Below are 72,089 nucleotides of genomic sequence, written 5' to 3'. Positions count from 1 at the left end.
AAGCCAAAATTCACAGCCAAAAAATAAAAACTGGAAAAAAATAGACCAATGTAAGAACTGCAGGGATTGACGCTTGAAAAATCTATGTAGACCAATGTGGGAACCACGTGGGCCAGCCCACTTCGTGGTTCCCATGCCCAGTTATCCCACATGTAGCCTGTGTGGAAACCATGTGGGCCAGCCCACTTCCAACCCAGGCCCAGTTAGTCCACATGTAGCAGAAACCACGTGGGCCAGCCCACTTCCAACCCAGGCCTAATTAGCCCACATGTAGCCCATGCAGAAACCGCGTGGGCAAGCCCACTTCCATCCCATGCCCAGTTAGCCCACATGTAGCCCATGCGGGAACCACGTGGGCCAGCCCACTTCCAACCCATGCCCAGTTAGCCCACATGTAGCCCATGCGGGAACCACGTGGGCCAGCCCATGTCCATCCCATGCCCAGTTAGCCCACATGTAGCCCTTGCGGGAACCACGTGGGCCAACCCACTTCCAACCCATGCCCAGTTAGCCCACATGTAGCCCATGCGGGAACCACGTGGGCCAGCCCATGTCCATCCCATGCCCAGTTAGCCCACATGTAGCCCTTGCGGGAACCACGTGGGCCAACCCACTTCCATCCCATGCCCAGTTAGCCCACATGTAGCCCACGCGGGAACCACCTGGGCCAGCCCACTTCCATCCCATGCCCACTTAGCCCACATGTAGCCCAGGCGGGAACCACCTGGGCCAGCCCACTTCCATCCTATGCCAACTTAGCCCACATGTAGCCCATGCGGGAACCACGTGGGCCAGCCCATGTCCATCCCATGCCCAGTTAGCCCACATGTAGCCCATGCAGGAACCTTGTGGCCCAGCCCACTTCCATCCCATGCCCAGTTAGCCCACATGTAGCCCATGCGGGAACCACGTGGGCCAACCCACTTCCATCCCATGCCCAGTTAGCCCACATGTAGCCCACGCGGGAACCACCTGGGCCAGCCCACTTCCATCCCATGCCCACTTAGCCCACATGTAGCCCATGCGGGAACCACGTGGGCCAGCCCACGTCCCTCCCATGCCCAGTTAGCCCACATGTAGCCCATGCAGGAACCTCGTGCAGGAACCCACTTCCATCCCATGCCCAGTTAGCCCACATGTAGCCCATGCGGGAACCACGTGGGCCAGCCCACTTCCATCCCATGCCCAGTTAGCCCACATGTAGCCCATGCGGGAACCACGTGGGCAAGCCCACTTCCATCCCATGCCCAGTTAGCCCACATGTAGCCCATGTGGGACCCACTTGGGCCAGCCCACCTCCATCCCATGCCCAGTTATCCCACATGTAGCCCACGTGGGAACCACTTGGGCCAGCCCACTTCAATCCCATGCCCAGTTAGCCCACATGTAGCCCATGTGGGAACCATGTGGGAAAGCCCACTTCCAACCCATGCCCAGGTATCCCACATGTATCCCACGTGGGACCCATGTAATTTGCCCACATCAAGCCCATGCCCACGTGGTACCCAAGTAGCCCAACTCGTACCCATGCGGGACCCATGTGGGCGTGCTGGCTGGGTACCCTAGGGGACGTGGGGAGATCATGCAAACTCCACACAGAAAGGCCCTTTCTCCAACTGTGGGAAGAATATTTTCTGGGGACATTCTGGGGGACATCACAACGACATTTGTGCCCGACCCAAACCTGAGCCGTAACCTAAAAAATCCCTTACCCTAAAATTAGCCCTATCCATGACCACGCACTCACGACTCACCCTCAACCTATACCTCTAAACGCCTAACCCTAACCCCGACCCCCAAACCTTTTAAGAATTGCAACCCACCGTCTTTTTTTTTTTGCCATAACAGATGACCCTTTTCCGTCATGTGGACCAGAACAATGTCCCCACGAAGCTAGTGACAAACACACACAGATGCAGACGCACACCCCCATTCCATACAAACACAGTGACTAGTGCCTCCCACCACCGCTCCATTGGACCCACACTTGGCAGACATACTGTATTGCTTGGCACAGTATCCACCCCTCCACCCCCCCCCCCCCCCCCCCCCCCCCGCCCCCAATACCCACCACAACACACCACTAGGGATGGGAAGATATGAAAATATTATATCACGATTATTGTGACAAAAGAAATCGCGATTTACGATATTATCGCGATAATCAAAAGCCATCATCTTGAGGCGGAACATTCGCCAAAAAATAGCAGATCTACAAGCTCACAACGCGTTGTGAGCTTGTAGATCGACTATGTTTTGGCAAAGAAATTTGATAGAGTGGAAAAAAGACAGTATCAAGTACATATATTATAAGTACGTTTTACCAATTATAGAGGGTTTAAATGGTACCAGATAATATGCAACTCGGCAAATAAAAGGTGAATTGATCCCAGTGCATGACGGAAGACAGTATCGAGTACGTATAATATAAGTACGTTTTACCAATTATAGATGGTTTAAATGGTACCAGATATGCAGCTCGGCAAATAAAAGGTGAATTGATCCCAGTGCATGACGGAGGACGATATCGCGATAAATTAAATCTCCACGATGCGATTATCATGAGTGTTTTTTTTGTAATCACGATAAACGATAATATCACTTATCGTCCCATCCCTGCACACCACACCATCACATGCTCTCTCTTCCTCTCTCCAGGGGCGTCACACCAAATTCTGGGCCCTGGGTACAAGGATTCACTGCGGGCCCCCCATGAATGTTAACTGTTGAAAAATAGCCGATCTACAAGCTCACAGCGCGGAACCGAGTGCCGCGCTGCGAGCTCTGTAGATCTGCTATCTTTGAAAAATCGTGAAAATGTGTGCCAAGAAACCTATGTTTCCATGTCAGTGATGCTCAAACTTTTTCATGTGAAGGAGCCCCCCCCCCCCCCCCATCTCAAAATATTTAGTTCCAGGGACCCCCCAGAAGCCAAATTTGAGTTACAAAATGTTCACTTAAAAAATACATATATTCCAAGATTTGCGCACATTTTCACGACTTTTCAAAAATAGCAGATCTACAAGCTCGCAGCGCGGCACTCGGTGCCGCGCTATCTGCTATTTTTCAATAGCTAAAGTTACTAGGGCCCCTCCACCTTGGGCCCTGGTAACTCAGTCCCACTTTCCTACCCCTTGTGACGCCCCTACTTGTCTCTCCCTCTCCTCCGTCTCGTTCTGGCTCCCCGGCAAAACAATCGCGGTCATTGTCGAGGCGTGTGACTGTCAGTTTGTCTCTTTCTTGACACTTTTCACATTGTGTTCTCTGTGACAACGCCGGCGTTTTGAACCGACGGACGACGGCATTTGACTTTTTGCCTTGTCGTTGTTGCTTGTTTGTTTGAGGGCTCCACTGAAAGGAGGCCTCTCTCACTGGAGTGGGCTTTAGCCAAAGCACGCACAACTGACGATCCTGTCAACTGTTCAGTTGTGTCACCTGCGAGTGTAGTTGACAACAAAAAAATGGGGAGTACAGCAATGAAGGGCTTGGTGAAATGTATGTATAAATAAATATATACTGCAATTGATTCTATGATATAAACCTGCACATCTAGTAAAGGTGCTTCCTCATTTTAACCGACAGGGGAACAACTTTGTTCCCCTGCATATATTGTGCTGCAGGCACTTAATTCTAGCAGCCTGAGATTATTTCACACCCAAAGCCAGCATACACAGATCAACGATGTGTTGTGTATTAGCTTGTCTGGCACCTACAGTAGGGCTACGGAAGGGACGATAATCGTTATTCGTTTATCGTGATAAAAACATGCACTCAATAATCTTAACGTGGAGATTTACATTTATCGTGAAATTATCCTCCGTCATGCACTGGGATCAGTTCACCTTTTATTTGACAAGGAAATATATAATTGGTAAAACGGACCTGGAAATAATGTCCTTAAAAAAGTTTCTTTTTCACTCTCTACCAAATCTCCTTAACAAAAAATAGCCGATCTACAAGCTCACAATGCATTGTGAGCTGCTATTTTCTGGTAAATGTTCCGACCCAGGATAATGGATGTTGGGGCTATTTTGATTATCGTGATAATATCGTGAATCACAATTTCTTTGGTCACAATAATGGTGACATGGAATTTTCACATCGTCCATCCCTAACCTACAGTGGTTGAGAGAGTAACGGCATTTAGCCAGCCAGTAACACAACGGCCATCGCAGCAAGAGCGAAGCATGCAGCCAATACACAACAACGATCGTGCAACACAATGGGAACGAAACGGTATCTATCTACTGTATCTATAAATGGTAAATGGTGCGTTTGTATAGGGGGTGAGGACTGGGCGGGGCCTTGCAAAAATCGGCCACTTCCGCCCGCCATCTTAGTTGCTATCTTTCTTGTAAGACTCTTGGATAAAAGGAAGCGATGACCGGAGAACAGCATTGACAGTTCGCTGGTTGTAGATAAGACTGATTGGTCAATGCAAGTGTACTCTATTACAAGTCGAAGTCCAGTAGGCCTATTCAAAATGTACATGAGTAAAAGTATAAAAGTATTGGTAATGGTATCAAAATGTACTTAAAGTACCAACAGTAAAAGTAGGCCTACTCATTGTGCAGAATGTCCCTTTCAAGTCCCTTTCAAAACATCTTTTGAAAATAGCATGGATCTAACATTGTAAGCTTGTAGATCGGCTATTTTCAAATGGTCAAGATATATGTATATGCTGAAGTGGTTAATGATGTTTTGTAATAATAATCAAAAGTATAGTAGGCCTAGCATTACTAACTAAAGTTTTGAAATAAATGCAGTGGAGTAAAAGCAGGCCTACAATATTTGGATCAGAGATAGTGGAGAAGAAGTAAAAATATTGGCAAAGTACATGTAACTCAAAAGTGTAGGCCTACTTAAGTACAGTACTTAAGTAAATATACTTAATTACTTTACACCACATAGCGTGCCTACAGCCAGTTATTGGGCCACTGCCAAGACCACTTGCAATTTGACTCGGCCATTACTTGGTCAATTTTCATCAAAAAATAAAAATTTAAACGTGTCCATATTCACTGGAATGTCTGCTTTCATTTGCTGGTGCTCATTATTGTCTCCCAATAAAAAGATATCACGCTAAAATCTGTCCATGCATGAGCGCAGAAAGAGCACAAGCAGATCAGAACAGCCATCACATTCATCCATTGCTTTGGAAATAAAGATCGGTTTATAATAATATAACATTCCCTATAAACAGTAAAATGTGTGTGATCGTTATGTTGATCAAATATGGTTTTACTGAAATGCAATCAAAGCCTAGAGCAATTGAAGTAAAAGTATCGTTGCTTGCTCAACAAGTAGAACTAGTACAGACTGATCTTGATGCATCCAAGACCTAGCAATGGCAATGGCCGCCAAAGTGGGCGGAGTTAAGCCCCGAATCTTGCGGTGATGTCATAACCGACAGTCCCTATAGGGCCTTTATCCAAGGCGCTTTACAGAGATTGTGCATTACATTCACCCATTCACACATACACACATTCATACACCGATGGTGGAGGAAACCATGCACGGCACCAACCTGCTCACCAGGAGGAACTATAGGGGTTCAGAGTCTTGCTCTAGGACTCTTCCACACTAATTCTGGGGGAGCCAGGGATCGAACTTGGATCCCTTCAGGAAACCTCCATGTTCTAATGACGGTTTCTCTACCCCTGAGCCGCTGCCGCCCCTACAGTATATCTATCTATCTATCTATCTATATATATATACTGAACATATATCGTTGCTGAAACCTTGTATGTCCAAAACCTTTTGTTTTGTATTTATAATTTTTAAAATGATTTAAACTAGTGAAAAAAGAAAATACAACGCCTCGCGGTGCTTGTAGATCAGCTGTTTTCACTACTTTTGTGCGATGGCCATATGACGAAGCAGTGCTTTACTTTGCGAAAAACGTACAAATTTGAAACTTGGAGATACAAGGTTTCTGCCCAACAGTGACCACATATCTCTATAGAGACCACATATCTCTATAGTAGCCTATGTGGATATATGCATATTGCAGAGAACGTAACTCTCTCCCATGTGGCCAGAGGTTTCTCAGAGGTCTTATTCATGTCTCTCTCTGCATGTTTCAGTGTGAAGGCCTCGTTACTTATTGACTTCCCCGACAAGGACCCACCTACTCCTCCTGGGGGGAGAGGCCTGGATAGTATGACACTATATGCATGTTATGTTTATATATATATATATATATAAAACATAATACAAAATAAATAAAAATAATGGACAAGGTTTCCACACGTGGGCCCATCCATGTACATGTGCGTGCGTGTGTAAGTGAGAGACAGTTTTGTGTTTTTTTTTTGGTTTTTTTTGTTTTGTGTGTTTTGCAAGAATGAAAGAGAGCGTGAGATAGTGAGTTATGTTGGGGTGCGTGTGTGTGTGTGTGTGTGTGCGTGCATGTGTGTTTATGCGTGTGTGTGTGTGTGTATAGGAGAGAGAGTGAGTTCTGGTTTGTAAGGACCTCTTTCTTCACGGGGCACAGGTGACCGCAGGAAGTTGTTGAGAGCTTTTCCAGCGCTCTGTCTGTGTGTGTGTGTGTGTGTGTCTGTGTGTGTGTGTGTGTGTGTGTGTGTGTGTGTGTGTGTGTGTGTGTTTGTGAAGCTCAGGGCTAGCTGTCTCACCACAGGAACTTCCTCTTTGGGCTGGGGCCATTCCAGTTGGTACGGCAACACAAACACACACACACACATGCACACAGAGACACACGCACACAAACGCGCGCACGCACACGCACTGCAAACAGGACAGGATGAGTTCTTGTAAATTCTCTGTTCTCAAGCAGAAGTACGGAATTAAAAATGTACTTGAGTAAAAGTATTGGCAAATTTGGCATCAATAAGTACTTAAAGTACCAAAAGTAAAAGTACGAAATGTATGAAAATAGAAGATCTACAAGCTCACAACGTGTCGCATCGTGTTTGATCAGCTATTTTCAAATAGCCACGGTATAAAATAGGTGGCTAAAGTGGATTAATGTATGTTTTATTTTATATCTGCATTTTTGGCAAAGAGCTTTTGTGTAGAGGGGAAAAAGAGCAGACTAAGTACAGAGTGAAAGGTCAAGTTTATTAAGTATTGACGGCTCGAGTGGTTAAATATCTGAAAACACAAATTGACATGAATCAAAAATGCACTGATGATTGTGCTGTCAAACGTTGAAACGATATGGAATCTATGAAAAGGTCATGGGGGCCCCTGGCTGCTTCATCTCGCTCTCAACTAAGGGGTCCTTGGCCTGAAAATGTTGAAGACCCCTGCTCAGGGTTCACACACATTTTTACCAATTAATTTCCAAAACTTTTCCAGAATATTTAACCCAATTTCCAGGACTATATAACAATAATTCAGCTCAATAACAGGTCACTTACTCCTATGCGCAATGCCCAAAGACAGGTAGTGTATGCCAGTGGTTCTCAACCTTTTCAGGCCGTGACCCCCGAAATAATTTGACCCCGGCACCCTGACAAGCACTAATAGTTGAGGAATTTTGTATAACACAGTTGTGAAAATAGCCGATCTACATGCTCACAACGCCTCGCGTTGAGAGGCGTTGTGAGCATGTAGATCGTCTATTTTCACAATTTATGCCTCTAATATTTGACAATTTGGCCCATGTTTGATTTGTCATTTCAGAGGTATTAACAAAAGCAATAACCAAAGACAATGCATAGCTCCAGGACCTTCCAGGACCCTTGATAAATTCCAAAACATTTCCAGTACTTGGAAAAAAAAATCTAATTTCAAAATATTTCCAGGAATTTCATGACCCCAGGAACCCTGCCTGCTTGACACCACTGCCCGTGTCAGCCGTGTGTATGATTAATTTAGTGTCAGTGTGAGTAAGGGGGAGGGGGGGGAGAAATCGATTCCAACGGCAGAGTGTTCATGAAACCTCCGATGCTACGGCGCGTCATGCATTGATCGGAAACGGTTTTTCCCTCCTATGAATATTCCGCGACAGAAAGTCGATGTGCGGCGGCCGGGGCGACTTCCAGACGAGAGAACACCAGACGCTTCCTCTCTTTGTCTGTTTTTCCTTTCGGAACAATTCTTTGGTCGCACTTCACATATCCCGCTGACGTCCTCATCTGTATGCTCAGTACGGTACATACTCACACACGCAAGGGGGGGGGGGGGGGGGGGGGGGGGGGGGAGTTACTAGGGCCCAAGGTGCAGGGGCCTTAACTATTTAATATTTTAGCTTTTGAAAAATAGCAGATATACAACCTCACAGCGCAGCACGAGTGCCGCGTTGCAAGCTTGCAGATCTGCTATTTTTGAAAAGCCGTGAAAATGTGTTAACTAAAGGTAAAATGTGTTAAATAGGTAACTCAAACTTTGCTTCTGGGGGATCCCTGGAACTAAATATTTTGACATGGGGGTCCGTGGCCAAATACATATCATTTTGGGGGTCCTTCACATGAAAAGGTTTGAGCACTACTGACGTACTGTAGAAACATAGGTTTTTCAAAAAAAACCTTAGAAGGATTTGAAATATTCAAAGACTTGCACAAATTTTCAAGGTTTTTCAAAAATAGCAGATCTACAAGCTCGCAAGCTTGTACATCTGCTATTTTTCAATAGTTAAAGTACAGTGTGGGTGGATCCTTGTACCCAGGGCCCCGAATGTGGTGCGACGCCCCTGCACAGACGCAGTTAAGGCCATTCCCAACAAACATGGCCGTAGGGCCGGCCATAGCGGAGAACATTTCAGACGACTAAGATAACGACTAAAAATAAACACATTTGTATTCAAAAGACTATGACTAAAACTAAATCTAGATTTGCTGTCAAAATCAACACTGCTCTCCACATACCGTGACAGTTTTTTTTTTTTTTTTTTTGCTTTCTCAAAGCAACCCAGTGTGAATAATGTGACTGGAAAAAGGGACGTGCTGGGCCCCTGATTCAGCCCGGGAAAAAGAGTTGGAGAGGCCCTCATTGCGCGCAATAGAGAGAGATCTCTCTCTATAGCGTTGCTGCTACTCAAAGATTTGCCATTTCAGATCATGACAAGTGACAAGCCAGTGGGCCAATTACATGAGTTATATTTCGTCGTTGTCGAGTGGAAACCTTGTATGTCCAAAACCGTTTGTTTTGTATTTATCATTTAAAAAATTATTTAAACTAGTGAAAACAGCCGATCTATAAGCACACAACGCCTCGCACCGCGAGGCGTTGTGTGCTTGTAGATCTGCTGTTTTCACTACTTTTGTGCAACGGCCTTGTATGATGAAGCAGGGCTTTGCTTTGCGAAAAAATTTACACATTTGAAACTTGGAGATCCGAGGTTTCTGCCCGACAGTGACGATTTACTTTGTTGGCCGCCCAGCCCCCAAAATGGAACAAAGGCCGACATTTAATTTTAATTTTTTCCTAATGGCCGTCCTGGACCGGCCGGGAATGAACCGGCCGTTCGGGAGTTGTCCCCCTTTTCCCAATGGCCAGCACGTCCCTGACTGGAAAGCCTTCGTCGGTGACTCATCAGTCTGAGAGCTCCCTCTCCAACGTGGTCGACGTGGCCACCGTCGCGGGCGGACGTGAGCGCGTGTTTTGATAGCGCCCCTAACTAGCGCGCGGCTGCCGTACTTACAACACCGAAAATGAGCTCAAGCCCCGGGCCCCCCTAGTTTTCGGCATTAATCAAGCGAGGCATTCCGAAGGCCTGGAGAAATGCTGTTTGCCTTGGCCAGGAGCCAGGCCAGCGCTACCTCTTAGAAGGGGCTCTCAGTGAAATGACATATTAAGTGTGCAGCTTGTTTTTGCAGAGATCAGGGGGTCCTCCTAGGCTCTTCTCTGAAGGCCCCCGGCGGTACTGAAGACAATCTGTGTTCGCTGGATTACGCACACGAGTCAAACGCGGAAAACTTTTAGTTTTGTTGATTAAAGCTACAACGAAGAATGTTTGTCGATTACCTTTTTTTCTCTGACGAAATCTAAATAAGAACTAATATGATGAGTAAAACTAAGACTAATTATGTTGACAACTTCATCAACAAAACTAAAATGTTCAGGAGGGACTAGTGGAGAAGAGATCCGGTAGAACTAAAAGACAAGTCGTTTTATGTTTGGTTGCGCTCGGGTTTTGCACGCTGAAAATAGTGACGCCTTGCGAGCTTGTAGATCGTCTATTTTCAAATGGCCCAAATCTATCTAGGGCTATCTATGTTTTGTCATAATAATACAAATCTACTAAGTATAACGTGTAACGAAAGTTTTCAAATAAATGTAGTGGAGTAAAAGTATGATATCTGTCTCAGAGATGTAGTGGAGTAGAAGTAAAAGTGTTCTCCAGCGAAGTACAAACACCTAAAAAAAATTTACTGAGTACTTGAGTAAATGCACTTAGTCTTACACCAGTAATGCATTGAGTGCACAGCTTAAAGGAGCTATAGTCAACTTCTTCTTGAAAAACGGATGCTAAAATAAAAATAATGTTTCGAAAATATTTTATAAAAAAATAAGCTTCATATATGTGTTTCTATTCAAAAATGACCACAAAAAGCGTAAAATAATGATAAAATAATCATTTTGGCCATTGTCAGACCGCCACTTTGTTTACATTCTAGTCTATAGACTAGGATGTAAACAAAGTGTCTGCCCTACAATGAAAAAGTTGACTATAGCTCCTTTAATACTACACTGCTGGCCCGGCCTCAAACTGCCACGGCCCTGTGGAAGTAGTTTCTCAGCTTCTTTTGTTGACACTTTGATATGGAAACATTTCAGTGCGGTACGGCTTTGCACGTCGCGTGGATTACACACTGACAGAGTGTGAGAAGAAAAAAAGAAGAAAATCACTCACCGCCCCAACGGTGTTTGCCACAGAGATTAACACTGCAAGCGTGGAGAAGCCACGAGACTTTGCCCACAAGGCCTTCTCTAAAACCCTGCGGATGTTTTTCAGACCAATATGTTAATTAGTGGAACCGAACCAGCCAGCCGGCCGGCCGACCATTTTAATTTGCAGAGTTCATCTACAGTAAATAAGGGACTATTTTTTTTGTTTTGTTTTAGTTTTTTTGCACGAGTCACACAAGAAAGTCATGTCAATTACCGCTGAGCGTGCATAAACACACGCACATGTGACCACAGCTCATGAGTGGGCAAAGGGAAAAACATTTTCGCGAAAGGCTCTGCAAGGGGTTGATTGGATGCCTTAAGGAAACCGATATATTTGCTGTCTATCATCTTGGCTGCATTTTCTAACTCGATTTGTGTTTTTTCGTGAATGAACGAACGCCCTACTTGATCATACTACAGTGTGTCACACAAAAGCATCAAAAGTACTTTGGCTTTTCAAAAATCCGATATTTTTGAAAAGTCTCTCTTTGAAAAATGGATGCTAATCTTTATATATGATATATATAGTATTGTTAAAGCAAACATGTGTAACTCAAATCTTCTTTCTCGGTGTCCCTGGAACAAAATGTTTTGAGATGGGGGTCAGCGGTCGAATACACAATACACATGTCTTTGACATGAAAATGTTTGAGCACCACTGACATACAGTAGAAACATACATTTTTCAAAAACCTCGACACTGACGTCGTCACAAGCCTCTTCCATGGCCTGGTGCAGTGGGACCCGATGTGTAATTGACATCAGAGTTGAGATCACTTAGTTACTTTCCACCACTGATTCAGGGCCTGAAAATCGGGGCCTGAAAATAGGTCTGTGACGTTGAGTCGTGATTCAATCTATATACAGTACTTATGTATGTCCAGCGGGCCGTTAAAGGCCAGTGTTGCATTTCTCTGGACTTGTGAAGCATAGCATACCCCAACATGTTGTCCATCCAGCTAACATGGCTGCACAGCTGCATGCAGGCTGCCCACCACACAGTGAAGTCTTTATCTGCTGAAATATTGCACCTGCGTTCGTCGCAAAATGGATACCTTTTGGCAGTCTCTCTCTCTCGCTCTCTCTCTGTCCCTCTCTCTGTATCTCTCTCTCTCTCTCTCTGTCCCTCTCTGTCTGTATCTCTCTCTCTCTCTCTTTCTTGCATTTTCACACTGGCTAATGCCTCCATTTTCCCCTCCCTCTCTCTGCGTCAATCTCTCTCCCTCTCTCTTTCTCTCTCTCTCTGTGTGTGTGTGTGTGTGTGTGTGTGTGTGTGTGTGTGTGTGTGTGTGTGTGTGTGTGTGTGTGTGTGTGTGTGTGTGTGTGTGTGTCTCTCTCTCTCTCTCTCTCTCTCTCTCGTTGTGGAACTCCAGGAATCTGAGGCATGCTGACAATCTCTCCAGCCATTGACAAATTTCTGTCTTCGGGCCTGGTAGAACTCACACGCGCGCGCGCCTACACACACACATACACACTCGTGCACACACACACGCAAGCACGGGCACACACACCAGCTTGGCCGTCATCATCAGCTTGTCAGCGTGCCGCACCTGTGCAGGGTAACAAGAGCCCGTGGCTCGCAGTGCTCTCATAGCTGTCTGACAGGCTCGAGAGATCAATTTCCTTCCAGCCGCGGAAAAGAGAGAGAGAGGGAGGGAGGGAGGGAGGGAGAGAGGGAGGGAGGAGCAGAGAGAAAGAGGGTGAAGAGGGAGAAGAGAGAGAGGGGGGGAGACAGAGAGGGAGAGGTGAAATAGAGAGAGAGAGAGAGAGAGAGAGAGAGAGAGAGAGAGAGAGAGAGAGAGAGGGGTCACAGGGAAAGAGGGGTGAGAAGAACGGGGAGGGGAGAACGATAGGGGGGGATGGATGGAGATGAGAGATTGGAGGAAGGGAGTTCTCTAACATTGTGTACTTTTACTTGTTGTACTTTAAGTAAATTTTGATGCCAACGCTTTCATACATTTACTCAAGTACGTTCTGAATTCCGGACTTTAACTTGTAACAGATTATTTCTACTGCGTACAGCAGGGGTTTTCAAAGTGGGTGGCGGGGTACCTTGGGGTGCCGCGATGGCAGTCCAGGGGTGCCGCGAGATCATTTGATAGTATTTGGAATTTATTTGGACACATAATTTGGACACATAATTTGGACACACATTTTCAGTTCTAACCAAAATGGCTATTATCTCAACGTTTCACTCGCAACATAATCACTAAAATATTGTCACTGTCGGGCAGAAACCTTGTATCTCCAAGTTTCAAATGTGTACGTCTTTTGGTAAAGCAAACCCCTGCTTCATCATACAAGACTGTCGCGCAGTATATCTGCTGTTTTCACTAGTTTTATACATTTTATAGATGATAAATACAAAACGAACGGTTTTGGACATAGAAGGTTCCACCTGACAACGACGATATGCTATAAATATAAGGTGCTGGGAGTGAAAATTAGAATGTAGGGGTGCCTCGGATTACAAAAATATCCATGGGGTGCCCCGAGACAAAAGAGTTTGGGAACCCCTGGCGTGCAGATACGGTGTGACGGTTGTAGCGTCAGGCGTCATGGAGCAGGAGACTGTGTTATCCCGTTGGGATGTGCTCTACTACTCTATTCCTTTACACGTTTCATTACGCTCCACTGTCCTGGACAGGCGCCATTACACCAGGCTAAAATGTGCTTTTAATGGAGCTGAATGGTGGCTTGTTGCTGCGCCTGAAAAAAATAAAAAACACCTAGTGTGAAGTGAGCAGAGCTATTTATGAGTTAATAGGCTATATGCACAGCAGACATTTTGGAGAGAAGTTGGGTCGCTTCTCACTTCCTTCACCAATAATACCAATGAAGGCTCTGTTCCATTCTGGTCAAACAGAGTCAGGGTGCCGATATTGTGCATGTTGGCTCACTGGAAGCACTCTCCAGTGGGTCTCAAAGTGTGGTGTTAGTCTCAGAGTCAAGGGGGTCCTTGAAATAAAAGGTTTTAGATAGAGATGCTCCGATTGCCGGAATCTGGAATCAGTATCCGACGATACCGATATTCCCGATCACAGCGTTAAATCCATAAATTCAATAGCCTAGGTATAAAACAGGGCTAAAGTGGATTAATGTATGTTTTATAAGACTATAATTTAATATCTGCAAAGTAACTATAGTAACTAGTTTTCAAATAAATGTAGCAGAGTAAAAGTACAATATTTAGATCTGAGATGTAGTAGAGTAGAAGTAAAAGTATTGGAAATAGGAAACACTCAAGGTAAGGTATAAATACCTCAAAATTGTACTTAAGTACAGTACTTTAAGTAAATGTTCTTCGTTACTTTACACCAAAGCGCTGGATGGACACATTTCATGGCAAGATGTCTTGAGATCAAAGCTGATCACGTTCCTTTCAATGATAGTTGCCGACTATTTGATTGACTTCAGCAATGGAATACTATAAAACAGGGGTCTTCAACAGGGGGTCCCCAGAGTTACTACAGGGGGTCCTCCAAATCTTAGAAACCTTTTTTTCTCCTTTTTTATATTAACCACTTGAACCCTAGCGTCCATATTCTGAGAACTTTAGCCAAAAATAGCTGATCTACAAGCTCACAACGCCTCGCGCTGCGAGGCGTTGTGAGCTTGTAGATCGTCTATTTTTGGCAACAATCTTTGGTGTAGAGGGGAAAAAGAGCAGATTAGTACAGAGTGAAAGGTTATGTTTATTAAGTATTGACAGTTCAAGTGGCTAAATATCTGAAAACACAAATTGACATGAATCGACTGATGATCGTGCTGTCAAACGACGAAACTATATGGAATCTATGAAGGTTGTGGGGGTCCCTGCTTCATCTCTCTCTCAACTAAGGGGTCTTCGGCCTGAAAACGTTGAAGACCCCTGCTATAAAAAACTTGTATTTTATTTTACACTGCATAGTTCCATAGTGCCACTTTGATCTGCTGCAGGCCCAGGGCCATGCATGCACCCAGCTCATGAACACTGCTTGTTATTGTATCTTTAGTTAGCCCAGCAGAGCCTGTGTGGTTTTCCCAACGCAGGGGAAGTGGTGTTATGTTTTGACGGTTAGATATGGCTGTCATGGACTCATGGCCGCTGGAGCCTCAGCCTTGCTTCGATATCAGCAGCATATATCGTCACTGTCGGGGAGGAAACCTCGTATCTCCAAGTTTCAAAACAGTATGTTCTTTCGTAAATTAAAGGACAACTTTGTTTTTTTACAACAAGGGTTCATAGTTTAGATTGTAATTAGAGAAAAGAAAAATTGAGTTTTAAAATGTTTTCATTTGCTTCGTTTCATTTCTTTTATCGTGTTTACCGTGCAAAAATGTGGGGCATGCGTACGCATGGGGGCATGTGTACAAGTGGCTAAATATGTCTTTTTAGAGACAATAAGCCAGCAGTTTCTTTATTGCTATTTACAGTAACATTTCTAGCCCCCATAAGTCACATACAACCATGAAAGGTTGCGTTGTATCTTGGGCTTGTTCTGTCTAAAATGACATATTTAGCCACTTGTACGCATGCCCCCAACCACTGAAATAAGAATCTCTAAAACAATAGAAAGTAGTAAATGAAATCATTTTAACACTCACATTTTATATTCTTTAATTACAATCTAAAATATGAACCCTTGTTGTAAAAAATCAAACCTCGGTTCGAAGTGGAGTGGTGAATCTGAGCAGCTATACCATGTGTGTGCGTGCGTGCGTGCGTGTTGAGTGTGCCTGGCCTCCTAAACAGCACCCCTCCTTTAACATGTGTGTTGTGTGTGGCCACTAGAGGTATTGCCAGGCTACAGACATAGCCAGCCAGCCAGCCAGCCACATAGCCAGCCACCCACAGACATACCTGTCTATTGGGAGTGCTTTCACCACTCCAAAAACTAAAGTTGTCCTTTAAAGCTCTGCTTCATCATGCATGAGTGTTGCACAAAAGTAGTGAAAAGAGCCGATCTACAAGCACGATCTACTGTGCTTGTAGATCGTCTATTTTCCCTATTTTAAATCGTTTTTGAAATAATAACAAAAACAGGAGGTTTTGGACATACAAGGTTTCCACCCGACAACGACGATATCTCCGATACCCACACACCAGGAACAACCGGCATAAAGACCCCGTAAACAGGAAGTTCCCTGACCCAGTCTGAGCAGGCCTATAAGGTCAGTCTGCTATCAGATAGTGTTTATCAACCACTGTGCTGCGGACCTTTGGTGTGCACTTTGAGTTGCTTTGGTGTGAAATTTGACAGTGAAGTCACACTTTAAGGATTTTTAAAACATTATTAAATACCTAAAGAAAGAGGGGAATGCAGTGGAAACACTCTGAAATGTTTCAAAATTAGGTGGGGGGAAAAAGACCGGAACCGGCTCAACCACGGTGGAGAAAGGGCCTGACGGGTTCAGGGTCTGCGGCTGACTTTAGACGTTCATTCAGGGCAATCACATCGCACATGCACCGTTTTGCGTCAAACCAATTGGGAACACGTCACTTGCAAATAGACATTAAATTCACCGGCCTCAAGTTAAAAAAAGAAACCGTCTCTGTCTGTCAGCCACACCTGTAGTAACTGCTTTCTCACCACTTCCTTCAAATGGTTACCAAATGGAACCGTTTCCCTGATGTGGAGCAAATAGGCAAACACTAGATTGCTAAAATACAGAGGTTCTGAAAGCAGGGGTTCTAAATGGACCCTTACAAGCAGTGTTGATTTTGACAGCAAAGTTTGATGTAGTTTTTGTCATAAGGCCCTATTTTCGTCCATGCCTTTTTTTTCTTCTTTTTTTTTAAAGAATGTATTATTAGTTTGCAATAGAAAAAAGTACAGTTTAATTACAATACAAATCACTGGTACAAGGTCAACTAAAAGGAGATCCTAGAACGTCTTATTTCCACATAGCCTTACCCCTAAACTTTTTTGCAATTTCTTTACTATTTTGAAAAACATTTTTAAATAGTTCAAATAGCTGGACTACAAGCTCACAACGTGTCAATGTACATCAGCTTTTTAGTTTTAGTCATCATAGCATAGCTTTGATGACTTTTTGTCAGTTATAGTCGACGAAATCAACACCACTTACAGGTCTGTGACTGAGTGTACAAACGGAAGCAAATGGACCCTATCTGATCCCCAGGTCAGTAAATATATATTTTTTTTCCACAAATGTGACTAGAAGATGTGAAAGAGCTAGGTTCTAAATGCCTCTGTTAAAAAGGAGGTTGACCCATCAGGTCAGGTTGTAGGAAGAGGCAAAGAGGGTCATCGTTTTTCAGATCTCACTTTCATGTTAAATGACCTCAAAGGACCTGTGTGTTTTCACCGGTGTGTGTGTGTGTGTGTGTGTGTGTGTGTGTGTGTGTGTGTGTGTGTGTGTGTGTGTGTGTGTGTGTGTGTGTGTGTGTGTGCTTGTGTGTGAGAGAGAGAGAGAGAGAGAGAGAGCGTGCGCGCAAATAACACAGTGAACTGTCACAGTTCTTATGTTTGGCGACCGACAACAGGGCTGGTATGCGCTTTTGGAATCCGTTCCAAACCAAACTTCCTCCAAGGCCCTACTGTTTATGGTAACTCCTCAACGAAACAGGTATGTGTGCACGTGCGTGTGCTTGTGCACGTGCGCGTGTGTGCCTGCCTGCGTGAGAGAGAGAGAGAGAGAGAGAGAGAGAGAAAGGGAGAGAACACTAGGTATTTCATTCTTCCTGAATAACATGCTTACATTCCCAGTTGAAAGCCGCGCGGCGCTGTGCCAGAGACATTACACATTTCTCCACCTCGAGTCACGAGGTCAAGAGCCTTGGTGAGGGCGCACGCGTTTGTCTGTGAATCATCGCGCCACAGTGGGAAAAAAAACAAAAAACATTCTGAGAATAGTTCCTGCATAGCTCGATCATAGGGGTCGGCAACCTTTTTGACATGAAGTGCCAGGTTTTTTTATTTTCTAGGTCAGGGGTCTTCAACGTTTTCAGGCCAAGAACCCCTTATCCGAGAGAGACCCTCTGTTGAAGACTCCTGTTCTAGGTGGCCAGTGTGCGTGCCAGTGGTGTAAAGTACCTTACCTTTACTTGAGTATTTCCAATTTCCAATACTTCTACTCCACTACATCTTGGATCCAAATATTATACGTTTTACTACATCTATTTGAAAACTTTAGTTACTAATTACTTTGTAGATGTGGATTATTATTACAATACATACATTACCCTATATCCAATCTACAAGCCTATATATCGTCTATTTTCGGCAAAGAGCTTTGGTGTAGAGGGGGAAAAGAGCAGACTAAAGGTCTTTGCACACTGCTGCGTTTTTCGGGCCGAATATCGGAGTGATTTTCGGAGTGCGTGAATAAAAAAATCAACCTCACGTTATGTCAATCACGTTTGCACACTGCCGCCGGTTTCGTATTTATTTTCGGACCAGGGTTGATTTTTTCCGATTTTCGCAGCTGTTGCACTGAGTCCCTTGCTCTCTCTCCCTTTCCTCTCTCTCTCCCTGGCCTACGGCTTTCGGATTTCCAAAACGCAACGAAAACACGCAGTGCAGTGGGCAACCACCTTAAGTACCGGTAACCTACAGAGTGGAAGGTCAAGTTTTTTAAGTGTTGACGGTTCAAGTGGTTAAATAACGGAAAACACAAATTGACATGAATCCAAAATACACTGATGATTGTGCTGAAACTATATGAACGATGAAACTATATGGAATCTATGAAAAGGTTGCTTCATCTCTCTCTCTCAACTAAGGGGTCCTCGACCTGACAACATTGAAGACCCCTGGTCTACATTGCAGTGTTGATGAAAAAAATTCAAGTACTTTCCACCACTGTTTGGAAATGTGACAAAGGTTGATTTTGCAAGCAAGCTCCAAGTGGCCCAAGCCCGGGAGGTCGGTAGGGCAAAGGGTAGGGTCACCTCTGACCTGCAGTGTGCACACAGGGACAGCCAGCAGGGCTCTGCAATCAAGTGTGACAGTTCACACCAGCGTTGTAACTCTGCTACACCCGGTGGTGTAAAGCAGTGGTTCTCAAACTTGGAGGGGCCCCCAAATTATTTTGGAGGGTCCCCAGATGCTTACTTACACTGTTTTCTCACTCAACAGTAAACAAACCAACATAAAGTTTAAGTGTATAGCACATTTCTAAAGTGACAATTTAAGGACTTTTTAGTTTTTAATACCTCTAAAATGACAAATTAAACATTGGCCAAAATTGTCAAATATTAGAGGCAGGACGATCTACATGCTCACTGCTATTTTCACAATAAAATCATGATATACAAAATGTAATGCCTCAACTAGTTAGACCTTGTCAGGGTAGGGGGGGGGGGTCCCCAGTTCAAATATGATTATTTTGGGGGTCGCGACCTGAAAAGGTTGAGAACCACTGCTGTAAAGAAGTAACTAAGTAAGTGTACTTAAGTACTGTGCTTAAGTACAATTTTGAGGCATTTGTACTTTACTTGAGTATTTCCAATTTCCAATACTTCTACTTCTACTCCACTACATCTCGGATCCAAACATTGTACTTTTACTCCACTACGTTTGTTTGAATTCTTTTACGTTACTAGTTACTTTGCAGATATAAATTATTATATAAAACATACATGAACCACTTTAGCCATATTCTATACCTACGCTGTTTGAAGAAAAAAAAACCTATCTACAAGCTTACAACGCGTTGCATCAAGCTTGTAGATACGCTATTTTCAAACAATTTGTACTTTTACATTTGGTACTTTAAGTGCATTTTGATGCCAACACTTTCATACTTTTACTCAAGTACATTTTGAATTCTGGACTTTTACTTGTAACAAAGTATTTCTATATTGCAGTATTGATACTTTTACTTAACAAAGAGCTTCTGGTTTTCATTTAGTAATTCATGAATAAATCAATCAATGAATATAATTGTGACCGTCAGGTCGCAGTTACTATCAAAACCTCCACCAGCTGTCAGTCAGTCAGTCAGTCACACACTTTTGCCCTATCTCCGCCACCATTGCCCCGAGCCATGCCAAACGTTGCACACGCACTCCTTGGCTGCCAAACCACAACCTCATTTCTCACATGGCCCTCTTCTAGTGCCACCATGAGGCCGATTCTTGCAAAACACATTTTTGGACACTGCTCCTACAGATTTTTCCCTTAAAACACACACACAGTATCTCTAACAAAACATACATGGGCAACTGGCGGCCCGGGGGCCACATGCGGCCCCCACATTCACTTAATGCGGCCCGCAGGTTAATATCGGAATACTGATATATTATATTGATTCCAAACGTGCAAAACAGGACCTCCTTTAATTACTTCAGTCCATATTAGTAGTTTGTGATGGCTATAATATTAAAATTGTACTCTTTTGATGTCCAACTTATTTGTAATAAAGTTCATTAAGTTTACATAATGTAAGTACTGTATACCGGTAACTAAAGAATACGCCGCATTGTGACACGTTTAGTGCTTGTAGACTGGCTATTTTTAGCTACTTATTCGTGACAGTAAAATGATGGAGTGGGACATCAATTTACGAAATAAGTAGGCCTAGTTCAAATATGGAGATAAGAGGTTTCTGTCGACAGCAACGATGTGCAATGTGGCCCCCTGGAGTGCATGTGGAAATACAGTGGCCCCCTCTATCATCAAAGTTGCCCAACCCTGCTCTAAAGTCATGTCATCAACATTGATCTGTCCCATTTCGCATATTCTCTCCTGATTGGCTACCATTGCCTTCTAAAGTTTGAGTATGTGACCTGACGGTTGCTTATCTCCCGATTAGGGAGTCTTGCTGGTACTCTGGAATAACTAAGGGAGTGTCAGGTGAGTTAAGTTGCACTAATTTAAAAAAAGACATGATTAATTATGATTGAGTCGGGGGGAATCCACACACCAGGAGCCAAAATAGCAAGAGGACAAGATAGCCAGGTGGTATTGAGCGAGCGAGCACACACACACACACACACACACACACACACACACACACACACACACACACACACACACACACACACACACACACACACACACACACACATGCAGTAGCCATGCTGTTGACAGCGATTGTCAGCACTGTTCTCTCTCTCTCCCCCTGACTCCCCCCCCCCCCTTTCTCCCTCTCTCTCTCTCTCTCTCTGCATGTGACAGTTTACTTTGCGCCCTTTCACCCCCCACCCCTCTCTCTCGCTCTCTCTCTCTCTCTCTCTCTCTCCCCTGTAGGGAGAAAGGGAGAGTGTGATAGAGCGAGAGAGAGAGGGGGGGGGGGGGGAGATAGGACCTCATAAAGGGAGACATTTGCAGAACCGGAAGGGAGTTATGTAAATGGGCTCCTCATTAAGACCTTTCCAAAAGAGGGTCTGGGCGGACGGATTGGGGCCAGGGGTAGAGTAGACGCACAGGCAAGCAGGCAGGGGGAACATAAACCCATTATGTGAATAGGCTCCTCTGTTCAAAGTAAGCCCCACTTTTTTTCCCCTTTTTTTCTTTCTCTCCCTCACTCCCTCTCTCTCTGTGTCTCTCTCTCTCTCTCTGTGCTCCGATTCAGTTTTCAGGGTGCATGGGACCTGAAGGGCCTGTATCAGCAATAGGCTTACAATCCCCACATCGTTTCACAGAGTAGGTTTTATAAGCTTGTCGCTTATTTCCGCTCTGTTGGAGGGAGTCATACCTGACTGTGCGTGTGTGTCTCTCTCTGTGTGTGTGTGTGTGTGTGTGTGTGTGTGTGTGTGTGTGTGTGTGTGTGTGTGTGTGTGTGTGTGTGTGTGTGTGTGTGTGCAGGGGTGTCGCAATAATTAACTCCCCCCCCCCCACCTTAGGCCCTAGTAACCCCCCTTGTGACGCCCCTGTGTGTGTGTGTGTGTGTGTGGTTTGGGGGGGGGGGGGGGGGTCTCCTGCTTCCCGGAAGTTGTCGTTGGTGCGTGAAAACATCGCGGGACAAAAGGTATAAATCAGCCTTAAAAGAGTACAACGCTCTAAAACCTTATCCAGCACAAAGCTTCGTATTCATCAAGCCGATAATGTCTTTAGGATACGATAGCGCAGAGTCTGTTCCGGGGGCAATTACAGCTCAATTTGCTTGTCTCAGACATGGAAAGACGAGAAAGAGAGAGACAGAGAGACACTGTACACAACAGTGTAAGAGGGTGTGTGTGTGTGTGTGTGTGTGTGTGTGTGTGTGTGTGCGTGCGTGTCAGTGGTGGAAAAAGTACTCACATGTTGTACTCATAGACCAGGGGTCTTCAACAGGGGGATCGGGACCCCTAGGGGGTCCTCAGAGTTACTACAGGTGGTCCTCTAAATCTTTGTGTGATAGAGAAAGTCTCCTTTTCTATAATAACCACTTGAACCCTTGCGTCCATATTCGGAGAACCTTTGCCAAAAATAGCAGATCTAAAAGCTCACGAGCTTGTAGATCGGCTATTTTCGGCAAAGAGGTTTGATGTAGAGGGGGGAAAGAGCAGACTAAGTACAGAGTGAAAGGTCAAGTTTATTAAGTATTGACAGCTCAAGTGGTTAAATATCTGAAAACACACATTGACACGATTCCAAAATACACTGATGATTGTGCTGTCAAACAATTAAACTATGGAATCACTATAAAGATTTTGGGGGTCCCTGCTTCATCTCTCTCTCAACTAAGGGGTCCTTGGCCTGAAAACGTTGAAGACCCCTGTCATAGGCTGTAAAGAATAAATGGACAACGCCACGCCATTGGTTTCTACAGACCTTAAATGAAACCTATTTTTCCAGCAAGTGCAAATCCGCCATCTTTCCATATCTGCTCCAGAAATGCTACCCAGTGAATGTTATTGGCTGGAGGGCGGGTCTTCCTCTCTGTATAGCCAATACAAAGCCTAGAAACATAGCCTACTTTATAATTAATTTTAAAATGAATGTGACCATGATTCACTAAACGCATATCATGATGATTTAAAAAAAGACTTTAAACTAGCGACTGAAAACATAAAGTGTAAATGAAAACGTTTATTAAGATAAGAAAATAATGTGTAAAGTTTGACAAATCCTCATAGACTTCCATTGAGCTGAAGGTTTTTTGGTTCCGGTAAGAAGGTGAAACAGCGCCATCTGCTGGGTCATTAATTGGAACAGCAGCTTGGAAGCGACTTCATTTCTAGCGAACAGAACTTGCCCCTTGGTTGTACTTAAAGTGGGCGTGACAGGGCCAAAACAGCTAATTATGGCTATCAAATTAGCCAGTTTTTTTAATGATGTCATGTACCCCCATGTTAAATTACCCAATCAAATTAATTTATTGTAGTTACTGTACTGAAAGTAGTACTTTCTGTACAGTAACGACAATACCTTAATTTGATTGGGCTAATATGGGGGGAGGGGCGGAGTCGAGTATCCATATCATTATCTTTTGAAACTGCCCCAACAAAAGCTGTCCGAGGTGTGTTTCCGACTTTCTAAACCAACTTTAAAACTATCAGTTCTAGGGGTAAAAATTATACAGCATTCGCTATAAAATCAGTGGTTATACCGGTAAAAAAATACAAGTCTTGTTCAAAAAAGGTGTCAGAGATTAGTTACGAGGGTCCAACACGCTTTTCTCCGTCCCTGAGACGGTTTTGTCGGCCATACCCTGCTGTCTCTTCCCCTAAACCTGACTGGAGCACCTGACCGGGACACCGGAGCAAGCTTAGAACGAGGGTCCAGCGATCTCCTCCTCGGCAGCTCTGAGCCCTTTTAGCAGCCATATGTCCTGCTGTCTCGGAGGACTGAGGTCCGTGGCTCATACACTCTGTGTGTGTAGCCTGTGTGTGTGTGTGCGTTCGCGCGCGCGCACAAGCTAACAACAACGCATCACGTTGTGCGTGGCACCGCACGACGGACGAAGTGTACATTCACTACTAACTGATACGCCCCACCTCCTTTTCAGACCGTTTGAAGAAAGACCACGTGACCTACTGTATTATAATGTTAAAATTCTTTGCGTGTCATCATACCTTTAAGTAAAAGTATCAACACTGTAAGTACTATGTTACAAAAAGAAATAGTCCGGAAATGAAAATGTACTTGAGTGAAAGTACAAAAGTATTGGCATCGAGATGTACCAAAAGTAAAAGTACTAGTTATGAGGAATGTCTACCGTCTTCTCTAAATTGTGTGAAAGTCTTGAAAATAGCCAAGTTTAAATAGGGTTCAAGTGGTAAATGTATTAAGTTAATGTACTTAGTTACTTTATGTGGGGTGTGTGTGTGTGTGTGTGTGTGTGTGTGTGTGTGTGTGTGTGTGTGTGTGTGTGTGTGTGTGCGTGCGTGCGTGCGTGCGTTGGATCTCCGGTCTAGCTGTGACACCTATCAAAGGCCAGTGTGTAATTTACACAGGAAGGAGCAGATCAACATCTGAGCCGTGCCTGTCAGGAGACAGCTTGTATGGCTTCAAGGCTTTCAGTCCAAACGGGCACGGAGAAATCTGCCGCGCACGCGCAGGCACGCACAGGCACGCACTCCACACACACACACACACACACACACACACACACACACACACACACACACACACACACACACACACACACACACACACACACACACACACACACACAGCACACAGCACACAGAAGTTACAGCGGAAAGCAGTAGCAGACGTGTACAATCTCTAATCTTGGATTTGCCACAATCTACAGCGATGTCATCAAAGATGTTCATGCATGAATAACCTACTTTTGGTGCTTGGCAAGTGGCGCAACCAAGTGTGAACCCGACATAGCAAAGCACGGTCTGGATGCGGACGCGTCAAGTTCAGCCTGGCTTTGAATGAAAGACCTTTCTTTTACTGAATAAAATAGTTTTTTTCTTCTTTCTGTCCCATCTCAAGGTCAAGGTAAAGGTAAACTTTATTTGTCCACAAGGGAAATTTGTCTTGGGCTTTCACCCCTGCTACAGCCACACACAAAACATCAGTGAAAATACATAATAGAAATACATGACACAGGGGGGACACAACATTACAAAAGTGCACAGTGATTAATCAATACTCTCAGTCAGTGCTGTTTCAGAGCCTCGTTCAACAATTTAGTGGACACGGTTACAAATGATTTTTTAAACCTGATGTACTTCCACTTAGGTTCACTGTACCTTCTTCCAGAAGTTAGAAGTACAAACTTCCCATGTAACACATGGGTATCATCACCAATTATTTTCTGAGCCTGCCTTAGTGCCGCCTGCTCGTAAATAGACTGCAGAGAGGGGGGTTGTCTCACTCCTATGATCTTCCCTGCAGTCTGAACCAATCTCAGCAATTTGGCCCTCAGTTGCACTGAGAGATTACCGAACCAAACTGTAATGCCAAATCTAACCAGGCTCTCCAAGACCGCCCGATGAAACACTAACATAAATCTGTGTGGTAGAGCATGTTAATACTTCTATTGAGACATTTACTGTAGATCCTGTTTGACGAAACGTAGTTATGAGTGGTAACTCTTGCAGGTCCAAATTTGATTTCTCCCCTGAGCAAGCAACTTTAAGCACTCATGCAGGTTTCATAGCAGGTGACCCCGATTCAAATCCGAGGGTGGAACATGACCCAGCAAGCACGGTCAGGACCTGGACCAATCAGTGACGTCTCGATTGGGGCCAGATCAAGTCAAACCATGACTAGTCAGATCTGGCCAAGAATATCACCTGATTTCAACCAACATAAATCCTGCCCACGAAAACAGACGTCCTGGATTAATTAGAGAGGGTCCGATCGAGGCCAGATAAATAGGCTATAACTAGTCAGATATGTCCCAGACTATAACCTTACATGGTCATATTTCAACTAACATTACAAACAATAACAATAATCCTATAGTCCATATGACGTCCAGGTAATGATGTCAAGATCATCCCCATATGGGCTGTGATCTGGCCTAGTTCTGAACGTCACCGGAGTCACCGGAGGACGTTATCACTAGTAAGACACCTGAGGGTGGAATGCGACCTCAGGGTGACATGCGACCTCGCCCTAAAGGGCAAGGTCGCGCCAATTCTTGACTATCTGGCCAACCACAGCGTTTCTCTGACGATTCTAGTTGTTATCATTCTGGGCTGGGGGGAGTTTGTTCATGTTTTTGTGAGGGTATCAACCCTAGGAGACACGGGGAGAACATGCAAACTCCACACAGAAAGGCCCTATCGCCAACCCCACCTAGGGTGTGAGCGATAGGACCTAAACATGGAGATGTGGAGAACACTATATATGAAGATAGTCCAGTCCATCATGTCATATGGGACTACCGTCATAGACAGTAGCCATTGTTAGGCCGGAGTCAATGGCTGTCTGTCTGACTGTCTGTACAGGAAGTGATGTCACATGACAAAATCTTATGCCCATATATGAGTCATTCTGTACCACATCTCCATGTTTAGGCCAAACAGGTTTGCTCCATTTCTCCATGTATAGGTCCAAATGACCTCGCCCTAAAGGGCGAGGTCGCGCCAATTCTTGACCATCTGGCCAACCACAGCGTTTCTCTGACGATTCTAGTTGTTGTCATTCTGGGGGGAGTTTGTTCATGTTTTTGTGAGGGTATCAACCCTAGGAGACACAGGGAGAACATGCAAACTCCACACAGAAAGGCCCTATCGCTCACACCCTAGGTTGGGTTGGCGATAGGGCCTTTCTGTGTGGAGTTTGCCTAAACATGGAGATGTGGTACGAGAAGGACTCATATATGGGCATAAAAAGTATGTCATGTGACATCACTTCCTGTACAGACAGTCAGACAGACAGCCATTGACTCCGACCTAACAATAGCTACTGTCTATGACGGTAGTTCCATATGACATATTGGACTAGACTATCTCCATATATAGTGTTATCCACATCTCCATGTTAGGACTCATATATGGGCATAAAAAGTATGTCATGTGACATCACTTCCTGTACAGACAGTCAGCCATTGACTCCGGATTAACAATGGCTACTGTCTATGACGGTAGTCCCATATGACATATTGGACTAGACTATCTCCATATATAGTGTTATCCACATCTCCATGTTTAGACAGCCAATGACTCCGGCCTAACAATGGCTACTTTCTATGACGTTAGTCCCATATGACATGATGGACTGGACTATCTCCATATATAGTGTTATCCACATTTCGTGTAGCCGCCCTGTACAGGAAGTGATGTCACAACTCGCTGACATCACACTGACATCACAGAGGATACGGAAGGACGGTCACGAGGATACGGAAGGAAGGAAGGAAGGAAGGAAGGACACTCAAGTGACACGGTTCTTCAGAGTATATGCGACCTTCGGTCGCAACAAGTGACACGGTTCTTCAGAGTATATGCGACCTTCGGTCGCAACAACAATAACGTCATCATGACGTCATTTGGCTTGCAGGGGAAAGTTAGAGTGCAGCTTTTTAACTATTTCAATGGTCTGAGGTCCACATGGCCATTGACGAGTTCTCGTCAAAATGGTGTTTTGGGTGTCTACCTCACCCGTCAGTGTTCCCAGGACTACAATTCCCATAAGGCGGAAATTACACCATCCCAAAATCCTCCTTTCCGCCCAGACCAATGTTATGAAATTCAGAAAGAAATTATGTATCTCGAATTCTTCTCCCATATTGCGTTTTTGGTCAAAACAAGCCTTTTTCTACGAACCATAACTAAAGCATGGACGATCACGGTTGTATTTCTTTCTTTTCCGGGTGAAATAAAAGACGATCGCCTGCCCCTGCAGACAGCTTGTGTTTACATCTGTGGTCACAAAAGAGCTTGCTCTTTTTTGCTCAACATTTCTGCATCATTTCGATAAAGACAGTGAGAGAGGAAAGGCGGGAAATAACAAACGGCAAAATGTCCAGCAGGCCAAGAGTCGAAACCGGCACATGCTGAAGAAGGCACTTTGCGCCCGTGCAGCCTGTACGTGCCCCGACAGTGACCACTCAGCTATACCGGGTCACCCCGTGAAAGACTAGTTGTGAAGTTGGTTCACCCTTGGCTAAAGTGATCTTCGCCGTAATCCTGAGTCAGTTAACTCACCAGTGATGGAATCCTTGTGTTGATGATTTCGGAATCCTCACGTTGTCATCCTGATCGCTCTTTTCTAATCGGATGTGGTGACTTGACTGGTCATTCGCTTAAATTTCCCCTCTGCAAGCAATAGTCAGGGGATATCTTCAGAAATAGTGTCAAATCCTGGAATAAATTCCTTAAAAAAACTATCTTCACCAATGTGTTTGTAAAGGTGTCACATCTCACAAAGACTGAAATTCAGTTTCCCTAGGACGGGAGTCAGCAACCCGCGGCTCTAGAGCCGCATGCGGCTCTTTAGCGCCGCCCTAGTGGCTCCCTGGAGCTTTTTCAAAAATGTATGAAAATGGAGAAAAATATATTTTTTGTTTTAATATGGTTTCTGTAGGACGACAGACATGACACAAACATTCTTAAAGTTTTCCAATGCTGTACAAATGTGTAGAATAAATGTTAAATTTCAACATTCTCTCCAGGATGCGCTGCAGGGAAAATAAACATTTAATCATGAATGCTCATTATGTATTTGTAACCTACTTAGTACTTTTGATAGTAGGCTAATATAGCTAATATAGACACTTACAGCATGTGTTGCCTTCATTATAAGGCTTATATAAGCCGACCCCTGCCCTAGGAGAATCCTTGACAGCTGCTGAATGTTGGGGTCCCATTAACCTAACTATACAGGAAAAAACACAACAAAATGAATATGGTTTAAGTAGCATGTGAGGGGTCAAACTAGGGGGTTTTCATGATTCTGAATCCATTGCAAGCATTTGTTTTTGAAAAACATTCCTTGGGCTAAAAACCGCCCCACAAAACTATGGTTTAGTGATGAGTCATCACTTTTCACAGGTTTGTGGGAGCCACACACACACACACACACACACACACACACACACACACACACACACACACACACACACACACACACACACACACACACACACACACACACACACACACACACACACACACCAGTGTTATTTATTTGTATTCAATTTTAGTTCTTTCCTTCTTTTTTCATGTCCTAGTATATGGCCGCTTATGTGCTTTTGGTGTTCTACCGTATTTTTGTTTTCTTTAAAAAAGAGATACAAAATTGATTTTAAAAAAGTGATAGTATCTGTTAGAGAACAGAACAGGCAGAATCCAATGCAGACTGGACTGGACAACACACACACACACACACACACACACACACACACACACACACACACACACACACACACACACACACACACACACACACACACACACACACACACACACACACACACACAGTGTTTTTGTCAGATCAAGGTAATTGCTAACTTCTGGAAATGATAACCGATGGCCAATTCAGGAAGGATATACTGCAGATAGCAGAGGAAAGCTACAGGGAGGCCAGTGGGTTTCATAACAAATGGACACAAAGGTGCACACACACATGCACACACACACATGCACACGGGCCTATCTGACAAGAGAACTCCCTGTGGGTCAGTGAATGAAGTTTTCTGAGGTTTAGACACAGATAATGGGGTGCTCAGTTTGTCCTGAGGCTTCTTAGTTAAGTCAGGCAATCTCTGGCTCCATCTAGTGGCAAGCATCAGTACATGTGCATGATCATGTGCTCACCTCCCTACAGTGTTGTCACTTTGTTAGCTAAGACCGCAACATATGAATAAAATAAGAAGCCTATTGAAAAGTTTGATGTGATTTGCACAACCGCCAGGGCCAAACAATCTGTCCCGAGTCCCGACAAATACCTCTAAAAGACAAAAACTTCAGTTTTCAACATTCACTGAAAATGTGTTTCTTTAGTTGTTGCTGATGAATCATCAGCATGATCATACAAACATAATATGCGCCATTTGTCATCCATTTCATTTGTCAATCACTTCCCATTGCACCTGGACATTTGTAGGACATTCGTCTCATTGTTTATACTAGGGGTTGACTAAGGTCTCAATAAAATAATAATAAAATAAATCTTCACGAAATACATTTTGCGAGCTGCGTCGGCCTTCCTCGTCCGGTCATGAGCTTTCAATCATAATACAATGACTCTCTGGTTTGGTCATGGGTTCTTAATGATTAGGGCACATGATGACGCTCTAGTCTGATCATATCGAAACACCGAAACATCATCCGAGGCATTACTCATGTTCCGGCCTGATGTGGGGAACTATTGAAAAACCCGGTGCTTTCCACCCGTGCAGTTTAAAACCTTCTGCTTTTTAGCAGAACTAAAAGGTCACTCATGTCTGGCTCTGGTCATGACCAGGGGTGTCGCACCAAATTCTGGGCCCCGGGTACTAGGATTCACATGAATGTTCTTCATAGGGGGAGGGAGGGGGTTTAACCCATTTAGACTGGGAACGCATTATTACACGTTATTTTGTGCTTTAACTATTGAAAAATAGCAGATATACAAGCTCACAGCCGCGCTGCGAGCTTGTAGATCTATTTTTGAAAAATCATGAAAGTTTATCTTTGAATATTTCAAATGTTTTTGAAAAACCTATGTTTCTATGTCAGTGGTGCTCAAACCTTTTCATGTGAAGGACCCCCAAAATGATATGTATTTAGCCACAGACCCCCCATCTCAAAATATTTAATTCCAAGGACCCCCCAGAAGCTAAATTTGAGTTACTAATGTTCGCTTAAAAATACATATATATTCAAAGATTTGCAGACTTTCACGACTTTTCAAAAATAGCAGATCTACAAGCTCGCAGCGCGGCTGTGAGCTTGTATATCTGCCATTTTTCAATAGCTAAAGTATAAAATAATTAAGGCCCCTCCACCTTGGGCCCTAGTCCAACATTTCCCCCCCTTGTGACCCCCTGCCTCTGCTATTCAGCACAAACTGAACCTAGAGATCCTGCAGCTTAACCAATAGGTGTGGTAGAGGGGTACCCATTTAGGCCTAGAATTATTGAATGCTTTAACCAGTGAAAAATAGCAGATATACAAGCTCACAGCGCGGCACCGAGTGCCGTGCTGCGAGCTTGTAGATCTGCTATTTTTGAAAAAGTCATGAAAATGTGTGCAAATCTTTGAATATTTGTCTTTTTAAAGCAAACGTTTGTAACTCAAATTTTGCTTCTGGGTGGTCCCTGGAACTAAATATTTTGAGATGGGGGTCCGTGGCCAAATACATATCATTTTGGGGGTCCTTCACATGAAAAACTTTGAGCACCACTGACATAGTAGTCTCTCAAGAACAGACTAACTGAGCTCCAGTTGAATGGGTTGTTAATGTTAGCAGTACAGGGAGAATTAAATTACCACATCAATTCAGCATGGAATTGAGGACAAAATCGTATCCAACGATAACAAAACATGTTTTTTAAGTCTTGGGTCCGAGAGACTACATCTCATCAAACGGTGGACCGTGGCTCTAATGCTGAATAACTAATGGACCTTGATATGGAAAGGGTTGAAAAGCACAGGTGTGAAGCAGAAAGTGAACTAACATGTTTCAGACATCCCGAGTATCCCGGAAGTTGTGGAAGTCTCCCGGAAATAAGCATAGCCTCCCGCACACCCGTTAGTGGCACTAACTCCCTGAAATCCCTCCCGGTTTTGACAGGTCTTGCTTAATATGAATAAAATAACAGTACTTTACAACCGTCGGTTCTTTTTCGCTGGACATACAGCTGCGTCAGCCTGTGCGACGCACGGCAGCCTGCAGGCAGGCTGTTGTGTCTCACTGTGAGAGTGACAGAACTTTCTCCCAAATAGGTAAGACATCATGCTATAAATTAACCCGATTATATTAAGCCTAAAATGGTTCCGCCGCCGTGCAGAATCGTTTTTAACAGTTTTTAACCGAAGAAAAATGAGTGAACGGTGCGTGCACATGGGACCTCCCGGAAATGCTCATCTGCAAGTTGGGAACTCTGATGTTTCTTGTTGAACATTTTTGCCTTTTCCAAGACAGTGCGAGAGTTTGTGACAGACAGAAAGAAAGAGAAAGTGAGAGAGAGACCAAGGAACAGCATTTGGTTGTGGAATAAAAAGGAAATAAAAAAAGGTATAAAATAAATGAACCTCAAATCAAAACCCAACTGGCAGGCTGCATTTATTGTCATTTTTGCAAGACATCTTTGACTTTTATTCCAGTTACATGAGCGCATATTAACAACAACCATACTCCAGAGAATGTTACAAGAATTGTCTCAGACAAAAATATAGCTTGGCTGTTGCTCTCGTTTCTTTTTATTTCATTTTTACAAACAAACATAATTATGCAATCATAACCACTAACCGTTTAGTTCTAATATTGACCCAGTCAGTTGGGCGAATTACAAATCATGCATCATCAGAGCTTTAATTTGTCAAAAGATGTTGATATTGCTGAAAGAGAGTTTAGTGGGATATGACTAGGGAGTCGACAAACATTATTCTAGCCAAAAGAAAAAGAAAAGAATAGTTTGGCAATACTTATACTGTCACAGTTTAGGCCAGGGGTCTTCAACGTTTTCAGGCCAAGGACCCCTTAGCTGAGAGAGATGAAGCAGGGACCCCCTCTACATATTGTAATGTGTGATGCAGATTTTCATCGATTTCATAGATAGATTCATAGACTTGTTTCACAGCACTGTAATCAGTCTATGTTGGATTCATGTTAATGTGTAGTTTCAGACATTTAACCATTTAAAATCGTTGATAGTTTGTAAACTTGACCTTTCACTATGTATTTGGTCTGCTCTTTTTTTTTACCTCTACACCAAACCTATTTGCCGAAAATAGCAGATCTACAAGCCCTCAACGCCTCGCAGCGCGAGGTGTTGAGAGCTTGTAGATCTGCTATTTTTGGCTAAAGTTCTCCTCGGAATAGGGATGCGAGGGTTCAAGTTGTTAATTTAAAATAATTATCCTATCACCCAAGGATTTGGCGGCCACCCGGTAGCAACTCTAAGGACGCCCTAGGGGTCCCGGACCCCCTGTTGAAGACCCCTGGTTTAGGCTAATAGCGATGAAACAAGACATACGATAACAATTATCATTTGCTTGTTTATGTTGAAAATTAAAAGTGCAAAAGGCAACATATTCTTTTGGGATGGTTAAGAATTCCAGTTGGGATGGTTAAGAATCCCCCTCCCCCCCAAAAACAAAACCTTGCTATATCTAATATAATATTTTTTTGTCTACCCACCACATCCAAGTTAAGCAGATTCACAAATCATACAAAAGAAAGTTCTTGAAAAGTGCAAATATTATGAATTGGCATTCGCTGGTTTATATCTATATACATCTCATTTCACAAGATGACAATGTGATAAAATCATCAAAAAGCTTTGTTTTAGTTTTATCTGGCGGGGTGCCACAAGATGGTGAGCATCACGTGACAACGCCCCCCCATTCTGAAAATGCATAGGATCCCCCCCAATGTTCATCGCAATTACACTCACAGATAACTACAACCACTTTGCTACCAAATAATCACTGTCGGGCAGAAATCTCTTATCTCCAAGTTTCAAATGCGTAAAGCTATAAGCCCTGCTTCATCACACAAGACTCTCGCACAAAACTAGAGAAAATAGCCCATCTACAAGCACACAACGCCTCATATCGTGAGGCGTTGTGTGCTTGTAGATTGGCTATTTTCACTATTTTAAAATCATTTAAATACAAAATGAACAGTTTTGGTTTCCATCCGACAACAACTAAATACCAAAATAACGAAATATTTTTTGTCGACAAAAATGTATTTTGGCGGGCCTTCCTTGACTAAGGGAACTACAGCCAACTACTTGCCATCACGGGACTGAACAGCCACTATATAAGGCAAGTTGCAAAGATACAACAACTGCATGAGACCCTTTTCTTTTTTGTTTTCTCTAAAAGTGGATTCCAGGGACTCTGTGGGTTCCTTTACGGGGGTCTAAATTGACCCATGCAGGTCTGTAACTCTGACAGTGTACACATGGAACCAAATGGATTCCATTTGTACGCTGTCAGAGTTATGGGGAAACCTTGCAATTTAAAAGTTTGAGAATCAAAATTTTTAAGACCATGCTTAACACCACTTCTCTGTCATCGACGCTGCATGCAACGCCAACTAGTTGGTGGGTCTTTATGTGCACGCTGGCATTCACAAGCTCCGTTATCAAAGGGGGTTTGCTTGTATTCGTCTTACAGTATGCAGCCTAAAGAAAAATGACGTTTGCCAGGGCGCCAGCACTACTGTGCCACTTCACTAATATTCTACGGATGCCGGACTAACACGATTGGCCTCCAGTTTGCGGTTGGAAAGAAAAGCGAGAACAAACAAGCTTTAAGTATAGTCTAATAACCAACAGCTCCTTGGAAACGAATCAAGCGACATTGCGCTCCTCCGTCGCTGTCAACACCCAAGAGATTGGGCTCTGGGTTTGACATGTACGCCATTTGTCATAGAAATGACGGTGAAATAGACAGTGAAATTGTCAGGGTTAACTGTGAAACGTTCTTTACACTTTCAGAGTTGACACTAAAGACTGCACTACTGCGTAAGTGTGTAGAGGGACAGCTTCACACACACACAAAAAAAAAAAGAAAAGAAAAAAAATCTTAAGTGGAAATTTCCTTGAGCGCTTGGGTTGAATTTCTCTCGGGGACGGATTCAATTAACATAGTTTTCCTTTTGTTCTCACTTTGCATTTTGTTTCACAGCTGTGTGGTTAGGCCTGCGCCTTTAGTTTGTTTTCCACATGCCCGCGTGCCGGCCAAGAGGGTTGATCTAGAAATGGGGAGGGAGCAGTCACTGACTTCTAAGAAGGTCTCATCATTAGACATGCATTTACCCGTGGTCTAATTAACAAAGCAAAACAAAACATGAACATTGGCATTAGCGGTGAAGATTCATACTGCATAGGTCTGAACGCGGTAAATACCACAGGTTATCAATGAAAGCCAAAAACAAGCCAAGAGCGTGGGAAAAAATGCTTCTCTAATCTTAATCTCTCAGTAATCTCTCTACAGAATCGATGGTCACTATTTCTATGTGCTGGAAGATGTGGGCTGGCGTTACATTACATATCCTAGCGAAGATAGGAGTGTAAAATCAACCTTTTAAGTGAAGCTTGCACGTTTAAGTGTTCAAGATGAGGGCTCCCATGTAGGCCCAACAGTTTCCACTACACGTCACATGAAATAATTTAAGATGAGCATTGCCCTCATAAGGGCCAGTCAATGTTGAGCTGCCAGTGAATTTGCGAAGACAGCTGAAAATCACCATCTGTTGCCAAGAAGAATATTGCAAAACACAATATGGTGCATGACTTTTATCTTGAATTACCCCGACCCGTCCCATCCTAAAAACAAAGTTAAAATAAACACAGAGATGTACAGTAAATCCATCATTTTCCAGAGGTTCCATGAATGGTAGTGTCCATTTCATAGGAATTAAGACCCTGGGAATGTCTGCAAGTCTGTTCATACTAGTTAGATAATAGAGACTTAATGCTGTTGATGAGAAGAACATGTCGTTTTGTTGATACTTTTGATTCCCATACATATACGTGCAGGAAACCCAGGAAAGTTAAGGAGCTGTTTGAATGATTTTTTAATATGAAGAGAGCATTTAAAAAATGCTACATAAAAGTCCAACAGAGAATCCAAACTGTAATATAATTTAAGTTACCTAAAAATACTACTGCCCCCTATTGCCTTGCAAGACGGTGGATGATTTAATTTTAGAACGGCACTGCACGAAAATGCAGGTAAACTGAGAAAAAATGAGGATTACCAGATCAAGACTTCCGGTTGAGGTACACTATGCGGGGTACCTCAGCCAACCATTCTCAGTTCACACAAAAGGTCAAGATCAATGAAAAGAAAAAGGGGTCTAGATCACAGAGGGGGAGGGGAAGAGATTTAGAAACAAAGGAGCTTGTGATGAAAATGAAGGCATACAAAAAGAAAGAAGGCAATAATAACAAAAGACAACAACATAGCCAGCAAGATATCATCAATCACATAATCAAAGGGATGGCAGAGAGCGAGAGACGTCAGAGTGAGAGTTGTTTGGAGACTTTTTTGGTTTTTGTTTTAATTAGTCTATTCCAGACAGTGGTTCTCAAAGTGGATTCCAGGGACTCTGTGGGTTCCTTTAAGGGGGACAAAATTGACCCATACAAGTCTGTAACTCTGACAAGTGTACAAATGGAACCAAATGGACCCTCCCGGGTCCATTTGGTTCCATTTGTACACTGTCAGAGTTAAGGGGAGACCTTGAAATTTTAAGGTTTGAGAAACACTGGTCTATTCTATGACACCGTTCAAACGCTCTCTCTCACTCTCCATTTCTCTAGCTCTCTCGCTCGCATCCTTCTCTACCTCCTCCTCTCTTCACTGTGCCGCTTCTTTCACGTCAGGTCATCCGAGGGGAGGGAAGGCGCGCGCACGTGTGTGTGTGTGTGTGTGTGTGTGTGTGTGTGTGTGTGTGTGTGTGTGTGTCTGTGTGTAGGAGGCAAGAAAACAAAAAGAAGGAAACTTCCGACGCGATGGAGGAATGTCGTTGGCATGGCAACCTGTAGGAAAAAGAAAGAAAAAACGAAATAAAAGAAATACTGTAAATATAGAATGGTTGGAAGCGATGTCAGCCTAGCTTAGGCCTAGTCAGACAGCTAAGCCATTAGGCCTGACTCCTAGGGCCATTAGGAATTTCTGGAGACGATTAATCGTCATACAAAATAATCACGTTTGACGAATATATTGTCTTTTTTTTTTTTTTCATGCCACTATGATAGGCTATGAGCGTTGGTAATACTCATATTATACACCTTAATGAAGAAGAAGGGCAATTGAATAGCTTTTTGAACATTTACAGTACATTTACTTTAGCCCTATTGTATACCGTGGCTATTTGAAAATAGCCGATCTACAAGCTCACAACACGCCGCGATGCGAAAATAGCCGACAACTGCAAAAATATTGACAATAGCCGATAATGTTTATCACGATCCAACATCTATACTCTAGTCTAGTTGCCGTCTGTGTGTGATCATCATCATCATCCCCATCCATCCACAGCAGAGTAGCAGCGCTAAGCTAAGCTGCAGTAAAGGCATTGACTACAGTCCTCTGTGTTGAAACGAAAGTGAAAGCGTTTTTCTGTATCGAATGAGATGTTTACTCGAGTCATGACCAACAAAAGTTCTTGAGTAAGCGGGGGAGAGCGGCCCGAGCCGTGGTCCGGCGGTCCGGGCTGCTAGGCCGAGTTGTGGCATGGCGGTGCGGGTTCGAATCCCGTCCCCGACGACCTTTGCTGCATGTCTCTACCCATCTCTCTCTCTCTCTCCCCCCGTTTCCTCTCTGTCTCTACTGTGGCCTATGAATGGGGGCCAAAAAGCCCCATTAAAAATACAGGGAGAGCGTGACAGAGAGGACGACCTTACCTTTAGTAGAGGAAGAAGAAGCGTGTTCTGTGGGAGGTGGCCATGTTCTCTGACATGTTGCGCACTTTCAGATAGTTGACAAAGCCTCTGAAGAAGAGCAGGAGACCTGGGGGTCCAACAGAGGCCGCTATCAGTTTGACATTAACACTTAAACACCCTGGGAACCCTGGGTCCCGTAAGACTTGTGTTCCCTCCTTTTTTCCCCGCTCAAATCTCCATCACATGAAAATAACCGATCTACGAGCTCACAACACACAGTGTTGAGCTTGTAGATCTACTATTTTCGCCAAAAGTTTGACTATTATGACATGGCCAGAAGAAGGGATCCTGGGGTTCATGTGGTTAATTAATCAAACTGTCAGAACAGATAAGGGAAGCAGTTGCAAAAACGTGCCAAACAGCGGTTGCTGTTAGGCAAGCAGTGGTTGTAAAAATGGTAACTGACGTCTGCAGACCATTCTATGAGGCTGGTGTGTTGTTTTTATTAGCCAGGAGAAGGGTTTTATACTCACCAAGCAGCAGGAAGATCCACCACAGCCAGTACTGGCCATTAAAGTAACCGGTGAAGTAGTCTGAGAACTGCAGATAGAGAGAGAGAGGTTTTATTCACCACCATCACTGTGGTTTTATGCTTTGTTGTTGTCGTAAAATTATCACCGGATGACCGGATGTTTATTAAAGGTATTAATGCTCATTTGGGTGTCATATTTGTACACATATCTTTTGTCACATTGAGAAATCAATAAACATCAAGAAAAGAAAAGCAAATGAGCATCTTGTCTTCCTGGGGTCCTGAACAAAGCAAATACAATACAGACACGCAAAAAAATACAAATTCAACTATAAAAAGCAAAAATCAAACCTCGGTTCGAAGTGGAGCGGTGAATTTGAGCAGTTCCAGGTAAATATATATATATATATATATATATATATATATATATATATATATATATATATATATATATATAAAATTGAACTCAAGTGTCCATATATTGACATGTGTCAATTCTTGTTTGCCCGTGGCTCATATTGACATGTGTCAATTCTTGTTTGCCCGTGGCTCGCTACGGTGGCTGCATGCTTCGTGAGCCTCCACTCTAGCGGCTATCACGGTTGTGTGTGTGTGTGTGTGTGTGTGTGTGTGTGTGTGTGTGTGTGTGTGTGTGTGTGTGTGTGTGTGTGTGGTAAAGTCGCACATGCGCAGATCCTGTTCAAACTCAACCGGACAGTTGTGGGACACTGGACACACATTGCTGCTCATAGCGGAGCTGTGCTTCACACCGCTCCAAAAAAACACACACGGTTCCATGGCAGGTTACTTGCAGTGTTAATTTTGTCCACTAAGACTAAAAGACTACAAGATTTTGATATTTTGTCGATAACACTAGACTAAAACAATTTCAGAAGAAATTAAAGCCAAATACATATTTTATGTATGGTTTATTTGACCAATTAACAGGCAGTAGAAGACAATGACGTGTTCAGAATTATGTGGTTATATTTAGCCTAAAAAGATTATCCTAAAAGACGAAGACTAGAAGTCTAAAGACTAATCCCAGAATACTAAGACTAGGACTAAAATGTCTTGATATTTAGTCGACTAAGACTAGACTAGACAAAAACAATTTCAGAAGACTAACACAGGACTAAGACTAAATGGTGTGTTATTCAAAAGACTAAGACTAAATCAAAATTTGCTGAAAATAAAAAGAATAATAATAATTAAAGCTGCAAGCAGCAATGACCGGGCCCTCGCAGCTCTACCCACGTCACAAGGCCAGCAGCCAATCAGAAACCAAACAGGAAGTCAGCCATTTCGACTAATTAGTGGCGTTTTGGCACATTTTTGGCCGTTATCACGGGTCGCACTTTAACGATAGTTTAAAGTTTTTCTCAAAAAAAAATGTTTGAGAAAAAAAAAATTCGAGAAAAAAAAATTTGAGAAAAAAAAAATTTTTGAGAAAAAAAAATTTTGAGAAAAAAAAATTTGAGAAAAAAAAATTTGAGAAAAAAAATTGAGAAAAAAAATTGAGAAAAAAAAAATTTGAGAAAAAAAAAATTGAGAAAAAAAAATTGAGAAAAAAAATTTGAGAAAAAAAAATTTGAGAAAAAAAAATTTGAGAAAAAAAATTTTTTGAGAAAAAAAAATTTGAGAAAAAAAAATTGAAAAAAAAATTTTTTGAGAAAAAAAAATTTTTGAGAAAAAAAAATGTTGAGAAAAAAAAATTATGACACCAGCCGCGAGTCTGTACGACAAACGGTTCATGAGTTATAGAGGCACTTCCTGTTTGGTGAAGGGCACTTCCTGTTTGGCGAAGGAAGCGTCAATTAAGGTTAAGGGCTCTTAATCAAGTAATATGATACCAGCCACAACTCTGTACGATAAACGGTTGATGAGTAACAGCCAAAAAAGGAACAATCAAGTTTCGGCCAATCAGAAGAGGGGGCGGGGCTTAGTTAAACCAATTAAGGTGAAGGACACTTAGTCAAGTCATATGATACCAGCCACAACTCTGTACGATAAACGGTTGATGAGTAACAGCCAAAAAAAGGAACAATGAAGTATGGACCAATCAGAAGAGGGGGCACTTCCTGTTTGGTGAAGGAAGTTTGACGCTACGCCACGGGCTCGCCGTTTTACGAAAACTCACGATTCGCACAACTTTTCATCGTTAAGGTGTCTTGAGTATGCCGAGCGAACTTGAAGTTGATCCGATTAACCCCCTAGGAGGAGTTCGTTAAAGTGCGACACGTGAAAACGTCCAAAAATACACCAAAACGCCACTAATTAGTCAAAATGGCTGACTTCCTGTTTGGTTTCGGATGTGGCGCCGAGAGACTTTTTTGTGAGTCCGGACACAATACAGATGTGTACCGATTTTCGTACTTGTGGGTGAAACCGTATAGTGGGGCTGTTGCGTTGAAATATTTTAGGGGGCGCTGTTGCGCCATTAGGCCACGCCCCCTTTAATTTTTTTTTAATTACGTAATTTTTCGCCACTTGTGATGTGCTTGCAAAGTTGCACAACTTTTGGAGTACGTTTTGCGCCTCAAAAACACGATTCTTTAGGGGGAAGAATAATAATAATTAAAGCTGCAAGCAGCAATGACCGGGCCCTCGAAGCTCTACCCACGTCACAAGAGGTAGCAGCCAATTAGCATTAGAATTTTTTAATCAGCATTAGCATTTGTTAGCATTAGCATGTTAGCATTAGCAAGTGTAAGCATTAGCATTAGTTAGCATTAGCATTTGTTAGCATTAGCATTAACATTTGTTAGCATTAGCATGTGTAAGCATTAGCATGTGTTAGCATTAGCATTTGTTAGCATTAGCCTTTTAGCATTAGCATTTTTAGCATTAGCATTTGTTTGCATTAGCATGTGTTAGCATTAGCATTAGCATTTTTAGCATTAGCATTAGCATTTTTAGCATTAGCATGTGTTAGCATTAGTATGTGTTAGCATTAGTATGTGTTAGCATTAGCATTTGTTAGCATTAGCACTAGCATGTTAGCATTAGCATGTTAGCATTAGCATTTGTTAGCATTGGCATTAGCATTAGCATGTTAGCATTAGCATTAGCATTTGTTAGCATTAGCATTTGTTAGCATTAGCATTTGTTAGCATTAGCATTTGTTAGCATTAGCATTAGCAACATTTTTGAGAAAAAAAATTGAGAAAAAAAAATTTTGAGAAAAAAAAATTGAGAAAAAAAAATGTTGAGAAAAAAATGTTGAGAAAAAAATTTGAGAAAAAAAAATTTTTGAGAAAAAAAAATTGAGGAAAAAAAAATTAAGAAAAAAAAAATTGAGAAAAAAAAAAATTGAGAAAAAAAAATTTGAGAAAAAAAAATTTGAGAAAAAAAAATTTGAGAAAAAAAAAATTTGAGAAAAAAAAAAATTTGAGAAAAAAAAATTGAGAAAAAAAAATGTTGAGAAAAAAAAAATGTTATGACACCAGCCGCGAGTCTGTACGACAAACGGTTCATGAGTTATAGAGGCACTTCCTGTTTGGTGAAGGGCACTTCCTGTTTGGCGGAGGAAGCGTCAATTAAGGTTAAGGACTCTTAATCAAGTCATATATGATACCAGCCACAACTCTGTACGATAAACGGTTGATGAGTAACAGCCAAAAAAAGGAACAATCAAGTATGGACCAATCAGAAGAGGGGGCACTTCCTGTTTGGTGAAGGAAGCTTGACCCTTCGCCACGGGCACGCCGTTTTACGAAAACTCACGATTCGCACAACTTTTCATCGTTAAGGTGTCTTGAGTATGCCGAGCGAACTTGAAGTTGATCCGATTAACCCCCTAGGAGGAGTTCGTTAAAGTGCGACACGTGAAAATGGCCAAAAATACACCAAAACGCCACTAATTAGTCAAAATGGCTGACTTCCTGTTTGGTTTCGGACGTGGCGCCGAGAGACTTTTTTGTGAGTCCGGACACGATACAGATGTGTACCGATTTTCGTACGTGTAGGTGAAACCGTATGGTGGGGCTTGAGGCACGAAGTTTTGTAGGGGGCGCTGTTGCGCCATTAGGCCACGCCCCCTTTTATTTTTTTCTAAATACGTACATTTTCGCCACTTGTAATGTGCTTGCAAAGTTGCGCAACTTTTGGAGTACGTTTGGCGCCTCAAAAACGCGATTTACTTTCGGGAAAATAATAATAATAATAATAATAATCTTTGCAAATACAATAGGGTCCTCACACACTGTGTGCTCGGGCCCTAATAAGAATCTTTGCAATTACAATAGGGTCCTCTCACACTGTGTGTGCTCGGGCCCTAATAATAACTGGTTACTTGGCAAGATTATCTCTTGTGCAGCTCTGTAACGTACCCTGACAATGAGGATCCACTTGATGAGGGAAAGGCCAAAGCCGCAGATGGCCCCGTAGCGTCCTGCGATGGTGTTGGTTAGACAGAAGGACAGACAGAACCCAATCCAGTTGAACAGGAAGGCCACTAGAAGGGAGACACACAAACATTAGGTACAGATAGGAAAAGTCAAGACAAGACACACACCACTGTCAGAAACATATCTCATTCACTGCCACTGCAGTTCATTGGGTTAGGAAAAGGGTCTTCAACGTTTTCAGGCCAAGGGCCCCTTAATTGAGAGAGAGATGAAGCAGGGGCCCCCACAACCTTTTTTCATAGATTCCATATAGTGTCATTGTTTAACAGCACAATCGTCAGTGTATTTTGGATGCATGTCGATTTGTTTTCAGATATTTAACCACTTGAACCGTCAATACTTAATAAACTTGACCTTTGACTCTGTACTTAGTCTGCTCTTTTTCCCCCTCTACACAAAACCTCTTGGCCGAAAATAGCTGATCTACTGCGAGGCGTTGTGAGCCCCCCCCCCCCCCCAGGGGTCCCGGACCCCCTGTTGAAGACCCCTGACCTAGACACCTCATTCGCCACTGCAGTTCATTGGGTTAGGACATTTTGGAATTGTGGTGGATGACATTCATGCGTCCATATTCTATCATTGTGTCACAAGTAGGGATGGGACGATAATCGCCATTATCGTTTATCGTGATAAAAAACACTCATGGAAATCGTATCGTGGAGATTTACATTGATCGTGAAATCTTCCTCCGTCATGCCCAGGGATCAATTCACCTTCTATTTGCCGAGCTGCATATCCGGTAACATTTAAACCCTCTATAATTGGTCAAACAGACCTGGAAATAACGTACTCGATACAGTCTTTTTCCACTATGCAACAAATGTCTTTGCCAAAAAGCTTCTTTTTTTATGTTCTGACCCAGGATAATGGATGTTGGGGATATTTTGATTATCATGATAATATCGTAAATCACAATTTCTTTGGTCACAATAATCGTGATATGAAATCCCTACCCCTGCATTGCCTCATGGCTGCCAGCGTGTGATAGAACCACTGACCACAGAGCAGCAGCTGTAAATGCCAACACAGGTGTATTTTCAACAGCTAAGGGATGAAAATCTGGTGCAAGGTTTAGACTCTCCACACATACAGCCTTCCAAGTGCACCTTATTAATGATCCCTCAACAGTCCAGCAGAGGGCATCAAAAGCCAGGCCAGAGGAGTTCATGAATGTGGTACAGGGGTTTGGGCTTTTCTTCCCATTCCAACCCCATGTTCCTACACCAGCAGTTTAAACTAATTTGTATCCCTTCTCTCTGATTGAAGGTGCAGTGATGTTGCTAGGTTTTCAATGCAATGGGTCCCGTGAGCCAAGGATGGACCTTCAGATGGGTCCCAGGGATATTCCACAAATATTCAACGAGTCATGACGTCATATTTTGACAAAGTGCAGCATTTAACTCGTGTTTCATGGTTATGGATATAATATGGTTACGTTCATGTAGAAAACGCATCTGAAAGAAATAAACAATTCCAAATCTGTCTTCCTTTGACCGTCACCCTCACTTTCTGTATCTCTGTCCTTCTCCGACTTTGTCCTTCTACATCTCTCTGTCTTCTTCTGTCTCTGTCCAAAGTCTCAGATGTCTCTCCCAAGAGAATGTATCTTAACCAAGTCCTCTGACTGGAAGGCCAAGGTCGTTTCCCCACATTATATAGACTCAACAGCTCTAGTCTTGAGGTCAAACACCTAACCATAAATGCCAAACATCGCACATTTTCCGCACTTGTTGCCATTGCAATCCATGTACCGTCTTTAATTAGTGTGGTTGCCACAATAAAGACCACACTTAAGACTTCTTTCCAAATTAACTTTTCTATGCCGTGCTAATCCTTCCAAAGTCGTTCTGTGGCAGGTTCAAATGGTAAGACGGAATTCATTTGCGTGTGACTCGCTTCCAATTGCAACCACACTTCCAATTGCATCGTTCTAGTTCCGTTGTACACTTGTGTTCAATAAAATCCTCCATCCATCCACTCAGGCCTCCACGGTGAATAACTGGATGTCACTGACCTACGTAGGCAGCAGGGCTGAACTGGGAGTACAAAAACCAGGCCAGAACTCCTTGGCCACCTTTGTCAGTTGACACAGAGCAGCAACAGAGATATAGAGGACAATGACCTTACGAGTAAAACAGCATGATTCGTTTGACTGTTAACCCATTTAGCAGGGGTTGACACTAAGGTCTCAGAGGCACTTGCCCGTCGGGCAAGTACAGGTCATGTTCTACTTGCCCAAAGTTCTTGCCCACTTGCCCGAAAAGTAAATCGTCAATTATAAAATGATAGGTAACATTTGAATTACCATTTTTACTTCCTGGGGCTGTGCTTTAAAAATGTCATACCTAATTTTGTATGCCAAATACCTACATAACTATGAATATGACTGTGGGTTATTTTAACAGTGAGAACAGCACATTATAGGTAAACAGTGCTCTTATTTTACATTCCAAACCAGGAGACAGAGCGCTCTTGCAACGTTCAGTTGTTTAGACAGATACAGTATCTTGCTTATAGACGGTTACGTCCCCTCTCAAACAAGCACTTGCCCTGTCGGGCAACCTGAAAGCAAACTCCACCTGCCCCAAAGCTTTTTTTACCTGCCGGGGGCAGGTGGGCAAGCCTTAGTGTCAATGCCTGCATTTAGGCTTAGAATTATTTGATACTTTAGCTATTGACAAATAGCAGATATACAAGCTCACAGCACGGCACCGAGTGCCACGCTGTGAGCTTGTAGATCTGCTATTTTTGAAGTCATGAAAATGTGCGCAATTCTTTGAATATATGTATTTTTAAAGTGAACATTTGTAACTAAAATTTCGCTCCCGGGGATCCCTGGAACGAAATATTTTGAGATGGGGGTCCGTGGCCAAATAAATACATATCATTTTGGGGGTCCTTGACATGAAAACGTTTGAGCACCACTGACATAGAAACATATGTTTATCAACCAAAACATTCTCACGATTTTTCAAAAATAGCAGATCTACAAGCTCACAGCGCAGCACTCGTGCTGTGAGCTTGTAGATCTGCTATTTTTTAATAGTTAAAGCATAAAATAATGCGTATTAATGCGGTCTAAATGGGTTAAGGACAATTAATGTTGCAAAACTGATACCAAAGTTCTTGTCATGCTTACCTTATGAATAGCCTCTAATAATATTGTATATGATGTGTGAAACAGTCTCAATGATAAAAGGGTCTGCATGTCTATAGTGCCTATCCCAGTTCTTTTCAATTATATTCCACCTATTCACACACTGGCTTAAGGCAATAGTCCTCTTTACCAAGTCACAACAGCGCTCCAGACAAACAGCAACTCTGCATACGTCTGTCCCTCTTTTGTTTCCTCTTCTTCTTTTCCAGTTGTGTCATCTGTCAGTATGAATCATCATTCACCCTGTTTTACAACTTTGAAAATCTATTTAAGCGGCGTAGGACCAAACATGTATTATGTTTCCCTTTGCTGGGGTAAGAAAATAACAATGACATAACCAATGACAAGGTGACGTCTTTCCTTCACTAGTGCTCACGCACTACGGAAGCCTTTCCGAGGCGAGTAGCTTGACGATGACGTCATGACCGCTGCGTAGCGAGGCGAGCGGAATGTTGACTTTCTCACAGCCGCATCACCACCACCGAGTGCTGAACCAAAACATACCCGCCAGGGGCGTAAACCACCGGAATGCGGGGAATGCAGTTGCATTGGTGGCCCTGTGACAGTTGGGGCCCGCCCCCATCAAAAAATAACATAAATAAACAGTATGATGAAGTATATATATATATGTCTTGCTAAGGAGCGCCTCACCAGCCAACAACACACAAGGGGACCTTGAATGAACAGAGACCAGCGCTCCCCAAAACGACAGCGTTTGTATACAAATAATTTGTCTAAGCCAGGGGTTCCCAAACTTCTTTGTCTCAGGGCACCCCATACATTTTTTTTTTTTAATCTGAGGCACCCCTACATTATAATTTCACTCCCAGCACCTTATATTTATAGCATATCGTTGTTGTCGGGTGGAAACCTTCCATGTCCAAAACCGTTTGATTTGTATTTATCATCTATAAATTGTACAAGCACACAACGACTCGCATTGTAGATCGACTGTTTTCACTAGTTTTGTGCGACAGTCTTGTATGATGAAGCAGGGCTTTGCTTTACCAAAAGACGTACACATTTGAAACTTGGAGATACGAGGTTTCTCCCCGACAGTGACGATATTTTAGTGATTATGTTGCAAGGAAAACGTTGAGATAATTATAGACATTTTGTTAGAACTGACTGAAAATAACTTTGTACTTCAAGTTTAAAATGATACTAAATATTTTTTAAGTGTCCAAATAACTTCCAAATATTATCAAATTATCAAGGGGGCACGGTTGCACAGTCGAGGCGACTGCGCAACCGAGTTGTGGAGGCGTGTTCTCCCTGTGTCCCCTAGGGTGGGCAACCTCACAAAAAAATATGCAGTCATCCCGGTCTCTTTACTGCCTCCCCATGGTCAGCTGGGGTGGAATAACGTGTTCCTTCCACACGCTACGTCCTACTGGGGAAACTCCACCCTGTCAGGTGATAAGAAGCGGTCTGCTTACGCTTCATGCATTGAAGGAAGCATGAGCTGTTCGGGGCTCTCCCCAGGTTGGCAGAGGGAGAAAAGCACCCAGGATTACAGCTTAGCCTTAAGCAATTGGCACAGGGTGAAAAATGGGATACAAAAAAAAATTAGACTTGCGGGTTCGACGACCTTTTCTGCCGTGTCACTGCGAGTTTCCTGTCTCTCTAAACTATACTATCCGTAAAAAAAGAAGAAAAAAAAAACATACAAATAATATTTGAGAAAAGTCCAAGAGGTAATATTCTGATATGCTGAAGTGCGTTCGGGGAAGTCTGCATGGTTTTTGATGCTTTTCTTTACAATACCAGTGGCATCTGCGCACGTTCCTTTTCTAAATCGATTGAAGCTGATTCAAAGTAATCTGAGCAGCTCAAAGTGACAGGGCCTCTCTGGATACTATCCATCCATCAGAATGCCTATGTGTGTCTGGCAAAAAGCCCAGAAAGTCCACCCACCTATCACCATGACATACAGTAAGTAGAGCCTCTTTCTATGTATTTATTTGAATCAATCATTGCACTTGTGTTTTATTTGTGTAGACACAGCAATGTTGTCCACCCGAGTCATGTTGTGGTGTCAATAATGCTTGTCACATCTTGCTGTGAGCCACAACACCACATTTTGTCAAGTAGACCTTGCCCATCACTATCTTTGACTTCTGGATCACATCAAGGGGTTAGCTTGTAGATCTGCTATCTCCATCGTTTTATTTTTATTTCCGGGTTCCCACACATTTTTAACAATGAATTTTCAAAACTTCTCTAAAGTATTTTACACAATTTCCAGGCCTATAGGAACCATACGTAATAATGAGGCTTTACCGTGCCGTCAATGCACCAAGACTCGAGTGAAGAGCAGTTCTACAAGCTAACAATGTTACGTATCATGTGTTGTCAACTTGCAGATATATTATTTTTGTCATGTTTTGGGTCATGTTTTTAGGAACAAAATCAACAGCCAAAAACAATGTACCGGACGGTATATCCAAAGATTTACCAACACATTTGACTAATTCCAAACCTTTTCCAGGCCTGGAAAACTATTCCATTTCAAAATATTTCCAGGAAATTCATGACCGTGGGAACAGTTATTTTGTAACGAAAATGATTAAGAGGATTATGCAAAATAACTGAATTCATGCAATCATGTACTGTAATTGTAAATTGTGACATGCCCCACATAAACACGCATCCTGGTTGAGTCCAGTGTTGGCTTATTAGGCCACAGATACCCACCAAGCCTGAGTGTAAGTTGAGTGTAAGTTGCTAAATGGACAAGAGTGTCAAATCATTCAGCAGGCAGGTCAGGCCATATCAAATTGCCAAATACTTTACCCAATATTCAAACAGATTAGACAGAGCTGCATGTTATGGTAAGACAGCCCTATGCAGCCATACTGTATATCCTAAAAATGCTACCTGATTCGAAAGCCGTCTTGCAAACGAGAGAGAGCACAATGCTGCATGACCTGATGGATTTCAATCTCTTAAGACACAAAATTGTACTCCATTTATCACCATTCACGCCCTGGGAGTTTCATTATAAGACCTGCATGCTACCATGATACCTGTGCACACCGGATATCTCACCCTTAGGCTGCTACCCAGGGACGTGCTGGCCATTGGGAAAAGCGGGACAACTCCTGAAAGGCCGGTTCATTCCCAGGCCGGTCCAGGCCAGCCATTAGGAAGAAAATTCAAATAAAATGCCGTCCTTTGTTCCATTTTGGGGGCTGGGCGGCCAACAAAGTAAATCGTCACTGTCGGGCAGAAACCTCGTATCTCCAAGTTTCAAATTTGTAACTTTTTCGCAAAGTAAAGCCCTGCTTCATCATACAAGTCTGTCGCACAAAAGTAGTGAAAACAGCCGATCTACAAGCACACAACGCCTCGCGGTGTGAGGCGTTGTGTGCTTGTAGATCTGCTGTTTTCACTAGTTTAAATCATTTTTAAAATGATAAATCCAAAACAAACAGTTTTGGACATAAAAGGTTTTTACCCGACAACGACGAAATATAACTCATGTAATTGGCCCACTGGCTTGTCACTTTGTCACAAATGTTTGAGTAGCAGCAGCAGCGCTATAGAGAGAGATCTCTCTCTATAGCGCGCAGTGAGGGCCTCTCCAACTCTTTTTCCCGGGCTGAATCAGGGGCCCAGCACGTCCCTGCTGCTACCGCTAACGGCCTAGCAAGAGTAATGCTTCCCTAACATTGCAGGGAGAGAGAAATCTGGGACACCGGGGCTTGTAACTCACTGAAAAACGCCAGCATGAAGATCCCATCGTTCCCCACTCGAAGCTGATCGGCGTCACTGAAGTCGTCCCTTGGAGGGAAGTCGTCGTCCTTAAGACACACACAAATAGACATAAATGAGTCCAGGAGGAAACCTGAAGTCATTCTCAAAGTCACAGTGTGTGAAGTCATGCAACAATTAGTGGTGGCTTTCAGCACGGTTCTGTCTAGCTTTGACATGTGGTTTAGCTTATCCACGTATTGTTGAAACCGTAGGATGAATTCAGCACGTTGCAATGTGAAAAAAACAAATGTCGGGATATTTGAGTGAGTGAGATTCACAAAGCAGTGCATTAGGTGGATAAAGTGAACAGCTGAACCACCATGTGGTAGGTATACGTAGCCTAAGTCAGCAGTACAAACGTCATATGTAGAGTACACTGGGATGGACAATGGACTTTATCATGCTTTTCTGTTATTATATGAGGGAAACTCCAAAAATGACTTGGTAAATACTATTTTCACCACATCTAAGTCACTCAAACGAACCAGGTTTGCATGAGAAGGCTTTAGGAGACTAAAGATAAGTGCGTGTGTGTGTGTGCATCATTTTGTATCCTAACGGCTCTGGCAACAGTGTTGCTCACCAGTGTTGATTTCATTTAAAAAAATGGTCAACTAGAACTAAATAAAAACGAAGCTAAGATGACTAAAACTAAGAAGACTACATATCTTGACAATTTTGTCAACAAATACAAACTGGACTAAAATGTTAGGGAGGGACTAGTAGAGAACAGAATCCAGTAGAACTAAAGGTCAAGTCAGTTTGTGTTTGGGTGCCCTCGGGTGTTGCGCGCTGAAAATGGACGATCTACAAGCTCACAGCGCGTCTCAGCGCGGCACGTTGCTTGCTTGTAGATTGGCTATTTCCAGCACGCAACTAAGTGTAAATCACCAAGGCCTGTCTAAATACATTTTAGTAAAAACGAAATGAACTGTAGATTTAAAACTAGAACAGGGGTCTTCAACAGGGGGTCCCCAGAGTTACTACAGGGGGTCCTCAAATCTTTGAGTGATAGAAACTTTTTTTCTCCTTTTTTATATTAACCACTTGAACCCTAGCATCCATATTCTGAGAACTTTAGCCAAAAATAGCAGATCTACAAGCTCTCAACGCCTCGCAGCTATTTTTGGCAAAGAGCTTTGGTGTAGAGGGGAAAAAGAGCAGACTAAGTACAGAGTGAAAGGTCAAGTTCATTAGGTATTGACAGTTCAAGTGGTTAAATATCTGAAAACACAAATTCACATGAATCTAAAATACACTGATGATCGTTCTGTCAAACGATGAAACGGTTGTGGGTGGGTCCCTGCTTCATCTCTCTCTCAACTAAGGGGTCCTTGGCCTGAAAACATTGAAGACCCCTGCACTAGAAATTAACTCTCAAATACCTGGAACGCGCCCGAGTCGCGTTAGATTTGAAGCACTTTAACCATTATTTTATGCTTTAACTATTGAAAAATAGCAGATATACAAGCTCACAGCGCGGCACCGAGTGCCGCGCTGCGAGCTTGTAGATCTGCTATTTTTGAAAAATCGTGAAAATGTGTGCAAGTCTTTGAATATCTTTGACCCGATCTTTGACCCGACTTCTAAATCCTTCCTCTAAATCAGCTGTTCTCAAACTTTTTCATGTCAAGGACCCCCAAAATAACATTTATTCGGCCGCAGACCCCCATCTCAAAATATGTTGTTCCAGGGACCCCCCAGAAAAAATAGCAGATCTACAAGCTAGTTAAAGCATTCAATATTGATGGGTTAAATCAAAATGTGCTGCCAACATCAGCAGTGTTCCTCCTCACCCTGGGCACCACCTCCACGGCGGCTGCGGCCATCGAGGCGGCCTTGGCCTTCTCCGCTTCATCGTACGTGGGCAGAGAGGTGGCGATGCTGTACGGCGGAGGCACCGGGAAGTCAGGCTGGAAACTACATGAAGCATCTGTGTGGAGCAACAAAGGGAGGTAAACGATGGTTACCCAATTAACTCATTGACTGCCAAGGCCCGAGTTTCCCGAGTTATTACAGTAGTCCCAGGCTGCCACAGCCCGAGTTTCCCGAGTTGGAAGCCATTTTGAAAAAAAAAAGAAGAAAAAGAAAAGAAAAAAAAATTATAAAAACATTTCTAAAAATGCCTCAAATGTATTAGGCATGATCGCAATTGCGAAATTGCATGTTTAGCCCCATAACAAACACATCTTTCAAAATGTCAAAAATGGCTGTTTTGTCTGACTTTGAAGGCTTGTATCTCATGAATGCCTGAACGGATTTCCAAGCGGATTTTTTTGTTTGAAAGCTGTTAAAAAGTACTACACATATGGTGCATATATGGTGCATGGGCGTGCACGATCCGTGCACTAAAAATTGATCCGTGCACTAGAAATTTAGGAACGTGGCATCCTGGTACTTGGCGGCCATCTTGAAAAGGGCATTCAATGAGTTAAGCAGTGGTGGAAGAAGTACTCATATTTTCTTACTGAAGTAAAAGTTTCAATACTGCAATATAGAAATACAATGTTACAAGTCATAGAATTCAAAATATACAATGCAGAATGTCCCATTTCAAGCTCACAATATGTTGCGGAGCATTGTGAGCTTGTAGATTGGCTATTTTCAAATGGCCCAAAATGTATATAGGTTGAGGCACAGGTGGTTATTGTATTTTTTTTTTATAATAATCAACATCTACAAATTAACTAGTAACTCAAGTTTTCAAATGGCGCAGTTCAGGCCAAAGGTGGTACTGCAGCTGAAAATGCTCTGAGAGCCATTCAAAAATGAGAGAGGCTCTCTATTCAGGAGTGGAAATTTAGCCTCAAACCTTTTGAAAAACGTTTTTGGGACATAAACAATATGACCTAAATACTTTTTAAATGCATGGTGTATCACCTTTAAGTAAAGTACTGGAAATTGGAAATACTCCAGTAATGTAAAAGAAAAAACTCCAACACAGCGTCAGAGGGAATGCCAACCTCATTACAAAGAGCCTTCACTTTTTTTTAAGGATCATTGCTACATTATAGACATTACGGTTCCGCACATCAGCAACGACTGAAACCAGAATGAGACCATTCGAGCAGTCAAGTTTGACTTTTTGTCACAGTTTTTTGTTCTCTGTTTCGAGTTTCCCACAGAAACGTGCTGCTGAGCTGACACAGTGACGATGGCCCCTATTAATGCGAGTTTAGCCAAGACGAGGAAGGGAAATGAGGACAGGCCCCGCCGGACAGAGCACAATATAGGCCTCGGCAGGTTCTATGAAAGGTTTGTGGAGGTGAAGAATGACCCTTTTGGTACCCATTTTCCAGAGAATACAGTTCACTATATTATTTATATGGTCTAGTGCTGCAACTTTTGATTGTCATCTAGCCATCGACATTATTTATACATCAACCAATTAATGCAACACAAGAAAATTACCGGCTTCATTTTATACTTTGTGGTACAACAGTGTCGCAGGAAAATAACCGATTTACAAGCACGTCACACCCAGCATGTCACATTGCAAAGTGCTGAAATCAACTATTATTTGTATTTATATAATTGCTTGGCCATAAAGTGGAGCTTACAATGGGACATAATAAACCTAATCTCTATAATCTTTGTTTTGATCCCTCACATTTTCTTTGCTTAAAAGCTTCCATCTAGGGCTGGCTCCAAAGAGTATTCGCATATTCATTCAGCAAGTTTCTATTCAAACAATATAAATATCTAGAGGATTCATTTTTTAAATGTTTTAATCATTGCACAGCCTTGTCACTAGGGCTGTCACGATTATGACATTTTACATGACGATTAATTGTCACTCAAATAATTGTGATTGACGATTTAATTGTGTATTTGTCGTTGACGATTACATTTCTGTTTGGCTTTTAGGCTTTGAAGTTGCACATGGCAATCATGACAAATAACCTAAATATAAAAAGAAATTACTGGCATAATATTTGGCAATTTTATACTTAAAAAAGAACATTGATAGATTTTGAAAGTGTTTGTAACTATATTAACATTTCTCAACATGGAAACGATTATGACGATTATGCAAAATAATTGTGATCACCTCAAATAATTGCGATTAGGCGATTATGTAATAATTGTGACAGCCCTACTTGTCACGCGTGCACGTGGAGCATATCCAAGCCAATGTGTTATTTAGTTGTCCTTTAAGATCTAAGGACGCGTGTCCCTCCCTTCCCTACGGCACCCTGGACAATGCTGCAAGCATCCCAGACTCTTCTCCCTCCCAAACTGTGAAATGACCTCCACCTGCACTCTCCAAACCAGGACTGCAGATTCACTCCCTGTTTGCCAGACCCAGGGGGTCGGCCTACAAAAGGCTTTGTCGGTCTGTCGGTCTGTCGGTCGGTCCCTCTTTTCCTCAGTGTGCCTGTGTTTGCCTCTGACTGCTCATCTGCCCCTCCCTTCCCTTGCTCGGCTGATTGCCTTGAGTGCCGTCACCTGTACAGGACCAGCTGAGTTGAGTTGGCTGACGAGCTGCTGACACTATAAATTCCTCAGCCCATCTACAAGCTCAGAAACATTTCCAGCTGCTCAGCCTATACAATCCTGTGTGTTCATGTGTTAGTTCAGTGCCATACTAGTGAAAACAGCCGATCTACAAGCTCTTGCTATCAACACCTTATCGTGGTGGGGAGGTTTGCGTGCCTTAAGGATCCCACGAGCTATACCAGCTGGAGTCTTGCACTCCTGCCAGCGTCACGCTTGCCGGACAGGTCAAAGGAGAGAGGCCAGACTAAGATTGATACACCCCCCCCCCCCCCCCCCCTTCCTTGCATTCTGATTTTCATTGCGGGTCTGGCAGAACCAGGTGACCTGGTCTAGTTTCTGCAGCAATCTGAAAGATCACCACTTCAAGTTCAGGCTCTACCTCAGTGGTTCTCAACCTTTTCAGGCCCCCCACCCTGACGAGCACTAAGAGTTGAGGCATTACATTTTGTATAACACGGTTCTATTGTGAAAATAGCAGATCTACATGCTCACAACGCCTCGCATTGCGACCCCTGGGGGTCCCGACCCACAGGTTGAGAACCACTGCTCTACCTCACAGCTGGATTCACACATCTTGTTGCCCGTTTTGATACATGTTGGTTACTTGTTAACGTATGTCATTATATAGACGTACTGTTCTATTTATGTGACCCTTTACCCTGTTGTTTGTCGATTCGTTTTCAACCCCTTTATACTCTGAATTTACAATTCTAAGTCACTATGGAGTTCTCAAATTCTGCCCGAACCCGACATTTTCGGACCGGGTAGGGCCTGAAATGCATGCCAATTAGTCGGGCCGGGCCTCGGGCTCAATAAAAAAGGTTTTTTTTAATCATTTTATTTTTGTCTGTGATGGAGTTCTCAAATTCTTCCAGAGCCGACGTTTTCGGGCCAGGTAGGGCCTAAAATGTATGCTAATTAGTAGGGATGTACCGAAAGGAAGATTCTTGGCCAAAACCGAATACCGAAATATAGGTAACACTTAGACGAAATCCCAATATATTCATTCAGGATATTCATTTAGAAACGGCATGGCTAAGGGTATTCAGAGCACCCCTCCCATCAATCCCTTGTGGACATACCACCAGGTGTGGAGCCAGTTGCTCCTAGATCAATGGTGGCGTACGGAGGTGGAGGGGCCTCCGCGTCCCCCTGGGTACCCGACGTCGATGCCTCCTCGCAGGCTGATGAGCAGGAGGGCAGCGGGGCCGACTGGGAGGGCGATGCACCCTGGGCCGAGGCAGTCGAGGTGGACGGCTGCTCATCACTGGTGGAGGCCTCTGATGGGTCGTCCTCATTGTGCAACTGGTACAGGGGAGAAGAGAGGGAGGCAGGAGAGAGAAGACGTATGTAAATAATAATAATTCCACTGATCCAAGCCGAAAGACAATCGACTTCATTGATCATTAGAAATATTAAAATGCTCAGAAAATAAACGCAGCCCATGGCAGCGATCACTTTCGAGGTCTTAAAGGGCCAGTTCACCTCTGGGACAACCAGATCATGCTGCATCATATGATGCAACATGCATCAACATTCATGCTGAAATACCAAAATATCTCAAAACACAGATTGAACACAAAAAAATAACTCAGGATTGTGTTGATCTTGTCCCAAACAACAATAAAATAAGATCTGGTTGTCCCAGAGGTGAACTGGCCAAGTAGTTTCAAGTGCGCCTGATCCAGAACAGGTTCGGAAACACAGACTATATTTTTGCTGTCTAACAAGTGTGGTCAAACCCAAGTTGGCAGGGTGCAATTTACTTTCATGCTAGGGCAAAGAAAAGGTAGGAGTTGAATATGAATGATGAATGTTCTAAGAACATGAAGTAAATCCTCTGTTCCATCCCCATGCATCCATCCTCTATTCAAATCAATGAGATGGGCATTTTTACACTGCTGTGACCACAATTTAAGACAATTAAATACTGTCATTGCAAACGATGAATAAACGGCTTTATGGACCGCGATTTTCGGTTTTGAAAAAAAAATAAAAAAATAAAAATAAAAAGAAAAAACATCTGTGAGTGAATCCAGCTGGTGTTGCTCGAAAGCCGATCCACAAGCATCAAGCATTAAAAGCCTGTAAATCGTCTATATTCGGCAGGCTACGCCATCGGATTAATAAACGAGCATAGTGATTAGTCCATCTGTGATCTGTGTCCTTGTGCTCTCCACTGGTAGCAGGAGCTCATTAAAGCTTGTTTCTACCAGAGTCCCGACTAAATGCTCCATGAATAGATAGGAACTCTTCTTGTAATCATTATAAGCATAACATCCGTAAACCCTTATACAGAGATTAAATGTAGATTTGGCCTGTGCAACAGAATCTCCCCCTTCCCTCCCTCCCTTCCCTGCACATGTGAGGCATAGTGACATAAGGTGAATTGTTTTGCCTTGAGCATAATAATGAAAGACAGGAAATAAAGTAAAGTCAGCGATATAAGTTATATTTTATTTCCTTGAAAATAATTTAAGGAAGAAAATACTGGAATGTGACTGAATAGAGAAACTATACATTGTTAATAAGCAAAATAAACTGAACATTTGGGAAATATGTTCAAGCCGAAACCGATGTTCGAACTGAACCGCTGCACCCCTAGTGAAATCCTCTTGATATGAAATAATGTAGTTGTAGGCTCATAAGCATACATTGGAGTTAAGTAACTTATCCTACACCTAGGTCTACTGAGCTCTGCACACTCCAGACCGACCACTTGCCCTTCACATGTCATGTTCTGGACTACATGTTTGACACATTCTGAAACCGCTTGCATAGACACCGAAGTCAACATGGCCGTGTCAACAGTGAGGTGACAGTAAGGGGACACACTGTGGAAGCACGAGGGTTTATTGACTGTCTGCTCCACACCTGACTAAGTGCATCAGCCATAATTGGGCCAAAGAGCCAGCTAACCACCGCACTCACATTACAGAGCCCGATTACAGGGGGCAAGGGTAAACATAAAAAGGTTAGAGAGGTAGCCACGTGTTCTACAAGTGTCTAGGGCTGTCACGATATGACATTTTACATGACGATTAATTGTCACTCAAATAATTGGCGATTAACGATTTAATTGTGTTTTTGTCGTTGATAATTAAATTTCTGTTTGGCTTTTAGGCTTTGAAGTTGCATATGGCAGATATGACACATAACCTAAACACACAAATAAATTACTGACATATTTGACAACTTACTACTTAAGAAATAACATTGATAGTGGAAATAGCCGATCTACAAGCTCACAACGCGTCGCATCGAGCTTGTAGATCTGCTATTTCCACTATTTCTGAAATTTTTCAACATTCACGATTATGACGATTATGACTAAATAATTGCGATTATGTCAAATAATCACGATTAGACGATTATGTAATAATTGTGACAGCCCTAGGTAGCCTCGTGTTCTACAAGTGTCTCCATTGAATCCCCTGTAACCAGCCAGGGTCGGGGAAACGTGAGAGGGTGAGTAAGTTGTTTGCACGTGATTGACAGCAAAAAGCATACAGACACTCAATTCACGGTCCACACTGTATTTCAAACCTTTAGGCCAGTGGTCCACTCCTCAAACGTTGTGGTGAGTGCCATAAGACAGGGTGGTATCTCGGGATTTTGTGACAACCGTGACACATTATTATTGCGACTAGGGATGTCACTAACGGTTAATTCACTAACTGGTTAGTTAATTAACGGTTTTTAATTATTATTATTTTTTATTTATTTTTTCAACCCAAAATTGTATATGTAAGTACACAGAATTAAGGTTGGTAGACAAATGGTAGACATTTAGTTATGCTCCTTTGAAAGACAAACAAAAAATCTGCATTTAACAATAACAATACATTGTTATAGGCTTAATCATTAATAAACAACAAGCATCGTAATCAGCACGCATCGTAATCAGCACGTTTCAACAAGTGGTCGGTGGCGGTGCCTAAGGCTGAGCATTTTTATTGAGAACCATCAACAAGACGACGATTTCTGTTGTGTAATGAGTCTGTTGACTACTTACTCTCTTCTTGCCCCTCCCAGAGACTGTTTAACAAAATCACATCCCCATAGTCAAACCATCCAGGACCAGGAAAATGCGATAATATATATATTATTATTATGAAAATTAATGACAGGTTATTTCTTAGCGGTCGGCTAACCGGTTAACCGCCAACATCCTTAATTGCGACTATTTAAATATAATAACTAGAAAGATGCAATTTGGGAAATTACGACAGCTCTCGTGCATCACCCTTACGTGAGTCACAAGGGTGATGTCACCAATTATACTGGCTCCTCATTTGCTATATGGAGTAATAACATTTAACCAACGATGAAGCAACAAAAAAAGCTTTTTGATGATGTTTTGCGTCACCATATGTCATACCTAACATTTAGCCAATGAGGAAGCTTCATAAAGGTGACATCACGGAAATGCTGGTTCCTCATTGGCTAAATGTTACTCTGCAAACTCGAGATGATAACAATATTGTGTTGCCCTTCAGGAAACTACACTAATTAATAACTATATATATACTAGAAAGATTGCCGACTTGACTATATTCTGCAGAAAGCTAACTGTCATGTGAAGCTCGACCAATACTCGAGCTAGCACCACTCCCACTGATTCCCTATGAAGGTAAAACCCCATTCACAAATAAAGTTTCCCCAGGACTACAGTGTGTTGCCCTGTTGGGCAACCACACTAATAATAATCTGTCGTACACACTCTATTTCCCCCACAGCCCTGGATAAGCAACCTGGCCTGGTGGAGATCCATCTGAGAGCGCACTTTTCTAGTGCAAACTTTGTTTCTTTTGATGCAATGAAAGGGAACTTGGATAGCTAGTGAACATTCACCCGCCCACACACACCACAAACAATCAGCTTTTGAGTTTGGGTTGCAGCGAGTAAATGAGTGGCTGAATGACTATGCTGGGATCAAGGACAAGAGTGCAGCGCACACACATCCCCGAGCGGCACATACATACACAGCGTTACGTAAGGGCTTAACAACAAACACACACGCCTCCGTGTGTCAAAATATAACCAGGCCTCAGGCCATCTCAGTGTAACAGATATGGGAGATGGAGCAAGAACAGATAGAGTGTGCCAGATAAGAGAGAATGAGAGAGTATAATAATAAATAATAGGTCTGGAAGATTGAGGTATGCATAATAAGAATAAGTAGTACTGTATGTAGGGGCGAGAATAGGCAGACATTTAAACAGGTTAATCAAGGACATGGTGGGATACATTAGTGAAACTAGCAGAATCAAACTTTCATGTCACATCATAGATACTACAACATGGGTAAAATTCTTAATAGGCTATATTATGTTAGGAACAAAGAGATAAAGAAAAGACGTGGCTATGCCCCATGACACTTTCAGTGGCAAAACTCGCACCGAAGTTCGGTGAATAACATTAAGAGTCTAAATAATCCTGAATGATATGGACCTTTATAAAATACTCCGCTCAGGAATATAAAAGAAGAAATGTCACACATTGTTTGCTTTCATGAGTATTTTATGATTTGACTTTCTTTTGTTCCTGTGATGTTATGTTGTGCCCTATGTATTGCCATGCTGGTGGTGTGTCGTCTGTCCTTTTTGTTTAATATAAATATTATTGAAACTGTACACAAGAACTGTATGGGGTTTCGATGATGAATAACGGTGGAAATGTGCGTTTCATTGTGGTTAACTAAATATTAAAGCCAGTCATCCGAGTTAATACTGTGTTTGGGTCCAAACCATAGCCAAAGGGACTGTCGTCCTGTCGCCTACATGGTTATCGGAGCAGAAAATACAGTGTTTCTACTATTAGCCAGAGTGGCTAGTGAGTTCTCCTAAATCACCCCAGCAGCCATCGTCACAATGAATCTATCCAAATGAGAATTTAGACTGGAACCGAAAGTGGAATGTTAGCTAATTAAACTTCAACAATGTTATACTAGTAGACAATCTTTCCTGCACCGGTTTTCGATCAGTATATATAGCTTTTCTGAGCAATACTGTATACGCTTTTCTGAGAAGATCTTGCTGAGGGTATGAAACTCAAAGTATCCGTTATGTTCTCGGTAGTCTCGCGCAGCCAGACAAATATTCCACAATCTCCGAATGCTGTATAGAGTCTGGAACTACAGCTCCTGAGTGGCGAGTAATGGAAACTGGCATTTCTGTTCAAGAAAACATATTTTAAAATGACATTTCTGCTAAGCATCAAGCTAAATATGCTTAGATGATTTTTATTTATATAATGATAAATGTGCGCGATGTGAGACAGACTGTATGACGGGAGCATTTGCAAATCGCGGAGTCAACAGTCTGGCCAGTGGCCACGCGAGACTATGTTCTCGGCCACACAAACTACAATAACTGGACAACTCATGAACTTCTCTGTTGGGTCACCGGTTCTCAATGGCAGGTACAAGGACCCTGCAGGGGTCCTTGAGGGAGTTCCAGGGTGTCCCCAGCTAAATGATTGATAGTTAGGAATGTGCCCTGGGACTGTAACCCTGAGTGCATGCATCTCAGGGTTAAATTAACAGTAACAGGGTTCCAGAGATACAAAATATAACATATCCAGGGGGTCCTTGGAATTAAAAAGGCTGATCTTCATGCATCAGTGGTTCTCAGCCAGTGGTCCAGGGACCACCAGTGGTCCTTGGGGGGGTTCCAGCCAGGTGCTCCCCCGCTAAATAATGGGAGAGTTGGTAACCAAATGGACCCATAGAGTCCACTTGAGAGTTTTACACTCAAGAGTTAAATTATTGTTAGACATCTGCATTAGCTAATTTACAAGAAGTCTACACAATTTAGAGAATGTAGAAGATTGTTTGATCAATGTTGACCCGTTATCTCTCCTATGGTACCAACATCAAAACAGCATGGAATTGTGGGCAAAATCTTATCCAGTGACAACAAAATATTCAAAGCCTTGAGCCTGAGAGGTCCCCGTTTCAAATGCCGAATAAATAATGGACCTTCATATGAAAAGGGTTGAAAAACACTGTCAAACAGTAAACTCTTGGATACACAATCAGTGCTTGCTGCTGCATGCCATTTTGAAGCGGACATGTGGAATTTAACCCCTAGCTGTTATTAGTGCCGTCTAATCATGCTTGTTGATCTCCATTCCAGTTAAAACGCCACTGATTTGTTTTAGCTGAAGGTGAAATGAGCTGCTATTACTTTGCCAAGATCGGTTGCAACGTAACGCGTGATGTATACACAATTACACGCTCCATAATAATGATGCAAATATACAAAACAAAAAATACAAATACAACGTTGTACGCTGGACGAAAATAGTTGATCTACAATATGATGACAGCCCGTCCCCACTCATTCACCAGCTTGTAGATCTGTCCTATTCGGCAAGGCTGTATAACCATGTAACCAGGAAATGTGTAGTACACATTACATTGCCAACTCGTGTGGCCTACAGCATTGGTTCTCAAAGTGGGGTCCGGCGTCCATGAGGGAGTTCCCGGGGGTCCCCAGCTAAATGATAGTTATAGGAACCAAATGGTGGGTCTGTAACTCAAAGAGTGTGCAAATAGAACCCATTTGGTTCCATTTGTACACTCTCAAAGTTAAATTAACATTGATTTTACAATATAAATTGGGGTCTCAGAGATAGAAATGCCGTTAAATGGGGGGTCCGTAAGCTAATGCATGTCAAACTGGGGGTCCTTGACATTAAAATGGTTGAGAATCACTGCTAGAGCCCTAAAAAAAACTTCTCTGATGGCCATTTAGAGAAGATTTGTTATGGCTCTAGCAGTGATTCTGCCAGGGACACCCCATTAGTAATGAGGTGTCCCTAGCATATGTTTTCAGATGGGGGTCCGCGGGCTAATAAGAGTCAATCTTGACTTGATTAAGTTTAAGAACCAGACAGTGGCCTACAGAGGATCGTAGCTTAGCATCTAGAGGCTAACGTGTTATCCTAGCCAATGCGGAAGTGCTCAAAACAAACCACAACTGACGGGGAAAACAAATAAAAAAACTGTTTTAAAAGACATTCAAACGAACACCTTCCAAGCAGACCATGTTGTCTTTTCCTCTGGACTAATATATTGTACGTTTTGTGACGTTTGTGGTCTCTAAACTCTGTGGCGTCGGGGCCTCGTTCTGAATGTTGTTGTTTTGGACTCTGGTATAGAGATGGGATTTATGGCTCTTTGAATTGAGCCGGATCTCTAGGATCCGTTCCTTTCAAAGAGCCGTTCAAAAAGAGCCGTTCAGAAAGACTCATTTTAGTTACTAGTTACTTTGTAGATTTTGATTATAGACCTAATTACAAATCACTTCAACCATATACATTTCGGCCATTTGAAAATAGACGATCTACAAGCTCACAACGCGTCGCGACGCAACGCATTGTGAGCTTATAAATCTGCTATTTTCAAATGTTTTTTCCCCCTTTGTTTCTACATTTTATTCATTGGAAAACTTGTGAAATGGGACATTATGCATAATGACTATTTTCTACTATTGGTATTTTTTTTATGACTCAATGTTTATTTTGTTTTTTATATATTTTTCACAATAACATGGAACATATATTTTTCACAATAACATAGAACAAAGTACACGCACATTTTAATTACGAACTTCTAACTGTAGTATTTCCACTTTGCAGTATTGTTACTTTTAAATAATTTTAAGTAAAGAATTTTGAGTTCTTCTTTATCCACCACTGTTCATTAGAAAGGAACGGCTCCCCGTCGTTCATTTCAAAAAGAGCCGTTCAAAAGACTCGAATCGTTCGCAAACGTCCCACCTCTACTCTCTGGTACTCACCACTTGGTATCGGCTCGCTGGGTCCATGACGGTGTACGTTTGGCTGGTCGACTAAACCAGCCCGACACGACGAGAACAAAGTGCTAGCCCTACCACCCGGTGGCTTGTTGGTTTGTTTTAGTTATTTAACTCAAAACTAAATGCTACAAGAGAGAGAGAAATGGCTTCAATCCTCCTCACACTTCATCCGGAGTTCCGTGTCTGTCGATCGGCACGGCCGGCAGCAGCAGCACAACTGAGCAAAAATGTCACTCTCTGACGTAAACCACAGCGTGGAACCAGAGACCACTAGATGGCGACAACGCCCAGCGTTCTCTATGCACTAGTTCAATCAGTAACAGGAAAAGCCGACCCAAACTCGTTTCCCAACTGGTCTGTGGCCTGAAGCTAGATGTTATATAGACCAAAATCAAATCTTTGCTTCTTCTGGGGGTCCCTGGAACAAAATATTTTGTGATGGGGGTCTGTGGCCAAATACATATCATACTGGGGGTCCTTGACATGACAAAGTTTGAGGAAAAAAATTATAGCAACATAGCCTAAGTTTATTTTCAGAAAACTGTTAGGATTTAAAGACATTTTGTAGAATGTGCTTATCATTGGTTAAGGACCCCCAAAATATGTTTTTTTGGCCACGGACCCCCATCTCAAAATATTGTGTTCCACTGATGGACCCCTATCGCAAAATATTTTGTTCCAGGGACCCCCAGAAGCCAAGATTAGATGTCGGTCTATTCTGCATCTAGCTTAAGGCCACAGACCCGTTGGGAAACGAGTTTGGGTCGACTTTGTTATAGGTCGACCTTTCCTGTATTCGTCCAGTCTTCAGTGTTTGTCAAACTTCAACTTGCACATTTCAAGGTATCCCCATAAGTATATGTGTACGCTGTCAGAGTTACAGACTTCAGAGACTTGTCAATTAGAGTAGACCCCGTCTATGGAGTTACCCACAGAGTCCCTGGAATGAGTGGAATCCACTTTGAGAACCACTGTTGGCCTGCTACATTTTTCTTCCAAAACAAAAACAAACCCTGGATGGATGGATGGATGGAGGGTCATGGACCAAATTTGCCGCCCAAAATTAGACGATGCACGAGCGAGGCATATTGTTGTGTGTGTGTGTGTGTGTGTGTGTGTGTGTGTGTGTGTGTGTGTGTGTGTGTGTGTGTGTGTGTGTGTGTGTGTGTGTTGCATGGTGTTGTTTTCGTCAAGGAGGGACACACATGAGCTGCAGTCGTACTGAGTTATGAATTAGGCTATTTTATGTCTGTAGACATTAAGTTATTAATTATGAAGTATAAGCGTATGCCTATTGGGGCTTCATATGATGAAACTATGGACTCGTCTCAATGGAAGGCCGGTAACCGGTCTTCTCGCCAAAAATCCAACTCGCCAAATTGTCCACACTCATTGGGCAGGCTTGTCAATGCTCCTGGATTTGCCAGGATGATTGGCAATTACATCTACTATGTTAAATATTTTCTGGGGGAGGACCCCCAGATGAGAAGTCATTATTAAGGATGTCTTACTTTGCTTCAGTCATCAAATCTGTACACCTACATTTGGCATTTTAAGGCTGAAATTGTACCCATGCTATTAAAGCAAGCCTGATAAAAGTATCAAACATGCACAAAATTCAACAGAACACAGGAAAATATATCTGTTAAGAAGTTTTGGGGGAAGGACCACCAGACCCCTGTTGGGGAGTTCCGTGCACCCCCTAAAAAATAAATCTCCTGGATTCTCCTGGACTGACAGTCCAATGTTGACAACCCTGCTCATTGGCGAGGTGTCCTAGCAAGTTGATTTGGCGAGTTGGAAATTTGGCGAGACCTGATGGAAGTAGCCGGCCAAGTAAGAAGACGACAAAAGGTACGAAGAAACATTGACTTGCATAATTATGCTGGTTTTGCTTTGGTTATGCTACAGACCTTTAACTTTTCTAAACTGGTTTTGCTTTGTGCTGGTTTGTGATACATTATTGGAATGTAGTAGAGCTTTTTCCTAAAATAACAAGGTGAACGCAGGTGTTGCTGATAGGCCTATAATTAACAGTAGGCTATCAGGGGAGTCTAGCTGTTTTGACGTGAATGGAACCCACACACGCACGCACGCACACGCACACACACACACACACACACACACACACACACACACACACACACGTTACATATGCAGTTGCAATGGTTTGTTCATCACATGTAGTTACAGCTGCAAACAATATTGAATCCTTGCTTTTTCAGCCTGTCAACAATGTGGACCATAATGCTAATAGGCCTATGTGTAATTATATTCTAGGGCTACTAATTTAGCAGCTATTGTCTGTACAAAATGGCAGTTTAACGCAGCAATGTATTGATTTGCATTGCATTGGAAGTTCTAGAGTTGTTCAATGCTACAATGCTGTTTTTGTACCACATGGGGGAGCTGTTGTTTAACAAGTGGAAGAGTAGGCTATTGAAATAAGTCAATTGTTTTCTCTCAATAAGTCAATTGTTTTCTCTCAATAGCAGGATAAAGTTGAATTGTCCACATATATTGAGCTAATAGACACATATTAGGCTACAACAATATTATTGCTTGGACTTGGTATTGTTTACCGCCACTCTAAAATGTCCTCACCAAGTCAAAAGTAATAATTAAGTAGCCTAACAATGTTATCAGCTCAAGCAGGTTCTTTCTGAGTTACAATAGAGGCACATCAATGCCATATCAACAACAGGCATGCAGCTAACAACACACTTCATGTGGTACTAGTGGTGGAAAGTTATCAAGTACATTTAAGTCTTCAATATTTGAGGTATTTGTACTTTACTTGAGTATTTCCAATTTCCAGTACTTCTACTCCACTACATATTGGATCCAAATATTTTACTCCAAGTATTTAGTTGAAAACTTTTGTTTCTAGTTTAGATTTGGATTATTATTACCTAAACTAACCACGTCAGCCCTATCAGAATAAGGATGCTATTAGTGTGTGTGTGTGTGTGTGTGTGTGTGTGTGTGTGTGTGTGTGTGTGTGTGTGTGTGTGTGTGTGTGTGTGTGTGTGTGTTGTGTGAAGTTTGCATAGGATTATGTACAGTTTCATGACAGTACAGTACACTGGTTCAAGGTCAACTAAAAGGATGAACACCGCAATAAAGCCTCCGGGCTGCTTTCAATTGGGGTCCTTTTTTAACTCAGTTTAACGCAGCAATTTATTGATTTGCATTGCCTCGTAGGAAGTTCTAGAGTTGTTCAATGCTTATTTCAATTGGGGTCCTTTTTTTAACTCATGGGTGGATGAATGTGCTTGTGCCTGTGTGCACGTGTCTGGTACACGAACACCAGGTGGTGGTGCTAGAGGGCTAGAAATGTTCCGCCTGGCTACCTCCACACTGCAGAAATGTTAAAAAAAAACGAGTTCAATAAATAAACAACATCAGTGTTCATTCATTTATAGCTCGACAGTTTTGTCCGTTCCTCCCTGGGCATCCACAGCCGAGAACCCTGCCAAAAGAATCATGCGTGGCATCATGACTCAAACAAACACACACACACACACACACACACACACACACACACACACACACACACTCACACTTACACACACACACACACACACTCACACTTTTTTGTACTTGTGATGAGCACTTTTCCGGTTGTGTTGTTCCAATACGAGTGAATATATCGTCATTGTCGGGTGGAAACCTTGTATACCCAAAAGTGTTCGTTTTGTATTTATCATTTGAAAAATGAACTAAACTAGTGAAAACAGCAGATCTATAAGCACACAACGCCTTGCGGTGCGAGGCGTTGTGTGCTTGTAGATCGTCTGTTTTCACTAGTTTAGTGCGAGGGCCTTGTATGATGAAGCAGGGCTTTACTTAGCGAAAAAACATACGCATTTGAAACTTGGAGATACAAGGTTTCTGCCCGACAGTGACATATACATATTGCCCTTATTGCCCTGAAATTAAGTTAGGGAGGAAATGTCCTCACACTACAGTAAAGCCTCTGTGTTAACTTTATCCATTTGTAACTCTGACCTGTCCATTTGGTAACATTTGTACATTTAGTTAACCACATAAGCCCTCGGACTCTATATAACATTGCTGTTCAACAAATAGTGAAAATAGTATAATCTATAAGCTGTGTTGATTGATTGATTATTTGGAGAGGAAAGAAATGGAGAACGGTACAAGTATAGTCAATACAATTGAAATGTAGTAGGCCTACAGTACAAGTACAGTTAAACACCCTGCCTAAAAGGAACATCCCAAATAAGACTTTTTACGATCTTTTTTTACTTTGGAAGCCCTCTGTATTTAATTCATGTTGCATTGGAAAGTGTTGTGAGCTTTATTTATGTATTTATTCATTTGGGTCTGTTTGCCTGTTGGAACATTTTTGAAAAGATTGTTTTGCATTGTCCTTTTCTCATATTTTTTCTTTTCTTCTTCCAGAATTCTTTGTATTATTATAATTTGTCCCCCTTTTTTAACGTAATCTATAATGACATGCTCAAAATAGATACACCAGGCTCAAGGTGGTTAAATGGAACACTGGGGTTGTTGCTGTGCAGCATTGAGAACTGTGGGTCTGTCCCTTACGGCGTGGTGGTATTCAGGGGCGTCACAAGGGGTAGGAAAGTGGGACTGAGTTACCAGGGCCCAAGTTGGAGGGGCCCTAGTAACTTTAGCTATTGAAAAATAGCAGATATACAAGCTCACAGCGCGGCACCGAGTGCCGCGCTGCGAGCTTGTAGATCTGCTATTTTTGAAAAGTCGTGAAAATGTGTGCAAATCTTTGAATATATGTATTTTTTAAGCGAACTTAAAATTTGTACCTCAAATTTGGCTTCTGGGTGGTCCCTGGAACTAAATATTTTGAGATGGGGGTCCGTGGCTAAATACATATAATTTTGGGGGTCCTTCACATGAAAAGGTTTGAGCATCACTGACATGGAAACATAGGTTTCTTGCACACATTTTCAAAATTTTTCAAAAATAGCAGATCTACAAGCTCGCAGCGCGGCACTCGGTGCCGCGCTGTGAGCTTGTATATCTGCTATTTTTCAATAGTTAACATTCATGGGGGGCCCACAGTGAATCCTTGTCCCCAGGGCCCAGAATTTGGTGTGACACCCATGGTGGTATTATCTGTCCGCTTCCACACTGCAGTTGTGTGGCTTGGAGCCAGCTGTTCTTGTGCCTTGTGTCCAGGCCTGGAGAATGGACTACAATGGATGATACATGTCTTTTTGTTTCACGCCGCCGCCCACACTGGTTTAAATAAATGGTGTCCGGCGTGGTTTTTGTCATTGGGAGTTTGGCCAAAATGTCTGAATATGCAATATACACCTGTTCCAGGCGTTTTGGCATTTTGGCCTTGCCGGGAATAATGAATGGGGAGCGCTTACAAAAAGAAAAAGAGAAAATAAGGGATTTGGTTGTTTCTATGGACGGACTCGCTTTGTTGGTTCGTTCCTTTTTTTGGAAAGAAAAGTCACAATGAGTCCCAGTTTATAGGAGCCCTGTGGAAATGGAGTTGGATACATGCATGCAGGCGCAAATGTAAGCATCGTTATCTCATTCGTTCATATCAGTTCCTTCGAAAATGGCAAAACAACGACTCACTATGAGGTGGTAAATCAGAGCAGTGTAAAAAATTATTACGATGACCAGGCGTCCCAGTTTGGCTATAGGACTGCCCAGGTTAAAACTCTAAAATGACCCAGTTTTCAACCTTCACTCACTACCAAATTGTCCTGGTTGTCATCACAATTAAAAAAAATCAAACCTCGGTTCGAAGTGGAGCGGTGAATTTGAGCAGTTCCAGGTAAATATATAAAATATATAAATATATTCACCTATTTATATATTGACATGTGTCAATTCTTGATTGCCCGTGGCTCGCTACGGTGGCTGCATGCTGAATAGATGGAACAGAGATATTTTGGATAGACTGTTCAAAGTCCCTGACTTTTTTCACCTATTTTATATATTGACATGTGTCAATTCTTGATTGCCCGTGGCTCGCTACGGTGGCTGCATGCTTCGTGAGCCTCCACTCTAACGGCTATCACGGGCAGACGCAGACAGCAGAGGGGGTCGACTCGAGATACGCCAACATACCATGCTTGTTAGTTGTTATTAACGGACTACACACACACACACAACAGCTGATCTTCACGCAGACAACACCTCGATGTGCGTCTTGCGCGAGGCGTTGTGAGCTTGCAGCTCTCTCTCTCTCTCTCTCTCTCTCTCTCTCTCTCTCTCTCTCTCTCTCTGAAATACGATTCTCTCTCTCTCTCTCTCTCTCTCTCTCCCTCCTCTCCCCCCGTCTCCCTCTCGCTGCCGTTAACCTTTGTTTTTATCGCGACGTGGTGTGTGTGTGTGTGTGTGTGTGTGTGTGTGTGTGTGTGTGTGTGTGTGTGTGTGTGTGTGTGTGTGTGTGTGTGTGTGTGTGTGTGTGTGTGTGTGTGTGTGTGTGTGTGTGTGTGTGTGTGTGTGTGCGCGCGCGCGTGCGTGCGTGCGTGCGTGGCGCGCATGCGTAGATCCTGTTCGAACTGAACGAAACAAAAAAATCCCATCATTCTCCATGCATCAGGGCGGAGGGGAACTCAATTCGATAGGTACCGAAATGTTGTGTAACTGCTGTGCGCACATGCGCAGATCCTGTTCAAACTCAACGGGACACTTCTCACTTGTGAGACTGGACACACATTTCTGCCTATCTATAGGTACCGAAATGTTGTGTAACTGCTGTGCGCACATGCGCAGATCCTGTTCAAACTCAACGGGACAGTTCTCACTTGTGAGACTGGACACATATTTCTGCCTATAGCGGAGCTGCTGTGTTTCACACACCGCTCCAATAACTTATTTTGAGTGCTTTCTGTTGAATGACGCAGCCACTAGACCTGTGTGATAAGTGCTAAAATGAGTGTCCCCATAATGTGAACATCACCAGGTGCAAAAATGCAAAACAATGTAAAATAAATTGTCAAAAGCAGCAAAAATAACACGCGCAACGGCTGAAGCCCACAGCTTGTAGATCAAATATTTGTGCTATTTTTGAATCGCATTTAGGTGTCTATGGGTCCTGGTTTGGGTTTTGAAAAATGTGGTCATTGAATGTGAAGGCAGTCTGTTTCACTCATACTGTAACAGACATTTACACCTAAAGCCTAGTCCAGACCAACGATTCACTAATAGACGTGAACCGCTTTAAGCCCGATGTATGCTTTGTCTTATGGCGGTGTCGCATACACCAAAAATAGTAGATCTACACCACCGGCAGACATTAGAACTTTGCGGAGAACACTGCAGTAACGATCTGAATAGGTACCCCACCTCTTTCTACGGAGCTCATGTTTACAGCATAGCAGCACAATATGAACATATTTTTAACATGCATTAATACAGTGATTTCACCGTATAGGCTATTATGTTACGAGACTCGATAAGATCATAAGTGGTTCCAAACTGCTATTACAGGGTTCATGGAAAGTGTTAAAACCCGCTTCTCTTACTTTGAACGTAGCAAACTTAGACTGGCGTTGTCCTCATGCTTACGCTTATCTTTTCCCAAAAGGAGGAACGTGTGTGTGTGTGTGTGTGTGTGTGTGTGTGTGTGTGTGTGTGTGCGCGTGTGTGTGTGTGTGTGTGCGTGTGTGCGTGTGCGTGTGTGGTTGGTTGAAATGAGCCCATTACTCATATTTCTCTATTAATTTAGCTTCATCTGTCCCTGTGGCCTTCCTCCCAGCTTTGTTCAGCCAGCCCACTGCCCAGCAGATGTTTAGCTTGGTCCCGCTGCTTGTCACAAGCATTTAGCGCCATTTCTTGATCTGTCTGCGCCGCTCCGTTTTGCAGACGCCTGCATGCCGAAACAAACACACCACACACGCACACAAAGTGTAAAGTGAAAAAAGCGTAGTAAATGTAAAACATTAGCACGCGTAAACACATATTCACACACGCACGCACGCACGCACGCACGCACGCACGCACGCACGCACGCACACACACACATGCGTAATGTAACCAAAACAAATGCAGTTGTACTTCTACCAAGAATAACGGACACATGTCGCTCCAGAGGGCGCCCCATGACAACGTTCATTTGAATTGCATGCAGATTAACCAGAACCATGCTTGGAGACACTAGGGGGTCCTCAGAGTCACTACAGGGGGTCCTCCAAATCTTTGTGTGATAGAAACCTTTTTATATTATTAACCAATTGAACCCCTATAGCGTCCATATTCTGGGAACTTTAGCCAAAAATAGCACACCTATAAGCTCATAACGCCTCGTTCTGCGAGGTTGTAGATCGGCTATTTTCGGCAAAGAGCTTTGGTGGAGAGTGGAAAAAGAGCAGACTAAGAACAGAGTGAAAGGTCAAGATTATTAAGTAATTAGACGGTTTAAGTGGTTAAATATATTGACATGATTCCAAAATACACTGACGATTGTGCTGTCAAACAATGAAACTATGTGGACTCTATGAAAAGGCTGTGGGGGTCCCTGCTTCATCTCTCTCTCAACTAAGGGGTCCTTGGCCTGAAAACGGTGAAGAGCCCTGTTGTACGCCATTTCAAATCGGAATACATTTCCAGAGAGCATCACTCTCTGAATGAACACAATTTACATAAGTGATGCAATGATGACCATTAAGGGGCCACGCCCCTTTGCCTCCGTCTCGTGGGCTAATAATTCATCATCACGAGGCACGGACGTTAATGGGACCACAGCGCCGCCTATTTATCGCCATTGGGGAACGAGCGCGACATGCAGCGGGTGAGGGGTTAATTAGAAACAACTGAGGGGTCAGGGGTTGCGGGTGTGCGTGTGTGTGTGTTTGTGTGTGTGTGTGTGTGCGTGCGATCACGAGGGGGTCGGGCCCTGTGGTTAATAGGGGGCGGTTTGCAGCGAGGGAGGGTCTTCCCTTCGGGAGAAGATTTATCCGCGGGCTGTGACACCGGGGACAAATAGTGCTGATAGGTGAAGGACCCCTCCGTATGGGGGACAAGCAGTCTGATGGATAGGCAGAGAGAGAGAGAAGGGGGGAGGGAGAGGTAAGAGAGAGACAGTGGAAAAATAGAGAGGGAGGGAGAGAGAGGAATATCGTCGCTGTTGTCGGGTGGAAACCTTGTATGTCCAAAACCGTTCCTTTTGTATTATTATTTTAAAATACGAGTTAAAGGAGTAGTTAGACAAAAATGGGATTGTAGTAAATTTACTCCCATTGATTCCAGATTTTTGTCTTAGGAATTCGACAAATACAAAAAAATATTATTGAACTCAATTCTCCTTGGCATGAAAAATCAGTAGAAAAAAGTCATTTTGGGGGTGAACTACTCCTTTCAAAGTAGTGAAAATAGCCGATCTACAAGCACACAACGCCTCGCACTGCAAGGCTTTGTGTGGTTGTACATCTGCTATTTTGTGCAACACTCTTGGATGATGAATTACGGCTTTAATTTACGAAAGAACATACTATTGAATTTTATTATTTGAAACTTGGGAGAGTCAAGGTTTCTGCCCGACAGTCAGTGACGATATGGTACCATGATGCCATGCCACTGTCACTTATTTGAATGATTCCCTCGTTGATACCCAGCAAGGGGCCAACCATACCCCCCTCCCCCCATCATCCCTCTTATCTGTACCTCTCCTCTCTCCGCTCCTCTCAGCGGTAGCTCTCAGCGGTATCTTCCACAGCCTCTCATATATGTCGACTGATAAG

The 72,089-nt window shown here is 42.9% G+C and overlaps 1 protein-coding gene across 1 annotated transcript; it reads right to left on the bottom strand.

Moving 5' to 3' along the window:
* Positions 1-31,880: 31,880 nt before the first annotated feature.
* On the bottom strand, positions 31,881-62,595 carry ndfip2 (Nedd4 family interacting protein 2). The gene is made up of 8 exons (XM_080720754.1): positions 62,356-62,595; positions 54,631-54,853; positions 50,845-50,981; positions 49,008-49,095; positions 42,055-42,179; positions 37,725-37,791; positions 37,213-37,318; positions 31,881-36,345 (listed from the first exon to the last, which is right to left on the bottom strand). The coding sequence occupies exons 1-7, from the start codon at positions 62,380-62,382 to the stop codon at positions 37,215-37,217; spliced, it is 771 nt and encodes a 256-aa protein (XP_080576880.1). The 5' UTR covers positions 62,383-62,595; the 3' UTR covers positions 31,881-36,345; positions 37,213-37,214.
* Between the last annotated feature and the right edge of the window lie 9,494 nt (positions 62,596-72,089).

This window comes from Nannobrachium achirus (assembly GCF_963921795.1).
Source record: "Nannobrachium achirus genome assembly, chromosome: 24".
Classification (NCBI taxonomy): domain Eukaryota; kingdom Metazoa; phylum Chordata; class Actinopteri; order Myctophiformes; family Myctophidae; genus Nannobrachium; species Nannobrachium achirus.
The sequence above is the reverse complement of the archived record's forward strand: the minus strand, read 5'-3'. Positions and strand labels throughout refer to the sequence as shown.

What these genes read in the sequence shown, in the direction of transcription:
- ndfip2 (XM_080720754.1), bottom strand. Translation starts at nt 62,382, where the DNA reads ATGGACCCAGCGAGCCGATACCAAGTG. An exon ending in CAGCGAGCCGATACCAAGTG is followed by an intron (nt 54,854 to 62,355) that starts GTGAGTACCAGA and finishes CCCCTGTACCAG; the next exon opens with TTGCACAATGAGGACGACCC. An exon ending in CCGTGGAGGTGGTGCCCAGG is followed by an intron (nt 49,096 to 50,844) that starts GTGAGGAGGAAC and finishes GTGTGTCTTAAG; the next exon opens with GACGACGACTTCCCTCCAAG.